The sequence below is a fragment of the Rhineura floridana genome, chromosome 10, assembly GCF_030035675.1.
Source record: "Rhineura floridana isolate rRhiFlo1 chromosome 10, rRhiFlo1.hap2, whole genome shotgun sequence".
NCBI lineage: Eukaryota > Metazoa > Chordata > Lepidosauria > Squamata > Rhineuridae > Rhineura > Rhineura floridana.
The window spans coordinates 76,935,912-77,008,000 of record NC_084489.1 but is presented as its reverse complement, the minus strand read 5'-3'; positions in this window follow the sequence as shown (position 1 = coordinate 77,008,000).

Below are 72,089 nucleotides of genomic sequence, written 5' to 3'. Positions count from 1 at the left end.
ATTTAGAAATAATTGCTATAATTTAAGTAGACATACAATACATTCCATTATATTGGGAAAGATTGTCACCAGGTGATCTATGTGCCCACTCAGTCTACTGCCCAGGTGCTAAGTGCTGATGGGCAACTTCAAGTTTTCTGCACTATTCTCTCTTCTTGTGGTTCTTGATCTTTAAACCAACCTTGAACCAGACAGCTCTTCGAGTAGAGGACGTCTTCAAATATAGACGACTGTAAAGCCACTCCTATTGGCCTAGTACAAATGTGGATCACACTTGCTGGGACAAGGTGAGCTACACCAACCAGTCTTTCAATGCTCATACTCTTTGGAGAAGTCTGATTGTCTAAATCACAGGGTTAGGAGGTGATTAACAATTAAAGCAAGGCAGACTGAATTTGGATGGCTTTGCTTCACTTTGTGTGTCGGGATCCCCAGGTTTTTTTGGTTCCAGGGACACATTACTCATTTCTTAGTGTACACTTGGAGTTTTTTTACCCCCAAAACACCCATTTCATGGAAAAAAATTGGAGATGCTGAGAACCCCTAACCTATAACAGGCAAACCACCTACACCCCAACAAACATAGATAAATAAGCAGGCAGCACCCCTCCCAAAAACCAGGCAACACCCCCCAAAACCAGGCAACCCACCACCAACCAAACCATTATTAACAAAACCCCAGTTTTTAAAAGTTGAAAAATTGGGTGGGGCTTTGGTGGGTACGAAGGGGGTGTCTGAGGGTATCACTGTGCCCACAGATGCCACATTGGGGACCTTAGCAACCAAGATTGAGAAAAGATCTGCAGTAGGCAGCCTTCCTTAGTGAAAGTGCAATCCTATGCATGTTTACTCAGAAGTTCATCCCACCGAGTTCAATGCCACTTACTCCTATATAATTGAATTTGTGCTTGCCGGCTAGGTGAAGTTGCTCCATTTCCAGGTGGAGGGTCACAGAAATTAATAGAAAGTCAGTATTTTTTGCCATAACCAATATAAACTCTATCACCAATTTGTCTCTCGCTATGTATTTTAATGTCTATGAACTGTTCACATCCAAAATGTATAAGTGCAGCGTTTACCTACTTATAACAATTATTTTCCTTCAATGAATATTTTCTTAAAGAGTCTCTTGTTCCCTTTAAGCATCCTACCATGCTCATAAAATGTAAATGTACTGCCTTCAGGTCGATTCCGACTTATGGCCACCCTATGAATAGGGTTTTCAAAGTAGCAGCTAAATTGGAGGATTTTTGTTTTCAGAGTCAGTTAAGAATAATAAACAGTGATCTAGAAAAGCCCATGTGAGCCAAAGGGAATCTTTGGTGTCTGGAGTTGGGAGCACCACCACTTCTGAGGAGGTTCCACTTTTGAGAGCTCCACTGATTGATTGATTTTTAACCAGAAACATTCCTGTTTTAATTTTTTAAAATAAAAATTAAGTAAATAAAAGATGGGGTAAATCAGTGCACCTACTGGGCTAACTCCTGTGGTGGCCCTGAAACTGCATTTATCTCTAAGTAGAGATAGGCAAATCTGTCTATTTTGGCTTCTTTCAGTTTCTCATTTTTCCCAGTCTTAAATTCAGTTTTCTACATTTCCACATTACTTTGCATTTTTTTTGAAGAGTCCTCACAAAAATTCATCAGCATTTTAGTTCACATTTCTTCTAATATAACATTTTTTGCATTTTTGCCTAACATACACATTTTTGCAAAGCAATTTCCCCTAATCTAATGCATTTTTGTATATTACTTTCACAAATATATACATTTTTATGGACACTTTCTCCTGAGATATACATTTTTGTACACACTGCTTGGCTGAAGAACTGCACTGCAAAATTCAGAGATGTGTGAATTTCAAAGAATGGCTGTTTCAGTTCATGTATTGTTTTGGAAAGGCCTAAATCAGAAGGTTCATCTTTAAATGTGAAATGCATTGAATGACTCCCCCGTCCCTAATGCCAAGCTTGTCATTTTAAGCCAGGCAGGATTTCATCACTGAAAACCCTAGACTTGGTCCTTATATCCATAAGGTGATATACCTCATTGATTTTTCAGTGGAAGCAGGATCAGCCCTCTATTTATTAAGTCACCAACATAGTTGGCCATAGTGGGCTCTATAGCAGATGGAGAGCTCCAATTATCTGGAATCCAGAATGACTGACTCCTGCCAACAGCTGTTGGAAAATCCATAGAAGACTAAGCACAGCGGCGTCAATTGTGATATCATGGATACAGTAGGTCCCCACTTTACAGTACTTCGCTTTACAGCAATTTGCTAATGCGGTGGCTTTCAATTAGGGAAAGTCCCCGCATTAAGGCGCTTGTTCCACTTTTACGGCGTTTTTTTAACGTCATACGCCATTTTGATGTCATTTTCGCATGACACACCCCATTATTGTCAATGGGTTCCGCTTTACGGCAATTTCCGCTTTATGGCGGCAGTCCAGAACGGAACCTGCCGTATAAGTGGGGCCCGCCTGTACATATATGGCAGGATTGGCTCATATTTAAAAACACAACAACCCTATAGTTACGTGTTAAAGTATTATTGCTTTGTGGTTTGTATTCAAGAAGGTTTTAATGCTACAAACGTAAGCTTGGCAGTCCTTGGCTCTGGTCCTCCACAATGATTTCCTATCTCTCCTGGAGGAGGACAATTAAAGCAGCTACATTATCATTGTGTATATGACAAAAACATATATTTTCAGTATTATTAATAATCATGCTTTTATTATTTATTTATTTAAAATATTTCTATCCCGCCCCTCTACCCCACAATGGGGCACTCAGGGCGGCTTACAATAAAATCATACACATACATAATAAAATTATGACCTTTTCAGACCTTTATCATGCAAACTGATTTACAACTCTGACAATATCACTCATGTTTGAGGTAAGCAGCTTTGTCAGACTCAGAAACAGTGACTTACCAACAACCCAAAGAATCCTGGGAAGTGTAGTTTGTTCAGGGTGCTGAGAGTCGTTTGGAGATCCCTCTCCCCGTCACAGGGTACAATTCCCTGGGAAGAAGGATTGTTTGTTAAACCACTCTGAGAATTGTAACTCTGTGAGGGGAACAGGGGTCTCCTAACATCTCTCAGCACCCTTAACAAACTAGACTGTCCAATATTCTTTGGGGGAAGCCATGACTGTTTAAAGTGGAATGATACTGCTTTCAGTGTGTAGCGCAGATGGGGCTTGAGTCAAACCTGTCAAGTCAAGTGGGAAGCCTATGACCCTTCTCCAGATGTTGCTGGACTACAGCTGGGGTTGATGGAGTCCAACAACATCTGGAAGACCACCGATTCCCTGATTTAAGGAGTTGGTTTCACTCAACAGAATAGCCAGTTCATTCCCCTTGCAAGCATTCATTTTCTGTAGACCTTTATCTCTTTCTCTTCAGCCCTGTCATGCATCCCCTCCTATTGACACAGGGACCTGCAGGTACCAATTTACAGCTTCTATTGCCTGAAGTCTTTCTAGGCTAAGGATGCCGAACCTTTGGCCACAGTAGCGGCTGATGTCTTTGTGTCAGTGGGACAGTGGAATCTGCTCCAGGTTTTAGTCTGAACTAAATCCCAAAGGAGATTCCACTGCCCTACTGACATGGAGCCACCAGCCCCCACTGTTTGGCCCTCCAGATGTTGCTGGACTACAATCCCCATCATCCCAGACTATGGCTCATGCTGGCTGAACCTGATGGAAGGTAGAGCCCAGCAACATCAACATCTGGAGGCCCACAGGTTCCTTACCACTGTCCTAGGCAGTTCATCTGGCTAAGGCTGCTTTCAGACATGGGATTTACTGCGTTAGGTTTACTGATTATAGTAGTAGTACTTCTGTCCCAATGTCTAATGTTTCCTTCCCGCTGCAGTACTTGTTGCTTTATGGAACTGTGGCTTTTTACCAATATGCTGCCATGTCTCGCTAAATGTCATTCACAACAGTGGGAGTGGTGTGGCACAACAATGAACATCATTGGACATGTCACTACTCCCCCACTCTTCCACACATGCACACTTCTGTTCCCCCATGATTCCCTCATGAAAATGGCAGCATGTACTGTATGCTGGTATACCGCCCCAAATTTAGTCACTTTACTCCTGTGATTTTCTGGGTTAATGGGGATGCATATGGATTTTTTCCTGGAAGCAATTAACATGGAAATGAGCACTAAACTTCCACTATATTCCAATAGATTTCCAGAAGTGACTTTTATGTCATGTGAAAGATCAAATAAAAGCAGAAATTATCAGGTAAGGAAACATTGGGAAAATGGAATAAGCTGCCATCTGAACGCAGACTAAGTCTTCACTGCTAGGTTAATGGCAATCCTTGCTAAGGTCTTGCCTTGCTTGGACTAACCATTCCCTCCACTGCCTAGCTGGGGTGCCAGACCTGTGCTTGCATAACAAACCAGCCAAGGACCTTGCGCTGATTATCCCTGCCATCTTATATTACTGAGAATAAGGATGCCATGATATTGGTTGCTCACATGACCTTGTGTAGTCCCCACAGCACATTCAACTTTTTTTCTGGGTTCTTCCAGGACAGATTGCTTTCTGGATTTTATTTCATTTTCACAAATTTATACAAGATTCATAACAAATGGAATGCTCTAAAATTCAATGCTCCATGTATATAAAAAGGGGGGGAATACAACATATTAAAACAGATGATTCACATCATTTGAAAAGTATGCCTTATTTTGCAAATGTCCCAATAAACCTAGTTGTGATTTTGTCTTCTTTTCAGGACTGATGTGATGCTCCCAGGGCTAGTGGCTGAGGGGGCATAGAATGCTGTGGACCTCCCTCTCCACTGATGGAGGAGGAAGTCTGTGAGTGAAGAGGGAGGAATCCTGTTGGCCTCCTTGGTGGGCTGGAGTAAAACAGGGGTGGGGATAGTGGCTCCATGTCAGTGTGGCAGTGGAATCTGCTTTGAGTTTTAGTCTGAACTTTCAAGGAGCTGTCCGGGGTGCTGAAGTTCAGACTAAAACCCACAGAGGATTCCACTGCCACACTGACATGGAGCTACTAGCTGCCACTGGGTGGGGAACCTGTATCTCTCCTGCTGTTAGGAGGCCAGAGCAGACCATGTGGCACACACAGAGCTCTATCCTCCAACAGAGGAAAACAGCTGGGGCACTCAGGAAGGATGGCCAGGGGAAGGATTGCTACCCGGTGGAGGTTGGTCAATTAGGGCAAATGGGGCCCCGCCCCACCAAACTCAGCCTGTCTCTACCTGTCTGCATTCTTACTTGCAACCAGTCAGGGGGTGGCTCTGCCTATCATTAGCACTGGCTCCACTTTCTGCTATTCTACCTGCTTTCTGCCCTACCAGTCCCAATGGGCACCAATCCCCACTGCTGCTGCCACCATCTCTTCCCTGCCCCTGTGGGCCAGCATCTTCTGCATGAGGCAGCCAACATAGGCCACAACTGCACCTTACATTTAAAGCAGTATTATACCGCTTTAAATAGTCACGGCTTCCCCCAAAGAATTCTGGGAACTATCATTTGTTAAGGGTGCTGTGAGCTGTGAGGAGACTCCTATTCTCCTCACAGAGTTACAGTTCTCTGGGAAGAGGGATTGGTTGTTAAACCACTCCAAGAACTGTAGCTCTGTAAGTGGAATAGGGGTCTCCTAACAACTCTCAGCTCCTTTAACAGACGACTGTTGCCAGGATTCTTTTGTTGGAATTGCGGCTTGCCTGTCAGGGCATTGCCACTGCGTATAACAGGAATGAATAGAGACAGAACGCTAGAAGTGGTGAAGATGAATCTTTTACTGATCCAATAGCTTATAGATACAGATACACGAGCTCTCTCCTTCACAGACATCAAAATGCACCCCCCACACCCTGAGCTGTTTCTATGGCGTTATATAGCCTTGGCAGCTTTCCTGCCCAGCCACCTGCAGCCTTTGGTCTGCTCTCTGTCCTTGAGCCCCAGAGTGTGCTTACTTTAACCCTATCCATGCTCTGTCCATGTCTTTTGGAATACATCATGTCTCAGCATATCTTTGGGATAAGCAGCGTGTAGTTGTCCAGGGGTCTTAGATCCCTTACTTTAGGGGAGTCAAGTCCCAGCAGGGTCCCTATCTCTACAGCATCCCACGAGCCAATCACCATGAAAGGGAAGTGTGCTTGCCCCTGAGGAATCTTCAGACATGCTTCTTTGTCCTTTCTTGCTTTGTCTTAACCGAGCAGCAAAAAAGCACTCGGGGGGGGGGGTAAACCTATGTAGCCAGCAGTTTTAAAGAAGTTTGTGTTTTTCTTTATTGCTGTAGGGCTTTCTGAGTCAGTTATGCAGGCACCAATAAGTGTCAATTGCAAGCAAACCTTTATTAGTTCCTACTTCAAAAAACCAAGACAAGTTGTGGAGAGTGAGAATACTGTAATTGCAGAAGAGAAAGTGACCACATTCACACCATACATTTATTCCACTTTAAACAGTCATGGCTTTCCCATAGAATCCTGGGAAGTGTCATTTGTGAAGGATGCTGAGAGTTGTTAGGAGACTTCCATTCTCCTCACAGAGCTATGATTCCCCAAGTAGTTTAATGGTTAGTCCGTCTTCCCAGAGAACTCTGGGAATTGTAGCTCTGTGAGGGGAATAGGGTGTCTCCTAACAACTCTCAGTGCCCTTCACAAACCATACTTCCCAGGAATCTTTGGGAGAAGCCATGACTGTCCAAAGTGGAATAATAGTGGAATTAATGTATGGTGTGAATGTGGCCAGTGAATCCTGATGACGGCATCCCATCTACATCTTCAAGTAGTTTGGCAGCAGCAGGAGATAAATGCATAGACATTGAATGCAATAATTCAAGCAGTATCTCTTGACAGTGAGAAAGCACAATCAAATGGTGACAGCGACAGGGAAGCAGAAAGCAGGATTCACGCCTGGCCAGATTGTCCTCTAAACTTGAAAGGTTGTATAATCTTAGAAGGGCATGGCTGTGACTATCATGACTTCTGAATTTGCCACTACACTACTGGGGGGAAGCCACGACCGTTTAAAGTGGTATAATACTGATATAAATGAAGGTGCAGATGTGGCTTCACTCTGCCTAATGGTTAAATAGGGATGACCCTGCTTTACCATGCTGTTTATCATGCCACTCCCCTCCTTTTGCCTCCAAATGCATATGGACTGAAAGCTCTGAAGAAAATCTCTTGCTCCTATAGCAGAAGTTCTGCTGCCTCCTGGTTAAAGCAACTATCCCATCTCTAAATGATCTGGCTGGTTCTTTGGCAGGTTGTGAGGAATACCCTCTCCTGTTGGACGTATCTAATATATACTACATATCAACAGGTCAGATGCAGAGTCTGGTTCTCTGACTTAAATAGATTTAATTAAAAAAAAAAGCCTTATCAGCAATAGAGAATCAATATGTAAAACCACTTATGTTAGTAATTTCTTGGGGGGGGATGTTTTCCAGCTGCTTAGCTATGTTTGTAGGCTCCGCTCTCATTAGGCAATATTAGTTGCATTTCATGATTAACAAACAGATGCTGTAATATGCTTGCAGGATTCAGCATAACAAATGTCCCGGTGGCTTAGGAAATTCAGAAAGGCTGAACAAAATGTTTTCCTTATTTGCTGAGCATGAATTTTGGAACAGTCTCACTGCGACAGGCCAGATGCTGAGTTTCAGAATGACATCAGTGCAAACTCAAGATGAATTTTGTGCATTGACAACAACATTACATCTCTCCCTGTATCTGTTGAATGTGCCTCCATGAATTGCAGCCAAATTACACCACCATTTTGGGTCTCAGTGATAGGGCCACCTCCAGGAATACAAACATGCCACTGATATGGCTATTTGAGGAATTGCTGTTTTCACCTATCAGGTTACAACTCTGAAGTTCAATTGCCTGACTTTAGCAACAACAATAAAAGGCCAATTCATGCAATCCCACTGGTCATGATGAATCAGGGGGTTCTGGGCTACCTTTGTGGTTGTGAAGAAGGATTGTGGCCATTCCTAAACATACCATCATCTCACATTGTGATGATACACTTTTACATCTGCATGTGGCATGTGTGGCAGTAATGGGGGACAGGGTCTTGTCTGTGATAGCCCCCCGCTAGTGGAATTCTCTCCCAATGGATATGCAGCTGTCTCCCACATTAAGCAACTTTCAGTGTGTTTATTAAAAATGCATCTTTTTATCCAGGCATTTGAGAGATATCTTTGAAGTGCTTTTGCTGCTACTGACTGCAGCAAAAGTTCAAGCCATCATCTGGATATGGAGCAAAGTGATCATGCACCCTGCTCATCACAAGGCCATTATGCTGCCCACATCCCCTAGCATGGTAACCCAATGCTTTCTATGCTCTCTTTAAAAAAAAAAAGGAAGAGACTGTACATTTATATTGTTTGCCCTTTTGTTAAGTTAGTATCATGTTGCATAATGATGTTAGTCCCTTGTTTTTTAAAAATGTGGATGTTTTATCGATCAATAAATTCTCCATCTAGCACCAGTGGCCACATCAACACCATGCATTTAACACACTCTTACACCACTTTAAATAGTCATGACTTCCCCCAAAGCATCCTGGGAATTGTAGTTGGTTAAGGGTGCTGGGAACTGTAGCTGTGAGATGATCTCCTAACAACTCTCAACCAGGATGGAATGATCTGTCCATTTCAGTTCTTTCCATTTCTCATTTTTCTAATCATAAATTCAGTTCTCCATATTTCTGCAGCAATTTGCATTTTTTTTTCAAAAAAAGCATTCTCTTGAAAATTATCTAGCATTTCAGTGCGAATTTCTCCTTAAAAAACCAAATTTTTGTAGGCAGTTTAGACTAACATACACATTTTTGCAAGCCATTTCACATCATATAAATGCATTTTTGCATGTTAATTTCACTCATATATTCATCTTTATGCACACTTTCCCCTAACATATGCATTTTTGTAAACATTGTTTGGTGGGCAAACTGCATTGCAAAATTAAAATAAGTGTGAATTTCGAAGGATGGGTGTGTTTTGATTCATCATATTGTTTCAGAAAGCGCTAATTTGACAGATTCAGCTTGAAATGCAAACTGAATTGAAAATTTCACCCATATCTACTCTCAGCACCCTTAACAAAGTACAGATCCCTGGATTCTTTAAGGGAAGCCACGACTGCTTAAAGTGGTAGAGGAGTATGTTGAATGTATGGTTAGGATGTGGCCAGTAGGAGGTCCCCCTCTCTTTTTGCCTTCTAAGGCAGCCTTTCCCAACCAGTGTGCCTCCAGATGTTGTTGGACTACAATTCCCATCTTTCCTGACCATTGGCAATGCTGGCTGAGGCTGATGGGAGTTGTGGTCCAACAACATCTGGAGGCACACTGGTTGGGAAAGGCTATTCTAAGGGAAACCTGTGGCCCTCCAGATGTTGCTGGACTACAACTCCCATCACCCCCGTTATGGGTCATGCTGGCTGGGGCTGAAGGGAGTTGGAGTCCAACAATGCCTGACAAACAATGTCCAACAAAGGCTCCTCAGCACTGTTCTAAGTCATTATGGATGCTGCCCTCCTTTTCCTTCCTGAACATTGGGAGAGCAAGCTGACTATGGAGACAGAAAGAAGAGGCAAGCTTAATTTCCATTTCCTTTGCCCACTTGGGGGCAGCTGGTTTTCACTTCATGGGAGCAGGAAAATACACATCTCCTGCCTTACATGATTTATGTCACTTTTGAATCACACCCAGTCTACGTTCAAGGCAGAGTCCTGGGAACAACATGACATCGGCATCTAGATGCAAATGTTTTCTATATGACCAACACATAGTAGGCGGAGAGCAGAGAGAGAGAGAGAGAGAGAGAGAGAGATGTGACATCTTATTTCAACCAGTTCCCCTATTCCATATGGGGTCAGGATTTTTGTCTCTCCCCCCCACTTCTATTTAAATTCAAATGAGTCCACAAAATATATAAAATCCAGATATTCTAGCAACTGAGACAGCCCCAGGTCTGACTTTGAACAATTTATCTCAGGGACTAGTGTTGTCAGGGGATAAGTCATAGCCTGTAGTCAGCAGCTTATAAAGAAGAAATAAAACCAAGTGTGCGGAAGAAAAGAGGGGAAAAAGAGGGCAAATATTCTAAGACATTGTCAGTGTTTGAAAGCCCCAATGTTCACAAAAGCCTTTGCATCAGGCAGAAACACAAACGAGTGAGAAAAGTTTACTTAAGTAAAGAGGAAGGTATCTACTTGCTAGTCTGGTTCCTTGTTTTTTGTTTTTGTACTCAGCTTCATTCTCACAGGATTAAAGCTCTCTGTGGTTGCTGTTTAACACATTTTAATGAATGAGGATGCAAGCAACTAGCCCCATCTCTGGTACAAGCTCTACAGAAATGGATGGGAGTTGCACAAGAGCATGATTGCATTGCATAGTCCTCATGCAGCTATGACTGTTGACCTGTCACTCTCAATCAGCCTAGCCTACCTCACAGGGTCCTTGTGAGAATAAAATGGGATAACACCCATGTTTACTGCTCTGAGCTCCTTAAGAATGTAAGAAGAGTCTGACTGCTGGATCAGGCCAATGACCCATCAAGTCCAGCATCTTGTTCTCACAGTGGCCAACCAGATGCCTATGGGAAACCTGCAAGTAGGGCCTGAACACAACAGCACTTGCCCTGCTTGTGATTCCCAGGAACTGGTATGCAGAAGAGAGGGATGCAAATATGATGACTAGTAAAATAAATGTTCTTTTCTGCAATTTCCATTCATTTTGTTGGGACATTTCAGCAGGACTCATGCTGAAGAAGAAGATCCAGAGTGGTTGTGTGCCAGGCAGCTCCAGTTTTCAAAAATCGATCCTATGAGGAAAAGGTGATGGAGTTGAGTATGTTTAATTTGTGGAAGAAACAATTAAGACAGTATTATGATTGCAATCTTCAAATAATCTGTTTGTGGAATATGGACAACATCTTGTCCTTCACCTCAGACTGCAAAATAGTTTGGCCCATCCCTGAAAACTTTATTTTCCTTAAAACAGCTTTCTTAAAAGCAGAGGGAAAGCAACATCCAAGAAGACTCATGTAAAGAAAAAAGCTTTTGCCAGCCACCAGAACCCTACCAATGCACAAGTATGATGACTTTCCATTACTCAAAAGAGAGGCTACTGTCACAGAGAAGGCCTCATCCTTTCTGATGACTCACCACACCTCTGTGTATGTTACATACATATCGCCAAAAAAGATGAACCGTGTCACAAAAAAAGAAAAGGACAAAAGATGTCACAGATTTGCAGAAATTTTGCATATGCTTATTTTTATATATAGGTGCAAATTTATAAATAAAGTACTGCAATTTAAATTGAAATATGTGGCTCGCGATAGTGGGGAAGAGCATGGCCAGGTGACTTTTGTGCCTGCTCAGGCTGCTGTCCAGTTGCTAACTGTGGATAGGCAACTTCAAGGCTCCTCTTCTCCATTCTTCTGAGGCATGTGCATTGAGTCTATGGGTACTCATATTAAGATGCGTTGTGGTGATTGAATGTAGTCCTTCACTTTACTGTGTTGGATCACACCATTAACAAGGCATGCCAAGGTAGATCAGGGAGTGCCCAACCTTCCAAGCAGCTCTGTGGTCTCCGTTGTCCCATAAAGGTAAACACACAGCCACTCCTCTTCCTTTTTCTTTTCTGAGAAGTGAAACTGAGCTGCCTGTAGAAGCCCAGGGCTCAAGAGGGGAGGGGGTGTAGATAAGAGGGAAGGGGGTTAGAGATTAGGGGAGGAGATTGTTCATTTTGATGGGCAAGTCTAGCTTTTAATAAATTGGAGTGAATTTATTTTCCCAATGCACTCCAATGATTTGGAGGAGATGTTCAAGTAAGTACATGGGTCATCCTTCTCTGAGTTTTGGTTGTTTGAGCAGGGCAGAAGACTTCTTTCCTGCTGCTTTCCCAATGGCTTCTTTCCTAACAAACAACTAAAAATCATACCCATCTTTTCCCCCCTTCACGAATGGTAATTCTAGGAAGGGGGGGAGAATGGTTATGGCTGTGCTCCGTGTTTGGCCAGAGCCAGAGCCAAATTGGGCCTCTTCAGTAGCACTGCTCCTGAACTTATTTGGGAGCGAATCTGAGGTAAGGCAGAAGGATGGTCCTGAGGTTAACCCAGGGCAGGTTGGTCTGATAACCTCCTGGACTGGAGCCACAGGGGGGGGGTGACTGCTCCATTTTTAGTGCTTTTTTTTTAGTACTATTTGTCTGAACTTTGGTTTCTTATCCAGGGGTACATCCCTCAGGATGAAGCTGGACAGTATGAACCAAGGCACTGACACTGAGCTATGCTTCATTTGCTCCCAGTAACACCATGTGCAGCAACACTGCCAAGCATAATAACCAAGAACATGTGTAAATGACATAATCACATCACTTCCTCCCATTTATCTTTGCCTCCCTACGAAGCTGCCTAGTTCAGTATTGTCGACACCGGCTGGCAGTGGTTCTCCAGGATTTCAGGCAGGAGTCTTTCCCCAACTCTTCCTGGAGATGCCAGAGACTGAACCCGGGACCTTCTGCATGCAAGGCAGATGCTCTACCACTGAACTGCAGCCCCTCCCCAATTCGTTCCCCTGAAGTCTTTCTCTGGGCATTCTGGTTATCAGAGAGAGAGGGTTAAGAACATAGGAGGAGCCTGCTGGATCAAGCCAATGGCCCATCCAGTACAGCATCCTGTCCTCAGACTGGGCAACCAGATGCCCACAGGAAGCCTAAAATCAGGACTCTTCCCACTTAGGAGGCTTACTCCTTCCGATGGTGGAGGTAGAACTTTGCAGCTAGTAGCCACTGACAGCCTTACCCTCCATGAATGTGTCTAATCCTCCAGGTTGCCGACCATCACTACCTATCATGGAATCTCTGGGAACTATAGCTCTGTGAGGGGAATAGGGGTTTCCTAACAACTCTCAGCACCATTAACAAACTACAGTTCTCAGGATTCTTCGTGGAGACCTGTGACTGTTTAAAGTGATATGATACTCTTTTAAATGCATAGTGCAGATGTGGCCCTAAATGGAAATGGACTGCCTTCAAGTCGATTCCAAGTTATGGTGACCCTATGAATAGGGTTTTCATGGTAAGCAGTATTCAGAGGTGGTTTACCATTGCCCTCCTCTGAGGCTGAGAGGCAGTGACTGGCCCAAGGTCACCCAGTGAGCTTCATGGCTGTGTGGGGATTCGAACCCTGATCTCCCAGGTCGTAGTCCAACACCTTAACCACTACTCCACATTGGCTCGATGTGGCCCTAGTAGCATCCTAATCCACAGTGCTATTACAGTTCTCATTTATGCTGCATAAATTTAGCCGTCAGTATTTATGTTTTTGATAAGATTTGCTGACATGCTCTTCAGACTGAAAGATTTGGTCCACTTGTAGAACATAACACATCAGCAGCTGCCCTCTGGTATGTACTTTTTCATTACATTTCATGATGATATCGTGACGGATATTCTGCTGAAAATATATTCCACTCCCCTGGAAAGGATAAATCTAAACTAATGGTGGAAATGAGAAGGCAGCAGTTTCGTGATCCAAATACATTGCACTGTCTACGAACATAAGCTATTTTTGTCAGTTGCACTGAAAAGAAATAAATTACTCATCATTCAATCCATTATTATAATAATAAGAGCAAGTCACTGCTTTAATTGCATCAGTTAAGTGGACAGAACTTTGCCAGCACTCATAAACGCCATTACATCAAATCTACAGAAAATTGATCAGTTGATCAGTTGAAAGGTTGATGGACAAAGGAGGTGTTAAAATCTCTTTTATAATTTAAGCTGGACTTGAAATATACAGGTGTTGAAGGGCAACTTCTCCATTGGTTCATCATGCAAATTACAGCAAGGAAGAAAAGGGGAAGGAACTCAAAACTGCTAATAGCCTCTATCAAGTAAATATGTGCTCTGATATAAGAACTGATCTTGAAATTGCTTTTCATTTATATATTAAAATGCATTGGTATTTCATAAAAGGTAGTGATCTGTCATAGGCTATATACATCTGTATTTCCTCGAACAGTGACTTGTATTTTCCTTGGCAGCATCAATTTTCCTCGACACCAGAGGTCAATCAACATTTATAATTATTTATCATTTCCAGAGTGCTGTCTGATTTGCAAAGTACTTTATAATCCTTATATCACTCAACCTCACAGGCTATTAATAGTCTTGTTTTACAGCTGGGAAATGAAGATGTAGAGACAATGTTCAAGGTCATCCAATGGCACATCCAATCTGTTTGAACCCAGAGTACCACAAACTTGTGCTCCATTTTAATGGGCCATGCTATCCTCAGGATTGTGAGTATTCCATTGCTTAAGGCTTATAATGGGGGTGGGGAACCTTTTTCAGAGGGGGGGCATATTTCCTTCTGGGCCACCTTCTAGGGGCCACATGCCAGTGATGGGTGAGGCCAGAGGTAAAAGCAGGCAGAGCAATCAACACCAATTGTACCCATGTACAGTGAGCTAGTTTTTTCACACATGCACACACCCCTCTATGTCCTCCATCTAGATAAGCAAGAGTTCACAAACACATTCTAGTCAGGTAAAAATACTTAAGGAGGGTATTAAGCAATTGGGCAGGGAATCCACTCCAGAAAGCACCGTGGACAGCATCTTGAAAATTCAGACTAAAACCTGGAGTGGATTCATTGCCCCGCTGACATCGGAGCCACCAGTCATCACTGCCAGTAAGGGACATAGCCTGGGGAGAGTCCTGAAAGCCAGACAGAGGGACCTGGAGAGCCATTGGTCCTGGTCCTGAGTTCCCCCACCCCTGGATTAGCGTATCCCTGGGCCAACTGATGGGCAGAGCAATTCAAAAGTCAAGTTGGGGATGGCAGAGACAACTGATGGGTGAAACACCTTTTCTAATGCCATGCCAGGCGTCAAGATGGGGACAGGGTCTTGGTGGGTTTCTCCTGTTTCTTCTTCCTGTATTGTTCTTTTATTTTTCTTTTAAAAAATCCTTCCTTCAGAAATCAATGGGAGAGGAATAAATTATGCCAGTGCCAGGGTTGTTCCAGGGCATGAAGGGAAAAAACATGGGCTTTGGATCCTGCAGAGCTTTGATGTCAGAGAGGAACGAGTTGCAGATCTTTCCGCAGGCTCGTGGAGGAGGTGTATGATATTGGTTCTCTCTCTCCAAGGGTGAATTGTTCCCTCTACCCTCAGAGAGGTAGATCTGATGGGTCCTGTGGCCTCCAGGGATACTTTCCCAGGGATCATGAGATTGCAGACTTAAGGGGGTGATTTTCAGTGAAAGGTTACAGTGATGTATTTGTGTATTTGTTTTAATGTTTTTGATTGCTGTAAACTGCCCAGAGAGCTTCGGCTATGGGGCAGTATACAAGTGCAATAAATAAATAAATGTACTCCAACTGAAAAATCAGTGGACATTGCATCCATCATGACACTAAAGGCACTCCCTGGGTTAGTGACGGATAATGTCCTTGTGATGTTCCTGTATTAATGTAAATATGGTAAGTGCTGTTTGTATAGAAGATATGTGGTAAGTGGAATGAAAGAGGAGGGGGGAGTAAATGAGCAGTAGAATGCTGGATGATTGGCTGAGTGTTTGGATGGCTGAGAGTATAAATGGAAGGATGACAGTTGAATCTGGGTGGACGTTGGTGGGTTGTTTGAGAGGTGTTTGGTGGGGTTTTTGAGAGGAGATTGTGTGGAGAGTTGGTGGATGTGAGGAAAGTGTGGAGTTCGGATTAATACTAAGACAAGTACCACAGGAATAGATGAAACCATATGCTTATGTGCCTTTATAAAGTAATCTTGTTATTTCTAATATTTAATAAACACTATTTTGGTTTACTGGAGGCCTGATCCTTGGCTGGGGAATATACAGACCAGAGGGGAGGGCAAGGTACTTACCAAGGCTGAAGGGAAACTGTAACAATTGGTGGCAGCGGTGAAGGGAAGAATATAACACCACAAGTATCCAGAGCAAACCAGAATTATATGCATTCTATATAGATCAAAGGGATTGGGACAGCTTAAGCACGCAGTCACAGAGGTAACCTGATTGAGAGAGACTCAGGCAGAGTCTCTGGGAATACTGGTTATAGGACGTGACTGGTGGTGCTGCCTAGCAGGGGGATCTGGTGAGGTCTGTGCTAGAGCGGAGAGAGAAACCATAAAAAGGACAGTCCAGACTGGTGGAGTCCCTGGTGATGCCTAGGGACAGGCAGTAGCCACGAGCAGGTAGGAACCTGACAGGGAGAGCCAGGGAAGGGCGTCACAGTTCTCACTTTGGCCTTGTACTTATACTGGCTTTAGAAGAAGTGAACTTGACATGGACAGCAACCTCTGCTCCAGTTATGGACCATGTTTAATATCTATGTTGACTGAAGAAATGGTACACAATATCCAGGAGCAAAGCAAGCTGGATAAGCAACAGGTTGGAGAATGTAAAACGGCAACAGCCCTGCAGATCTGCCGAAAAAGGAACCATCACCATTGGCATTTATTAGAGTATCACCAGGTGCTTTCCAGAGTTTCATCATAAAAAATTGACAGGTTCCTGTTCCAAGGAGTTTACCATCTAAAATTGACTATAGGAAAGACAACAGAGAGAGACAAGAGCAGCAAGGGATAAATGTGACCAAGTGTAGTTACATGGACTTATACCTGGTTACGCTTAGGAATGAGGATTAAGGAGCCAAGGCAAAGATGGTGTGGATATTGCACACTTAAGTCCAGCCAGCACCCTGCAAAATGGCAAGCCCAGACCATCATTAAACTATGGAATTTGTTCCCACAAGATGTAGCGATGGCTGCAAACTTGAATGGCCTCAGAATAGGAATAGACAAATTCGTGGAGGGAAGGCTATTGACAGCTATAACAGCAATGGCCATTGTCTATCTCCACTGTTGGAGGCAGTATGCTTCTGATTACCAGTTGCTGGGAATCACAAGTGGAAATAGGGGTGTTTGCACTGAGGTCCTGCTTGTGGGCTTCCCATAGGCATCCAGTTAGCCACTGTGAGAACAGGATGCTGGACAAGATGGGCCTTTAGCCCGATTCAGCAGGGCTCTTCTTGCGTTCTTATGAAGTAGTTTGAATGGGAACCTATGATGGGGGCCCAGAGATGATCACAAATACTTGGGCTTCTATTGGGCAATCAGGTCTCCTGCTGCATTCTAATCTGACTTCGTCTTACCGCTTAGATAAGTAAGAACTAAGCAGGTGAGAAATGTGACCTCAGGGGTGGACTTCACTGCTACTGTATTCCCCCCCCTTTTTTGGAATGCCTGGCCATTTTTAAGGATGCAGAACCATTTAAACACAAACACACAGACACAAATACACACCACTCTTTACCACTTTTAAGGAACCCCTTGCAGATTCTGATCCTCTCTCCCTTGTGTTATTCTTAATGGAAGTGCCCATCTGCCCTCCCCCCATCTCTGCAATATTTATAGTAAATGGTGGGTGGTGCTATTTAAACCATGTGTAAAAGGAAGGAGAATGTTCAGGTCCTTTCAGACCGGTCTCTGGTCTCCCAGCAACCCTTTTTCTTTCTTTTCCCTTCCACCACTTACAATTAACCAAGGGGAAAAAAAACATTCCAGCAGGGCAACGTTGGAAGCCTGTCCCAATTTTAGAGTTCATAGATAACAAATGAACAATAGAGAGAACAAAGAGAGAGATTTTTTTTCTCCTGGTCCTACGAAAACCACTGAAACATTATTATACACTCCGTTGGGGAATGAAGGTGCTGCAGGTTAAAAGCATTAAAGGTTTTCAAGAAGGGCCGTAGCTCGGTGGTAGAGCATTGACTTCGCATGCAGAACGTCCCAGGTTCAATCTCTGGCATCTCCAAGCAGCACTGGGGAAAGGCCCTCTGTCTGAAGCCCTAGACAGCTGCTGCCAGTCAGTGAAGACAATGCTGAGCTAGATGCGTCAACGGCCTGACTCACTAGAAGGCAGTTTCCTGTGTTCCTAAAGGTTTTCAGGGTTCCAGTGCCCTGGAGTGTGTGGATGTGGATTGTTATGCCCAAATAGCATACTCTTCAGTTCAAAGTCCTTGAGGTCAGATGTTGTAGCCAGGGCCAGCCCAAGCGTTCTGCTGCCGGACTAAAGACAAGTTTATTATATTATATTATTTATTTATTATTTGATTTATATCCCACCCTTCCTCCCAGCAGACAGCCAGCGTGGTGCAGTGGTTAAGGTGCTGGACTACAACCTGGGAGACCAGGGTTCAAATCCCCACACAGCCCTGAAGCTCACTGGGTGACCTTGGGCCAGTCACTGCCTCTCAGCCTCAGAGGAAGGCAATGGTAAAGTACCTCTGAATACCACTTACCATGAAAACCCTATTCATAGGGTTGTCATAAGTCGGGATCAACTTGAAGGCAGTCCATACTGTATACATCCTCCCAGCAGGAGCCCAGGGCAGCAAACAGAAGCGCTAAAAACACTTTAAAACATCATAAAAACAGGCCTTAAAATACATTAAAACAAAAAGTTAAAAACATTTTTTAAAAAAGCTTTAAAAACATCTTTTTAAACAAGGGTTAAAAACATTAATTAAAAATCACATATTAACAAGCAATTCTATAAGTTGGTACCGTCCCCTCCACTGCATGCACAGAAGCCAATTGTACAGGTAGTCGACCCAGTGCTGCTGATGAGTCAGCATCCTCCACTGCACTTGAGGTCAACAGGCTAGCTTAGGCATCGGCTCACACCGTTCTGTCCTTGAACACCTTGCTGCCACTCTGTTTCCAAGCATCCTCCCCTTGAGGAATTTGCCTCACCCTGCCTGTTGATAGGACCAGCTCTGGTTGTGACTAGGGTTGGAAGCTGGCAGTGCAAGACCTGAAATGGTGCAAGTAGGGAGGGAAGGATCTGCCAGTTTCAGCTCTCTCAGCTTCTCATTTTTCCAGTCTTAAATTTAGTTGTCCACATTTCTGCAGCAATTTGCGATTTTTTTTTTTTTTAAAAAAAAGACTTCATGAACATTCTTCAGCATTTTAGTGCAAATTTCTCCTAATAAACACATTTTTGTATGCAGGCTTGACTAATGTACACCTCAGAAAATAATGCATTTTTATGTTATTTTCACCAGTATATTCATTTTTATATACAGTTTTGTAAACATTGTTTGGAGAACTGCATTGCAAAATTTGGGTAAGTGTGAATTTTGAAGGATGGCTGTGTTAGATTTGGCTTTACATGTGAACTGAATTCCCCTTGGAAATGGAAGTCCGTAAAGCCTACACACGCTTACGCTTTGAACAAATGGATACAATGATGAAATGGGGGAGATTTTACGGCATACCAGTACAAGACAGGTTGTGTGTTTGTGGAAAGCCAGTTCCGGAAGATTTGGCACATTACATACTCGAGTGCCAGTTATATACTGACATTAAAGAAAGTTATTTAGAGCCTTTCCTAAAGAAAATGAAATTTTGGGGTGTGAAAGAGAAACTTTGTTTCTTGTTACAAACGACAAATCAGTATGTGATCCGGAGGGTTGCTGCTTTTGCGTTGAAGGCTGCTAGATGCAGGGAAAAGTTCCTGGATTCCATTTCTGTTGTTATAGAGATTCGGAGATATGAGTGTATACAATGCTCTCTATGTTATTAGATGTTATGTTATTTTACTCGTTGTTATTGTAATGTTTATTTGTTTTATAAGTCAAGCTTCATTTACCTTAAAACTAGTTATACGTTTTATTTATTTAATTTTAATTGTGATTTTTGAAATTACATGAAAGTCCTAAACATTTTAATGTTTTGTATTCAGTGCCTTCTTGCAATGGTCTTTGGACTAAGCAATAAACAAATAAATGATTTGAATTTCTCCCCCATCCCTAGCTGCAAGGATCATTCTGTTGACCAGACAAAGGCAGAAGGTATTTATACCAATCAAGAGACTCCACATTGCCTGTCAATCACATGCAGACCTATTATCAGCATCCCTGGGCAGCTGCTGGGACCTCCTTTAAAGAAGTGTTTTGTCTGGTGCTCCTCTGAGTGCCAAGTAGGCACCATTTAATTTCCCACAATGGCACTTTGCTCTGGGACATAGTAGAAAATTCAAATGTTTGTGGTTCCCAGACCCAAATGCCTAGTACTCCATGAAGCACAGCTGCTCTCTATTTCTGCCACGAGGTAAGCGACCATAGGAGTTGTCCCACAGTGGGCACTTTGCTGAGGACGATTTCAAGCCTAGAGCTGTCCCTGATCACACAGGTAGATACCACTCTACCCTGTTTTTTGTTTTGTGAATGAAGGGGGCTGTACGCCAAGGGCTGACTGTTCTGTAGGTAGTTTACTTTGGTAGAGACAGCTCTGGAGTCTTTGGTACCCATGTCCTAAAAGTAGAGGTTTCCATGGAAGTCTGCCAGCAACGACAACAATGAATAAAGACAACACATGGATGCTCATTTTCCTTACTTGACAAGATGCTAGTAAATATAGATTTCAAGAAGCACAACCAATAGGGTTAAAACTTCAGGTTCACCTGAACTGGACTGCAATGGAAGCCTACAATCAACAGAATATTTTTATCTCTGCCTATTGATCTTTATACTCCATCCAGATCATTGGAATTGCTTCACTGTACAGCAGCCCAATCCAATCAACACTCTTCTTGCAGGACTAAAAAGAAGGAAGTAAAAGAAAGGAGCAAGGGGGAAATATCTGACCATCATTTGACTTATCCAAACTTTTGTGACTCTTTCCCTAAATAATGCAAAGGTGAATCACATCTTCACTTGGAAGCTGAGAGTCACCGTTAGCAAAACCAAGCCAAATTCAAGAGAATTGCCATTACAGACTCAACAGGACTGAACTTGATTTGGAATCTGGGGTTTGCCCAGACAACAACAACGCCTGGAATCTGATTTGTTTTCTGATACTTTTTCTACTTGGGGTGGGGGGGTGGAGTAAGAACGGTACACATTTTAATATTGCTTGCAAATTCACTTTAATGGGTGCCTCCATTCCTATGGTATGTATATTCTAGATTTCACTTACACCAGAGTAAATACAGGGTATCTTGCAGTAGGCTAAACTGTCTTTCTCACAGACACTCACCATTTATTTGCAAACCTAACCCTTCTGGCACATGAAAGAAATGGCACAGGCTAGTTAGGCTCTAAATATTACATATCTACTGAGGTTACAACACAGCCCCCGCCAAGTTTGTTTTACCGTTTCCATTTTCTATTCTTGTATAAGAAGGGGGAAAATGGGAACCCTCTGGTGGCCAAAAGAATAGCTGCAAACCCCACAGAAGATTAACCACAACTATGCAAAAGCATGCTCAGTTCATGTCCCTCTTTGATAATATGTGTCACAAGCTTTTTTCTCTTCACATCACATCAATCACCACAACTCCCACGCCTGAGCTTTTATCATCCAGATGTACTCAATAAAAATACCTGAGCACTATTCTTTTCCTGCTGCTTTCTCTCTCTCACAACATATTTTAAGATCACCTGTAAAGAGGACAAAGCAAGGGGCAAGCTATAAGCAATTTGATTGTGGAGAAACAAAAGGGCTCTTTTGAGGCCATGCAGACTTTTACGGTCTCTTACCAAAGCTCTGGGTTGACTGTTCTTTTTTCTGGACTTCTTCAGGCTTGATGATTTCTCTTAAAACCATTAGTCATCCTCAGTCCATTTCTTTTGGAATAATAGTAAATATGGGAGCCCTCTAGTGGTCATATCCAGGTCACTCAGCTCCTATGGACATTAAACCAAAAGCTATGGTCAAAGTATATGTGGATGTTAAAAGCTGGTCTTGATTTATATAGAGGCTGCAGCAAGCACAAGGAATGGCTTTATATCAAGTTATTTTCATGGCCTGTTCAGCTCAGAACTAGAAAAGCCTCTCTAGAGTTTTAGGCAGAGAATTTGCCCAGCCCTGCTATCTGAGATGCAGGACTGGCCTAGCATATGTCGCTGCTTGAGATAAAGATCGAGATGGTGCCCCCCCCTCCATTCCACACACAGAAACAGATCAAACTGGCAGTTGGATCTCATTTCAATATTGGAGATGAAACAATGTCCTCCACTGTACCCAAGGGTAGGAGGCTAGCTTAGGAGATCCAGGGAAAACTATGTACCATACATTGCTCTGTTCTCTAGCACCTCATTGCCATGTAGGATTGCCAGGCTCAGGGCCTGAGACTGATCCTGTATCTTTAGGAGAAGAGAAAGTCAGCCAAGTGCAGGTTTTCTTGCAACACTGTAATGGGAAAAACCACAAGGTGGGATTCTCCCTTCCCCCTGCACAACTTTTAAAGATACAAAGATAACATATTCTTCAAATACAGTTGCCAGCCATCATCTGACAGGAGGGATGGACGACAGCTGGGACTCCAGGAAGTCTTCTGTATCTTTAAAAGTTGTGCAGGGGGAAGGGAGAATCCCACCTTGTGGTTTTTCCCATTACAGTGTTGCAAGAAAACCTGCACTTGGCTGAATTTTCTCTTCTCTTAAAGATACAGAATCCTTCTCAGGCCCTGAGCCTGGCAACCCTATTGCCACTCCCAGCTTCTGCCAGCTGAGGCATCCACTTTACTCTGCTTAATGATAGGGCTAGCCCTGCTGAGATGCATTAATCTGGCAGTAACTCACAGTAGTCCACAGGGAAAGTATGCCATTCCACCACTGCACCACGCAAATCAGGCATTCTACCATTGCAGCAAGACCCCAGTGAGGCAAGCTGTTTGGGGCACTCTTTCAAGCGCTGTGAAATCTCATGGATACATACCAGGATTGTGACTCCACCCACATGAGGAGGTGGGTGGAAGCCTTGACGTACGTTGGAGGCATATCAAAGAACATACAGAAGAATGTGCCATGCCAAACATGGTGACTCATGGTTTTCTTTCACCACAAGGCCTCCATGTACAAAAAGGTTGTAAGTATGAGCTAGGTCCTGGGACTAGACAAAACGAGGTCTTGTTGGCTCAATACATAGGAATTCCCCTCCCTCCCCTCCCTCCGCTCAGTGCCTTGCTTCTCGTGTGAGATTTGGTGCAAAATGTAAAAAGAGGTATGATCAGCAGCCTCAAGGATTTGCAGATGCAGTGTAGAAATTAGTTAAATAAATAAACATTTTGGATACACTAGCATTTTACCCTTACTCAGCATATCCAGTGTGAACAATGCAGAATCCCAGTGAGTCTGCTGCATAAGTGGAATTCCAGCTTTGCCCCCGGATTCTGTTTTACACTATGACTCATCTGCACTATAGATTTAAAGCAGTATCATACCACTTCAAATATTACTTTAAATATGGCTTTCCTCAAAGGATCCTGGGGAACTGTAGTTTATAAAGGGTACTGAGAGTTGTTAGGAGACCCCCTGTTCCCCTCACAGGGCTACAGTTCCCAAGGTTCCCTGGGAAGAAGGGCTGACTGTTAAACCCCTCTGGAAATTGTAGCTCAGTGAGGGGAAGAGGAGCCTTCTAACAACTCTCAGCACCTTTAACAAACCCCACTTCCCAGGATTATTTGGGTTGCTGGTAAGCCACTGTTTCTGAGTATGTCAAATGGAAACAGTAGAGTTGCTTACCTCAGAGAGGAGAGAGATGGTCAGAGCTGTAAATCGCTCCTAATGGTTCTTAGCACCCTTAAAGTAATGCTGTTCCAGAGCAACCCCCTTTGCAGACTCAATCGGCTGCACTTTTTGTACCATTTTGCTTTTCCACCTGAAATCATCCTTCTTCTTCCTCCTAGCAACAATACTGTCAGCATGTAGCCAAATCTGATTGGTTTTGGGATGATATTGTGGTAACTAGGAGGGGGAATATTCCTATTTGGTTTGGTGGTGACTGGTACCTAAGTGCAACCAATCAGGGCGGGAAGTAACAATGAACACAGTGCAACCCCCTCTTGCAAAACCAATAAGCTTTTACACCAGTGGTTCTCAAACTTTTTTGGTTCACAGCGCACTGTAAAACATATAAAAATTTTCTGGCGCACTTGGTGTACAAAATTTAAATAATATTAATATATTTTAAACTATGAATAAAAATAACAAACTATAGAAAACAATTACTTACCCTATACAAATGGGTTTCTTCTCATTTTTAAAATATACTTTCATAATATTTGAGGCACACCTAGCGACCTCTTAGGGCGCACCAGTGTGCCTGGGCGCACCGTTTGAGAATCACTGTTTTACACATATGTCCTGTCTGAGAGTTTCCCATCGGCACTGGATTGGCCACTGTGACGACAGGATGATGGATTAGATCCAGCAAGTCTGCTTTGGACTGTAGGGGGCAGTATCTCTGATGGAACAATTCAAATCCCTGAAAGCCCCTTTCAGTCTAAAAAAGTTCCCCAGAATATTCAAGTCAGATGTTTACATGTATGTGTTTCATAATGTGGCACCATTGGGGCAGGCAGAGCCTGCAGTCTCCTCTCTTCCCCCTCCCCCATATTTTTCATGCCACATGTAATTTTCCTCAGCTGTACCTATAGCTCTCTGAAGTCCCCTGTGTGGCAGAGGCCTCAATAGCCTCAACTAGAAGTCGGGCATTTAGTGTTACCACTCCCATGCTGTGGAACATGCTTCTGGCGGAGATTCAGCAGACACCGTGAAGACTTTTTGGTGCCGACCGGCCTATGCAGCCGTTTAAAATGTCATCAAGTAGCCAGTCACTGTAATGATTGTTTTGTGTTGTTTTTAAAGGTTTTAATGTTATTGCACACTACTCTGATGTTGTGCAATAGGGTGGTATATAAATAATAAATACACAAACAAACAATTAAATAAATAAAACACTATCGCTGTAGAAGTATGCTGCTCTTAAATCTAGAATATATTGAAGAGCAGGTCTTTGGACCTTGTTGCGAAGCTTACTCTTTCCTTACTAAAATCTCCCCTCTCCCAAATCTGCAATGGTGTCTTTGCACATGCACACGGGCATGCATGCACATGCACAGACAAAATTCCACCACAGTCCAGAGAGAGAGACCATTTTAGAAAATAAGGTCAAAAAGTATGTTTATTTATGGAAATAGAGAGAAACACACATTTACATTGTACATGTACACCAAATATAGGCATGACATGACTTAAATGTTCTGCTTTCTGCCCTTGTGAGCATTTGTCTCCAAGCTATCAATCTGGAAGGCAAATTTATTTTCTTGGTAAAATACCTGAGTGGAGTAAATGCAACAGCATTATCATCCTTCTTTAATGCTTCTTCTTTTAATCTGTATGCCATAATAATGTCGTTAGAGGGTGACTTCATCTTTGTAGCTGGCTATTTTTGCCTTGCCTAATGCTTGTTTTATCTTTCATTCAGGTTTCTATTACCATATATATCTATTAGAAGTCAAAAGGGTTTTTTAAATGTTTTTCTTTTTCAGTCTGACAGCAAAACACCAACCGAAATGCCAGCTTTATTAAACTCCTCAGTCATGAGAAGGAATCAAAGCCAAGGTACTTAATCAGCACATTTTTCCAAGCTCAAGAGGACAAATACCTGCAGTCCAAGGAAGCTTTATTTGTTTTGGCTTGACTCTTCCACCCCCCCCTTTAAAAAGCAATGGCTTCTATCCAATATTTGCCATACTCAGAGTAAGCTTGAACTAGCATTAAGGCTGTGATCCTATGCACACCTTCTTCTTCTTCTTCTTCTTCTTCTTCTTCACATTCGTATTCGTATTCATATTCATATTTAAATTTATAACCTGCCCTTCCTCCCAGTAGGAGCCCAGTGTGGCAAACAAAAACACTGAAATACTATAAAACATCCTAAAACTTACTTAGGAATAAGTCCCATTAGAACAAAATAGGTTGTATCCAATGGTAGCTCTACTCAGAGTAGACCCATTGAAATTAATGGGCATGATTAACTTGGGTCCATTAATTTTAACTTAGTATAACTTACTTGTATACAGCCAAATCTAGCATTGATGCTGAAATTTGTTAAAACTGAAAAGCAAAGCCTGGAATTTTTTATAAAAGAAAGCTAAATATAAGCCTATTACATATATGAACATAAACATTAGAACATAAGAGGATCCTGCTGGATCAGGCCAGTGGCCCATCTAGTCCAGCATCCTGTTCTTATAGTAGCCAACCCATGGGAAGCCCAAAAGCAGGACCTGAGTGCAAGAGAATTCTCCCCGCTTGTCGTTTCCAGCAACTGGTATTCAGAAGCATCCAGGCTTCAACTGTGGAGGCAGAGCATAGCTGTCATGGCTAGTAGCCCTTGATACCCCCATCTTCCGCGAAGTTGTCTAATCCTCCCTTAAAAGCATCCATGTTGGTGGCCATCACCTCCTCCCTTGGGAGCGAGTCCATAGCTTAACTACGTGCTGCATGAAGAAGTACTTTCTTTTATCTGTCCTGAATCTTCCAGCATTCAGCTTCATTGGATGTCCATGAGTTCTAGTGTTCTGAGAGACAGAAACCTCTATCTGTGGTGGGGAAGAAAGCAATTCCAAGGAAGTTAAGTGCCACTTAGGCTGGTTAAAGATATAGTATAAAGGGAGTCCTTCAGCCAAACTACAAATAAGTAAACTGTCACATAGGGATGGGAGAGAAATTTTTCAGGTTGCATTTTAATATGAACCCTACTTAGTTTGCACTTCCTGAACCAATCCACAAACTGAAACACGGCTATCCTTTGAAATTCACATTTCTCTAAATTTTGGGATGCAATCCCACACCCACACCCCAAAAAATTACATATGAAAAAGCATCGGAGGTTGCTGATTCATAGGGTTGCCATAAGTCATAATCGACTTGAAGGCATATAACAACAACAAAAGTTTAAGAGAAAGTGCACACAAAAATGCTCACACTGGTGAAAATAATGTACAAAAATGCATTATATTAGTGATAATAATGTGCAAACTGAATTATATTAAAGAAAATAATGTACAAGAATTATCACAGGGAAAATTGCTTGCAGAAATGTGGGGCTTTTTATATTAGAGAAAAGGCAAGTAAGAGGCGACATGGTAGACAAGTATAAAATTATGCATGGAATGGAGAAAGTGGATAGAGAAAAGATTTCTCCCTCTCTCAAAACTCTAGAACTTGTGGACATCCAGTGAAGCTGAATGTTGGAAGATTCAGGACAGACAAAAGAAAATACTTCTTCACACAGCACAAAGTTAAAATATGAAATTCACTCCCAGAGGAGGCAGTGATGGCCACCAAATTAGATGGCTGTAAAAGAGGATTAGACAAATTCATGGAGGATAATGGTATCAATGGCTACTAGCCCTGATGGCTCTGCTCTGCTTTGCCTCCATGGGTAAAGGAAGTATTCTTCTGAGTACCAGTTGCTGGAAACCACAGGATGCTGGACTAGATGGGTCATTGGCTTGATCCAGCAGGTTCTTCTTATGATCTTATGTATCTCTTGCGTACAAAAATGTGTTAATTGCAAACTGAAGTGGAAAAATGAGAAATTGAGTCCCAGCTGTCGTCCATCCCTCCTGTCAGATGATGGCTGGCAACTGTATTTGAAGAATATGTTATCTTTTTGTTATATATATATATATATATATATATATATATATATTTGATACAATTTCAATATGTTTTATATTATAAACAAAAAAAAATCTAAATTATCTATTTGACATACCTGCAAAGTGAAAGCACGATCCTATGCATATTTACTCAGAAGTAAGTTCCAGTGTGTTGTATCCAACTATGTTTTACTCAGAGTAGGCCCACTGAAATTAACAAGCCTACATTAGTCATGTCTGTCAATTTCAATGGGTCTACTCTGAGCACTAGATACAGAAGGGGTAGTTCCAAGAGTCACTATTTGGGTCCCTGTGGCTCTTTTCCTAATTAATGATTCAAGATAATTCACTGAAGGGTAACTGTAGCCTCTAGTGTAATTACTCAGGGTAAAATTTATCCCAGAATATGTTGGGAACAATGCAGTTCAAATAAGTACCCTCAAGTGAAAGTCTGTTTCAAAATGGATGGCTTACGACATGGTCATTTGCTGTTGGGCTAGGCTCAACCCAAAGGTCCGTCTGCAGGGACTATCACTCAGATCCCAAACTCCATTACTAAAAACTGTTCTTCCCACTGGTTATATCATTATAAGTGTTTACTCTGCCAGAAGCTGGAAGAAAATTGCTCTCTGAGAAAGAGCCAAATTCCATTACTAGATTTGCAAGAGTTTTGACAGTAAAATTAATTAGTTAATGTTTGTAAAGTGCTTTGAAGATGAACAGCACCTCATGAGTTTTAAGTATGATTATCATATGTTCATGAGTCATTTTGAAATGTTAAAGACAGAGTGGTACTTGCTAGACTACTTTGCATTGTAGCTTTACTTATAAACTTCTGCCACAATTTATTAAGCATTAACAGAAGAGAATGCCATGCTTTATTTTGAAACAGTAGCATGGGTAATGGGCATCCAGCCTGGATCTTTAAACTGATCTAGCCCAAGGCCACAGCTATTTACCCCCACCCCACCTCAGCTCTCTCTCTCTCTCTCTTTTAAAAGACAAGGTTCTAGCCCTCATAGTTGTGGACAATAACTTGGAAATATGTAGGTTTTCAGTCATCTGCCTTAAGTGTTCTCCTGGTGACAACTGTCTACTCCCCAACCTCTGGTATGATTGGCAATAGCATCTCAGTGGCATATGGACATATTTTCCCCAGTATTGTGGAACTGCACCAGCCATTAAAGAATTTTTAAAAAGAGAAAGAATGATAAAAACTTAACAAAATGGAGGGGGGGACTCAGCTCACATGTGGCTGTGCACCCATGAAGGCTCGTTCCTATGTGATCACGGACGCCAATCACGTAGAAGCCTGACCAAACACAGCTGTATAGGCATGAAGGCCCTCTTCATGTGCTGTGCTAGGTGCACTGAGGTTAGGGGTGTAACCAGCAGATGTAGTGCCACGCCCCACTCTTCAGGCATTCTGTGAACGCACAGAGAAGGGAACTACTGAGCAGGGCTTGCTATTGACATTTTTTCTTTCAGAATTTTTCAGTGCTCAACTACGATGTTTCCTCCATCCTGATTATTCAGATAAATCTATGTTGTTGTGTGCTAAGAAATGGTGCTGCTGATGATTTTGCCTTCCCTTTTAGTGTGCTTTTGCTGCTTCTGTCTTTTTTGTAGTCCTTAGAATCTCTATACTTTTCCCTTCCTTTTGCCCTAGCAACCAGGAGACATCTTTCCTGTGCTGCTTTCACCTGAGATCAGGTAATGCCTAGAAGTTATTTTCTGCAAATACTGCTACACACTGTGTGGGTGAATGTTAAAGAATCCCCCTCCCGCAAAAGGATATTGGTATACATTGCTACTCAGAAGTAAGTCTCTTTGTGTTTAATATAGCTTACATCTAGGTAAGTGGGTACAGGATGGCAGCCTAGGCTCTGATTTGGGTTGGCATTGGGGAAAACAAGGTTCTTGTGCTTTAACAGCTATATGACAGGCAAAAATTCAAGAATAATAACAAAGCACATTAATAATGTTTTAAGTGGACATCCTCAAGAGGCAAAACTAGGAACAAAATAGGGACTTGGTGGGAACAGATGCCCAAAGTCGAAACATACTGGATGGTTGCTAAGACACTGCTACTTATTAATGACTTGGAAGCTATTCTGAACAACTTTTGTGACCGTGCATTCTTTTTTTAAACACACTTTGGTGACCTATAGCTGTCAATCAAATTGAGCAGCGCCCACTAAAAACATCACTGCATGAATGGAACTCAAAGTGATACATGTCAGTAATGCTTTAAAACCAGGCCTCTTTGCTTTAGCTTTTCTGACACAGTAGGAATAGCCTTTCCTCTGTTTGAGTCTTCGTGAGTATTATGTTTCATACTGGCTAACTGACCTCCATTACACAGGTCAGATGTAAAAATTATCCAAGAGAGTGTTGATGCTGCTGTCCATACTTATCTCTCAGCAAGTGTAGGGCTCATTTAACCTGCATGACTGGGCTGGGGAATGTGGCTTGTAAAATGAGCTCTGGGTCCTGGCCAATTGCCATCATTTGCTAGAGCAGGGGTAGTCAATGTGGCACCCTCCAGATGTTGCTGGACTGCAACTTCCATCATCCCTGACCATTGGCCATGCTGGCTGAGTCTGAGTCCTGCAGTGTCTGGAGGGCACCATATTGGCTACCCCTGTCCTAGTGTTTAGGACCTTTTCGGGGAAGTGATACTTGTCTGAAAGACTGATACCACAAGCCCATAGTTGGGGAGAACTGGGAACACACAAACACCCTGAACTTTAGGCATCTCTCACTCCTGGCTTCCAGGCTCAGTTGAGCTTCCCAGCTCAGTTGAAACTTCTGGATTATTAACGTTAAATCCCTGAATGGCCAAGGCACTGCATATCTTAAGGACCTTCACCTTCCATGAATACGTTCCCACTTCTTCAGGTTGGTACAGATGCTCTGCATCCTCTCATTTATTGGTTTAACAACTATGGAACACATTAGTCTAAGACAGGGAGAGGGAACTGTTTTCAGCCAAAATGTCACATTCTTTTCTGGGTTTCCATTGGCCCTATGTTAGGGGTGGGTGGAGCCAAAGGCAAAAGCAGGCAGAGCAAAAAGTGTGAATATGACCTTTGTTCAGCAGACGAGTGAGTTTCACCCACTCACATGCCCTTCTCTATCCTCCATCCAGGTAAACAAGAAGCACGATCAGAATTTGAGGACACATTCCAGCCAGGCGAAAACACTCAGGAAGGGTGCAAAGCGGGGCTGGCGGGTAAGGCCTGGAGAGAAAGACTGTGGCTGGGGAGTAGGTGTGGCCTGGGAAGAGTGCCAAAGGCCAGAAAGAGATGCCTGGAGAGCCACATTTGCCCCCCTCCCCGGCCTGAGGTTGCCCATTGCTGGTCTAAGACTTACCCAAGGCTCAATAACTTTATTTCAGGTCAGGTTTTTGACTTCAGGCCTTTTAAAATATATTGCCAACAATCTGAAGTGGTAGCGGTGATGTGTTTTCTCTTGCTGTTGAATTTACTTGGTTTTTAATTAAATGCTTTTTTATCTTCTAACTTATCACTTTTGGGTGTGAATATGTTTTAATAATGGAGCAACTCATTCACTGTAAAAACTAATAAATATATTTCAGATGGCTCACCAGAACCCTGCCAATGTTGGTTCTTTGACCAGATATTCAGTAGGGTGTAATTCTGGAAGGAAAAAAAAGGTTTTATTGTATAAGGAGCTCTCAGAAGAACCAATCTGATATGTTGCTGTGGGATCACGGGTCCCGTAGGGGTCCTTATTTTATTACATATGCCTCGGCTGGCCGAGCATATTTCCATGTTGCCCTGTTTAGCTCAGTGATGTCCCTCCTCCTCTAGCTTTGTCTCTTTCATTTTGAAAATAAGTACTGGTGACAAGTTCTTGTCCCTGAGCCAGGGTGTCACTCGATATGCAGAAAGGCAAAGCAGTTTAAAAGCTGCTCCACTAAGAACTTCCTCTGTCAATTATGACAGTAGAGTTATGATTGCCTCCTTTTTATCTCTTGGCTTTGATGACAAGCTTATCAGAGGCTGAAAAAGTAAGCGTCAAGTGAATTCAACCCATCGTGCTGTACAGGTGAGTTTTCAAATCATGTACAGCTGTTCCAAAGGCAAGCCCTCGCTCTGAATGACAGGAGCTTTCATCAAGAGTGAAGCTCAGTTTTGACAATGCCAAGAATTTTTGTGCAAGGCGTCAGGAATGTGACTGCGTAGCTATCCAAATGTAGTGGTTCATGCGATAACGTCAGTGTAAGCGACCTTGTTTTGCTTTGCTAGAAGTCGGATAGAATCATTAAAAATCAAGCCGCTCTTAATTCTGCCCAAATGTACAATGATGGTGGTGGCAGCGGTAGCAGATTCAAAAGTTGGGAATTAACCCATTGTGCAAGAGAATGGTGGAAACGTGATCAAATAAATTATTTCCACATATTGAGTTTATCTTTTAATTATTATTATTTGTTTACATTTTTCCAGATTGTGGATGGTGCTCATAAATGTGTGTGAGAGTTTTTTTTTAAAAAGGAGGGATATTCAAAATATTGAATCTGGCCAGTTTAATAGTCAGCTCAAAGGGACATAGCAAACTGCCTTTCACTGAGTCAGGTAATCGGTCCATCTAGCTCAATATGGTACCCTATGGATGTTTTGGGGTTATAGCTCCTATCATCCATGAATATTGGCCATGCTGACTGGAGCGATAGGAACTGAAGTCCAAAATATCTGAAGGGCACCAGGTTGTGGAAGGCTAGCCTATACTGACTGAGGCTCTCCAGCATTTATTGGTTTGTTTTTTACCAATGGTTTTAGTGTTTCATTGATGCTGTAAGTTGCTTTGGGTCGTTTTCACAAAGAAAACAAAGAAATAAACAACAACAATTATTATTTCAGGCAGGGACCTTTCTCAGCCCTGCCTAAAGGTGCTAGGGATTACGCCTGAAGCCTTCTGCATGCCAAACATGTGTCTTTACCATTGAGCAGCAGCCCTTCCAGTGAAGCAGAGGTAGCCTACATGGTGAGGCCCTCCAGATGTCGTTGGACTCCAGTTCCCATCAGCTCCAGCCAGTATGGCCAAAGGTCAGGGATGATGGGAGTTGTAGTCCAACAACATTCGGTGGGCACCGTATTGGCTACCTGCCTGCCTGCCTGCCTGCCTCTGCCAAAGCCCAAAACTGAATGAGGGACTTTCAGATCTGTCGGCTAATGCTATCCTAAGTGAGGTGATTTAGCATGGCTGTTTAATGGTTTTAGCAACAGAGGTTGAATTTATTATAATTGCAGAATGTTAATATTTTAGGCCTGAACACACACACAAAATTGAAAAGGATGATGGTGTTGATGAGTGTTCCAATCAGAAGTAAACTCTGGAGATCATTTTATCATGTTTAGCTCTTAGCCAACGCTTGCAAGGTCATGTGATGGTTTGCATATGCAAAAGAGTCATAAAAAATCAAACAGCATTGGATTCTCCTCTCACCTTATGTTGCCTCCCTTAACTGCAATACTTTGCACTGGAGACAATCTGTACGTTCAGTTACAATCCATCAAGTGTACACACACGCACACGCACGCACACACCCTTGCTGCCTTCCCATTATGAAGATCTCCATGCTGCTAACTGAAATTCTTAACTAAATTAATTTAACAGTTCCATGTCATCCTAGTGAATAGAGAATAGAGAACAGAATACCATAATCCCAGTAGCAGAGGCCTGATAATAAAGGTATTGTCATATCAATGAAGAACATCCAAGAGCAAAAGTGCATAATTCCAGCAACACAATGGAGAGTGCTTTTTTTTTCTTAGCACACCCTGACGTGAGCACAGAAAATGTCTGTCATATCAGATCCATCAAATCTGTCAGTCCAGTACATACACTTAATTAAAATGATGTAACCATCGGTCCAAGAGAGAACATGAGGAAACTGCAATTGATCAACTGTTGCCATTTCCCCCTTCCACAGAATGAACAAGACTAGGTAATAAGTACTAGCTTTCCTGAAAGCTGAGTTTGTTTCAAATCTTTGATTTGAAATCCTTTCTTCCTTCAAACGTCTGTGAGGCAGAGACCTAAGTTGAAGGTTGACACTGAACTTCATTTGGACTGGTGCTGCTCCTCTCAAAGAGCCTGTGAGTTGCTGATCTCTTTGGGATAGCCAGCTTAGGCTCCAGTGTCCCCTGGTGTGCTGGCTCTGGAGAAGTCTAGGTGTTTTGCCACTCAGTCTTTTGAGAATTTGTGTGAGGAAAGGAAAGCTGCTTGAGGTTATAGCAGAGGCTTACAGTTGGGGCTGCTCACGAAATGACAACAGCTGTAAGATTGTGACATGTGATTAATCACATGACCTGGCTGTATATGTTGGATGCTGCTTAGTTATAAGGCTGCAGGAAGCTCAAAGGACCCAACCCCTGTTAGAAGCAGGACCATCCACATGCCGCCTTCCCTCAGATGTCTCAACCTATCCATGCCATCTGGGCCACTTATACCCTGAGCAGAGAACAGGACCATTGAGTGACCTGCAGAGAAGATAATTGCAGATAGGAACTGCTGAGCCACATGGCCCAGTTGGTAGGAAAAGAAGCAAGCAGGCAAAGCACAAAGCAAAATAAAAAGATGTTCTGTCGAGCCACGTGCGCACCATATCTTTAAAGCAATCATGGTTTCCTCCAAGCATCCTGGGAACTGTCATTCATGCTGAGAGTTGTTAGGAGACCCCTCTATTCCCCTTGCAAAGCTACCATTCCCAGAGTTCCCTGAGAAGAGGGGTTGATTGTAAAACCACTCTGGGATTTGTAGCTCAGACATCCCCATAAATAGCATGAGGGGCTCAAAGGCAATGTAAGGCTCATATGTGAGAACTGTCTTCATCCCCTTCAGCAATTAAATTTAAGTATTTCATCATACATGCCCTTTGTTAGTCCTCCCTCTTCAATCGAATCCCTTACTTGGTCCCTCTCTGCTGTGTCACTTTAGTCTGTTTATTTTAACTTGCAGTCCGAACCCTGGCAGGGCTTAACAGAGGGGAGGAGTCATCGCTGCATCCGTGGTGCTGCCATGCAGGCTGGCTGGGACAGAAAGGAGGGGGCAGCAGACTGCAGTGCCAACCTGATGCCACCACACAACAGCAGCCAGATCAGATCCCAGCCCCTGCCCTGGAGCAGCAGAGGCTGTTGGCTTTCAGCACCTTGTACAGCTCTTAGAAAGTTCAGGCTAAAACCGGGAGCAGATTCACTGCCCCATTGGAGCCAACAGCCTCCACTACCCTGGAGTGCCCATTTTGGCAGGTGGGGGCTGGCAGAACTAGACAAGGGGACACCTCCACCCAGTCCAAGCCCCTATCCCTGCCAGCCCAGCACAAAGGGAACTGGATTGCTCTGCCATGTATTATATGTATTTCTAGTCTGTCCTTCAGCAAATGGTCTCAGGCTGGGTTACAAAACTATAACAATTAAAATAAGTACAATGTGCATGGAAAACATAAAATAAAAATCACAAAAACAATTACAATCAGAATGACAAAACAGCAGTACAGAACTGCAGCACAGTGTTGGACTACAAGCTCTTTGGTTAAGTCCTGTTTTTGTAGCTTATGCTGTAAATGTAGATGTATATTGATGATGTTGCTGGACTACAGCTCCCATCATCCCTAGCCATTGGCCATGCTTGCTAGGGCTGATGGGAGATTCAACAGTAACAGGAAGGGCCAAAGATTCCCCATTCCTGTTGTATGATGGGGTGAGACCTGCAACCAAAAAATGTAGTGTGGCTTACTTCCTGCTCAGGATTCCACCACTTTTTTTCTGCTCAGTGCTCTCCAACAGTCAATGAGCATTGGATTATTGCAATGTGCTCTACATCGGGTTGCCCTTGAAGATGACTCAGAAACTTCAACTAGTCCAAAATGCCCTGGCCAGATTATTGGCTGGGGTTCTATTTAGCTCTCATATTACCCTTGTTTTAAAACTGCACATTGGTTGCTCCAGGCCCAATTCAAGCTGCTTATGCTAGTGTTTAAAGCCATAAATAACGTAGGCCCCAAATATCTGAAAGACCACCTCCTTCCCTACAGCCTCTCAGGTGTTGAAATCGGCAGGGGGGGCCTCTTAGTAGTTCCACTACCCTCAGAAGTTGGGTGGTGGTGGCTTGGGAAAGGATATTTTCTGTGGCAGCTGATGAGTGGGGGTTAAATCCTGCTCAGTGTGGCAGGATTTCATGCAAACCCCTTCCTGAATCAGGATGGGATTTGCATGAAATCCTCTGCTAAAATGGATTAACCCCCCCTTCCTTTTAGGAGGGGATTTGATGTGAACCCCTTCCTGAAGGTGAAGGGGAATATAACATGACAGAGTGATAGGGTAGGAGGTTCCAACCAAACAGAAGGCTTGCACTGAATTATTCAGTGGAAACTAGTGGCTCTGATGTCAGTGGGGCAGTGAATTCAGTCCAGGTTTTAGTCAAAACTTTCCAGGAGCTGTTCAAGGTACTGAAGTCCTTTGGGTTTGAGGGACTGCCTTCAAGTCAATCCCAACTTATGGTGACCCTATGAATAGGGTTTTCATGGTAAGCGGTATTCAGAGGGGGTATTCATTGCCTCCCCTCTGAGGCTAGTCCTCCCCAGCTGGCTAGGGCCTGCTCAGCTTGCCAAAGCAGCACAAGCCAGCCCCTTCCTTGTCCGCAGCTGCCAGCTGGGGGGCAACTGGGCTCCTTGGGACGATGCAGCTTGCCCACAGCCGCACAGGTGGCAGGGCACATAACCCCTGAATCACTCACTATGGGGGTGGTCTTTAGCTGGCCCTTGACACCCAGGAGACATGAACAGGGATTTGAACTCACAGACTCTGGACTGCCAGCCAGGCTGTCCTCCCCACTGTGCTATACCAGCTGCCCATTGGGTTTACTATATCCTTAAAACCTTGTGCATCCAACCTAGAAAGCTAGTTATTTCAGGCAGTAGTAAATCCCATAGAAATTCTGGATGGATGGTCCTGGGCCTTGCAAGAAACTGAGTCAAATGTTGGTCCAAGAGCATGCAGGCTTGAACAAATGGAATATATGTTCACTGAATAACATAATAGTCAGTTATTTATATACCACATTTTCCACATATAGACTGTGTTCAAAGCAGTTTACATAAACAAACAGTCCAAATACCGTAGCATAAAAACAATACATAGTAAAAAGAACAATCACTACATATCACCTATCATTCTGGTTTTTGTATGCACAGATGTCTTGTGAGCAGCTGTTCAGCTGTGTAACATAGAAGATCAGTTGATGACAAATTCGTGGAGGACAAGGCTATCAGTGGCTGTTAGATACGATGGCTGTGTTCTTCCTCTACTGTAGGAGGCAGTATTCCTTTTGGTAGGAATCGCAGGTGGGGAGGGAGCTGTTGTGCTCAGGTCATTCTTGCAGGCTTCCCATGAGCACCTGGTTGGCCACTGTGAGAACAGGATGCTGGACTAGATGGGTCTGATTTGGTCTGACCCAGCAAGCTGTTCTTATGATAAAGTAACAATAAAAAGTCCATTTCTTTCAAGAAGTGGATATCACAGAATCATAGAATAGTAGAGTTGGAAGGGGCCTATAAGGCCATTGAGTCCAACCCCATGCTCAATGCAGGAATCCAAATCAAAGCATTCCTGACAGATGGCTGTCCAGCTGCCTCTTGAATGCCTCCAGTGTCGGAGAGCCCACTACATCTCTAGGTAATTGGTTCCATTGTCGTATGGCTCTAACAGTTAGGAAGTTTGAGCCATATGACAATGGAACCAATTATCTCACATGTTGATGCTTATCTCATCCTGGACTGAAGCTGCCCAGATACAAAGAGGGTATGATGTCAAGTGCTTGATAGGTAGGTTTTCCTGCCCACCTGTCAAAGTTGGCCCATGGCTGGGGACAGATAAGAAGCTGGCCTGCTGGGTCAAAAATGTTTCCCCCCCCCAGCTTATTGAGATTCTCACCTGTACCACTAAAGCAGATGCTCATCATTTTAGGAGGGATCCAGGGGACAAACCTTTCAATGCAAGCGATACAGGCAGTTTCACCCAGGAAAAATGCAGGGCCTGGGTGGCGGAGATTTCATGTCATCCACATGTTAAAGTGAATTGACCTAACATAATTATCCTTTGGATTTTTCACTTCTCCATACTTTACTGTCCTCTGCTAAAAAAAAATAACAAAATATGTAACAAATAAATACACATTTTCAGATAAAATACATTTTAAAATGTGTACATTGGGATAAAATATGTAATTTGAATATATATTGTGTGACAAAATATGTATATGTAATTACATATGCATTTTTAGCAATTTCTTTTTAAAAAAATCACAGATTGATGTGAAAATGGGATGGACTTATGACTATGAAATTGACACAGACCGGAAACAACCTGATCTGTCCATCTCTAGTTAGGACAGCCTTTCCCAACCAGTGTGCCTCCAGATGTTGTTGGATCACAATTCCCATTTTTCCTGACCATTGGCAATGCTGGCTGAGGCTGATGGGAGTTGTGGTCCAACAACATCTGGAGGCACACTGGTTGGGAAAGGCTGAGTTAGGAGGATGAAATGGTAAGAAACAGGGTGAAGAAAAGTACACAAAATCTACCTACATGCATCCAATGAAGTGTTCTCTAGTCCATAATAATGGTTATTGGTTTTGTTGCATCAGACTAACATGGCTCCCCATCTTGGAGCGATGAAAGATAGTGATGACTTGAAACTTTTCCTATAAGAAAAGTGGCTGGTTTTTTGTAATAGTTATTTACTGAATCCCTAGTATCACTACATGGAACTGGTGACACTTCAGCAACACACAAGAGAGTAACAGCTTAATTATTTAAATGTCTCCAGGGTGGTGGTGGTTGTTTTCTGGGTAACTGAGGTTATTTGTTATTCATCATGGTGGGAGTTCCCTTGTATTTAATGGACATCATGGGATCGGCTTCTCTTGTGGATCACCAAAACTGGTGGATCATCAAAGATGAAGCAAACAATCTACTCCCCGCCCCCGATATATATGTGATGAATAAATGAATGTCAGCCCTTAGCTTAAAACCTCTCGAACAGTCTCTGTCTGTTAGTTTCCAAACAAAAGGCAGTTAGTTTCACCTACAGCGAAATTCTGAGCTGGATTCAGAGGTTGCTTTCAGGGCAAAATGCCAAAGAATTTCAAGGGAAGTTAAAAGTGTTTTGATAAGACTTGTGAAATGTGTCAGGGGGGTGTCACACATCCCTAAGTTCAAGTAGCACTAAAGTATGAAATGCCTTTCTGTTTTTTAAAAACCTCTTGCCTGTCTGTGGCATTATGGATTTTTTAAAAAAATGCAAACGTTGTAAGAAAAACATAGACCCATGCTGTAGTTTCCATTCACAAACAAGATGGATTCCAGAGAAACAAACAGATATGGTGATATCTCTGGGAATCATTCTACTGGACAGGGAGCATAGCTCAATGACAGAGCACATGAGTGGAACCTGCAGCAAAAAGATGTGTCATGGAATGCTCCCTGTTCAGGATTTCAGTCGTTCCTTCTTTCCTAGGATTACTACTCACCCTCAACCTCCACAGTCAGTCAGCATCCTGTGGCCACTCAGCATGCCCAGTCCTCATTGGTTTATTTTAGGGGGTTTCCTCTTGGAGTCCTCCCCCAAAATATATTTTAAAATCCATACAAAAGTTTGCATGTAAATATGTCTTTAAAATATGAGATTCTAAACAAATTTTTAAAATTCACAGATTAATGCAAAAACAGGATGGAACAGACTTACTGGTGAACACACATAAAAGTGACACAGACTGAGATTGGAAATAGACAGAGTTGCCCATTCCTGGCTATTCTGTTAGAAGACTGACAGTGTAATCCTGTACTCAGAAGCCAGTTCCACTTAGTTCAACTGGCTTTATTTACTCCCAGTGAAGGGTGCATAGGACTGGAACCCAATGCACAGTAGGAAAAATCACGAGACTGAAGGCTTCTATGGAACTCTAAAGTTACCTATACCTTAAATCAGGAATTGCCAAAGTAGTGCCAGTGGGCAAAATGGCACCCTTGAGGTCTTCCCCAGGTGCCCATGAAGCATCTGAGCCCCTCCATCACTGCTCCTTTGGCCATGAGGTGGTGAGGGTGAATATTCTTTTCTCCCTTGAAAAGTACATAGAACTCAAGGAGGAAGTTGGAAGAGTGATGCTCTTTCTCACTTCCTCTTTCAGATCTATGTGCTTTTAAGGCTCAGATTAATTCTAGCAGATACAACTTTTGCCCAGAACTCTTTTGGAAGTGTAGTGGGTGTGTTCACACACACTTTCTCTCCTTCTGTCTTTTGGGGGTGGGGAGGATACAGTGGTGGGAGAAGAGAAGTGAGGCCTATGGCACTCACTCAAAAATCCAAATGTGCCCATGGACTTACAAACATTGGTGACTCCTGGCATAAATGATCCAAGAAGTAGAGGGCTAGCTCACTGCTGTAGCCACCTTCTGTGGGTGCAGCAGTCAGCATCTCTTCTGTTGATTGATGATTTTGGCTTAACAACATTTTGGAAGCCAAGTGTGTTCAATGCAGCTTTCAGTCCCATTGTTACTTGGTGTAACCATAACATTGGAGCTCTTAAGTGCATTTCTTGTTACAAGCATCTTAAATTAGAGGCAACCTAATTGTGCTAGTGTTTTTAAAAGTTTGCTCCCATGGTCCAGCCTCTTTTTCAAAGTCAGCAGGGGGAAATGTAAGACAACCATATTTAATACATCCGGTTATCCAACCACTTCCCCTCTCCTTTCCTTGGAGCTGCTTCGATCCAAGGGAACCAATTCACTAATAGGCAAAAAAACCTTGCAGTTTACGAATGTACCTATAGCCCACAGATATTTCTATTAAACCTTAAAAAGCAGGGAAATTGGGCAGCTATAGTGAATGCACCAGGGGAGCAGGAGACCTGACCTTCTCTCTGAGATATTGTACTGCCCTACAAATTTGTCAAAATGCAAACATAATTTGGGTTGGTCTTTCACAGTCCAGTCCATTTCCTATGTAGCTTGAGAGTTGCTAGGAGATGCCCTGTTTCCTTCACAGAGCTTCAATCAGAGAGGCTGACTGTTAAACCATTCTGGCCACTGGAGCTCTGTCCGGGGAATACGAGTCTCCTCTCAGCACCTTTCACAAATGACACTTCCCAAGATTCTTTGGGGAAGCCATGACTGTCTCAAGTGAAACAAACATCTGGTGTGGGTGTGGCCCCCTGATTAGCCAAGTCAAGCAGCTGTGAGTCTGGCTTTTAGAACACTGACAGTTGGTTCTCATTGAGCATGGCCAACATTATCAGTTAGTTCAATGTCAAATTTCTTAAATTAATTAAAAATCACCCAGACATTTTTTAAACTTTCAAACTGCAGAAGATGAAGGTCAGAGTATGGGGCAAGGTCAGTAACAGGATTACAGGTACTCTGTGAACATGCTTGATTTTGAATTAATTTCAACAAATTAAGAGAACTCTGACAGAAAAAAGTCCAAAAAGGGTCTGGGTTTTTTCTCTTTTTAGACTTTGAACTCTCGATTCTCTCTGACTGTTTTGTGTATCACCACGGAAATTGAGAGGGTTGTTAAGCAAGCATTTCTGAGATCAGGACTATAAGTTTTGTAAGGTTCTGTTTTGAAATGAGCTTATGGGAAGCATCAGAACGGCATGGGGGTATTTTCAGTTTAACGTAGCGGAATGCAAAAAATCCACACTGGCTATAGTATACAGCCACTCTCATGGCTGCATAATACTGTTACTGAAGGAGTCTCCTATGCCTTATTCAGTGCCTTCATAGAGTTCATTAGGAGGCCACAAATGTCTAAATGTGGCCCTCCAGGTATTGTTGGACTCCAGTTTCCATCAGCCCCAGCCAGCATGGCTAATGGTGAGGGATGATGAGTGATGCAATCCAACATCATTGGAAGGGTGCTACATTGGCTACCCCTGTCCTAACCAATTAGGAAAGACAAAGAGAGCAGGAAGATATCACATTGATGCATAGCCTGTTGTGGATCTCCAGTTGTATAATTCTGCCTCTTTCATGCTCTAACACAGGGATGGAGAGTCTGTAGCCTTCCAGAGGTTGTTGGACAGCCCCAGCCATCATGGCCAATGGTCAAGGATGGTGAGAGCTGGAGACTGACAACATCTGGAGTAATAATCTTTCAATATAAATGTGTTCAACAGATCATCATCTGTCCTTCCACTGACAGTGTCATTATGTTCATTATGTTCTTATCCCACTCTTATTTATTTATTTATTACATTTATACCCACCTTTTGTTCATCATAGAATCCAAGGCAGCATACATGTGGCTCCCAGGTGGTCTCCCATCCAGGTACTGACCAGGCCCAGACCTGCTTAGCTTTAGCAAGATGGTAGCCTCATGTGCCTTCAGGCCATAGCCTTCCATGAAGGCATTCAGGGTAGCATACAAGGTTGTCCTCCCTTCCCCCTTAATCCTCACAACAGGTCTGTAAGGTAGTTCAGCCTGACATAGTGGGTGGTCCAAGGTCACAAGTGAGTTTTATAGTTGAGTGTGAGTGAGGATTAGCAACAGGGTTTCCCCTCTTCTACCCACTACACCTGATGGATGGGCTCTAACAGTGTTCAGACCATTGTGAATATAGGGGCCACTGGGATTCTGGATTTTGTCAGAGCAACATGTTGCTGTCCCTGAGAACTGTCCCTGGTCCTGCAATATCCTGTTCTCATCTGCTCCTTGTTAAACCCTTTTGTTATTACCTACCACTAGTCTCCGCCTGTTTTCCCTGAGCATCCTGTAGGTTCCCTGCCTGGCCAGAATGGGACAGCTGGTGCAGGACAAATGGCATCTGCTGTATCATTTAATAACCATGTCTTCAAAGAGTTTAAGTAATACTTTTTGCATCTACATCTAGTAAATCTTCATTCACACCCACTGTGAAGAACTGCTCATAACATGAGTACAACCAACTTGAATGATAGCCCTTATCAATGTGGCTTTAAAACTCAAAGAATCTGGTTGGAGGCATGAGCTACTTTGCTCCATGGAGGCAGAACAACAAGTGTATTTAATTTATATCTCACCCTTCCACTGAGGAGGTATGTGTGGCTTCTCCTTTATTATCTTCACAACATCCCTGTGAGGGGCATTAGGCTGAGAGATAGTCACTGGTCCAAGGCCATCCAGTGAATCCCATGATGAAACATGGATCTGAGTCTGGATCCTTCTATTCCAAGTCAAATGCTCTCTCCACTGGAACTAGCAGCTGCAGTCTTACAGCACAATCCTATCCATGTCAGCTCAATGGGACTTACTTGCCAATTAGTTGGCCTTAGTTGCCAATTTCTCTCCGGATTTCCAGGATGCCCTGATGAAACTGAGGCTTCTCTCATGCTAGATACTTGGTGTGCAAGGTACTCCTAAGGATGCATAGATGGAGGCAATTCAGTGCAAGCGCTTCTTGGGTAGCTATTACAATTGTTTCTACATCATGGAAGCCTTGGCATTATCTCCTGGTCTCCTGCCATGAGAAGTCTTCTGTGTCTGGCTCAAAGGTGTAGTCGTCTAGGGTCTCTGGGGGTCTTAGACCCTTTACTTTTTGGGGAGCTGGGTCCCAGGAGGGTCCCTATGTCTCCAGCATCCTATGATCCAATCAGCATGAAAGGGGAGTGTGTTAGCCACTGAGAAGAGTATTCTAAAGCAGTATTCAAGCCTGGCTAGATTATTTCACATTTTAGAAGGCTGTATAATCTTAGAAGGGTGTGTGGCTGTGAGGGGGCATGGCTATGACTATTATGAAGGGACCCTGCACTTCCAAATTTGCCATTACCCTGCTGGTCTGGCTCCAGGGGCCTTGCAACTCTGCTGGTGCAGCACTTTAAGAAAAGAAGAGAGGAAAAATTGTGACTCAGAATCCCGTGTGGTACTGTGCATCAGTCCCTCAGATTCAGCCAGTGTGTTCTGTCGTATGACCTTTGCCACTGGCTTTTCTTGTATTTGCATTTATGGGCAGAGAAATGCAATGTGATGCTCCTCCCTCCTCTTGCTACTCTTCTGGCAGCACATAGAAGTTGACCTAGTTCTATCTGCTTCTCAGGACACAACTCTTACTCTTGCTTGTGGACGGGGAAAAACACCCACATTCACACACATATACCTACACCCATGTGTCCATACTTCTAGCAGTCTTTCAAACTGCCAACTCTTTGTTAGTAAAGAATTAGAGTGGCCAGATGGAAAAGAAAAAGAGGGCTCCTACACCTTTAATAGCTGTGTAGAAGAGGGAATTTCAGCAGGTGTAGTTTGAATGGCAAGGGATAATGACTGAAATTGCCTTTTCTGCATGTCTATTAAAGGTGCAAGGGCCCTTCCCTCTTTTTCTACATGACCCTTAAAGATGCAACGCCCCTTTCCTTTTAACACTTGACCACCCTACCTGTAGTATACAAACAGAACGCCTTGGGAGACATTTCAGTCCATGGTAATGTGGGCCTTGGGTTGCCAGGTTCCTGGCCTGAGTCTGATCCTGTATCTTTAGGAGAAGAGAGAGTCAGCCAAGTGCAGGTTTTCTTGCAACACTGTAATGGGAAAAACCACAAGGTGGAGTTCTCCCTTCCGCCTGCACACCTTTTAAAGATACAGAAGACCTCTTGGAGGCTGGGCCTGACAACCAAGAGGTCTTCTGTATCTTTAAAAGTTGTGCAGGGGGAAGGGAGAATTCCACCTTGTGGTTTTTCCCATTACAGTGTTGCAAGACACCTGGACTTGGCTGACTTTCTCTTCTCCTAAAGCTACAGGATCAGTCTCAGGCCAGGAACCTGGCAACCCTATGTGGGCCTTCCCCCATCACCATCACAACATTACAGCTCAGGTCATATAGACTGCAGATCAATACCCTGCAAAGAGCAAGAGGTTCCAACGTTTTGATCTGCAGGGAAAAATAACTGAGCTTCCAGAGTGGGGCCAAACTACGAGAGGAAGAATCAGTGACAAAGCCTTGAAGATGAGAATCTAGGAATGGAGACTAGTGAACATCAAGCAGATCAGGGACATAGCTTGACAGAATCTCTTGAGTGATCTGGAATTTCAGGTATCAACTGAGATTACCTGAGGAAAAAAAGTGTCTGGTTGGCAAATATGGCAAGAATATATCTTTGACAACTTTGAGGTAGGGTGGAATTGCTGTATCTTCTGCCCCTTCCTGGTAAATGATGCACCAACCTAGATGGCTTTAAAAGATGATTAGACAAATTCATGAAGGATAAGGCTATCAATGGCTCCTAGAAGGGATGGGTGAGAAATTTAATTCAGTTTGCATTTCAAGCAGGATATATCAAATTTGCACTTCTCAAAACTATATGAGAACCGAAACACAACCATTCTTAGAAAATTCCACTTATTTGAATTTTGTGGTGCAGTTTGCCAACCAACCAATGTTTACAAAAGTGCATATGTTAGGGGAAAGTGTGCATAAAAATGAATATATGAGTGAAAATAACTTGCAAAATGCATTAGATGACAATACATTGCTTGCACAAATGTATACATTGGTCAAAACTGCCTACAAAATGTGTTTATTAGGAAAACGTCACACTAAAATGCTGGAGAGTTTTCATGAGATTTTTTCTTTAAAAAATCACAAATTATTGCAGAAATGTGGAGAACTGAATTTAAGATTGGAAAAATGAGAAACTGAGAGAACCAGAAGTGACCGATCTTTCCATCTCCATCTCCTAGGCATGACAGCTATGTTCTTGCTCCACTGCTCAAGGTAGTATGCCTTTGTATACCAATTGCTGGGAATTACAAGTGGAGGGGAAGTTGATGCACTCAGGTCCGGCTTGCAGCCTTCCCATCAGCATCCGGTTGGCCACTGTGAGAACAGGATATTGGACTATATGGGCCTTTGGCTGATCCAACAGGGTTTCTCTTGTGTTCTTATGCTGAGCAATGGCAGCTCCAAGGTTGGGGGGGGTTGGGTAAGGTGGGCTCTACTCTCTATGTCCCCCCTCCTCTCCAAGGCATCACAACTCATTTACTTGCCCTTTCCCTCTTCTCCCAGTTCATGCAACCACCCAGAGGGAGATCACAAGGCAGGAAGAGGTGCATCTGCTCATTCTTGCCTTTGCTGGCATGCTCAGCAGGGAAACACAGGCAAGAGCAACAGAGATGTCCAGGAGTGGTCCTCCTTCAGGGGTGCAGGCCTCGGGAAGTGCCCAGTGATGCCTACAGCTGAGGCACACCTTGCTGACAAGCTAGTTCAGGGGTCGCTGACCTTTCTGGGGCTATGGGCACATTTGGGATTTGGAGAAAGTGCTGTGGGCACCAGTCAAAAATGTCTGACACATCTAAAAGAGCATAAAAAGAGACAGGGCCACAAAATGATGCAGGCGTCCCTACCCCCCAACTGCAGGGGAAAAAACATCTGCATCAGCCACCTCCACACTGGCTCACAGAGAGAAGCTCTGGGCACATCTCCTCTGTTCAGCACAGACGGGATGTTGTGTGTCAATCCTGGCATCCAATGAAATGTGGACATGTTTAAGGGGACTTGCTCAGTGCAGGAGAGGCTGAGATCGCGTCAAACAGGAACTGAGCAGAAACAGCAAACAGTCTCTCATGCATTGTGGATTTCTGAGGGGATATTTTGCAGGCACTATGATAGGGTTGCCAGGTTCCTGGCCTGAGACTGATCCTGTAAGAAGAGAAAGTCAGCCAAGTGCAGGTGTTCTTGCAACACTGTAATGGGAAAAACCACAAGGTGGAAGTCTCCCTTCCCCCTCCACAACTTTTAAAAATTCAGAAGACCTCTTGGTTGCCAGGCCCAGCCTCCAAGAGGTCTTCTGTATCATTAAAAGTTGCATACTGGCACCTGCGGGTGTTGCATTGGTGACCCCTGAGTTAGCTCTACTGTTACATAGATAAGAGGCGATTATAGTGATGTGAATCACTAGACTTAGGGCTGACAGGTTTTAGGCAGTGATTCAGGTTATAAAGGAGAAATTTAGTTACAACTCTGCTCTTCCAACAATAGGTGGCACTGTGCCCAGAACTAGCCGGACATATAAGTGGATGTCCAGGTGCTGGTGTATTCCAACCCAGCTAGCACGGTCAATGGTCAGAGATTATGGGAGCTGTAGTCCAACTGGTTCCCAATCCTTGGTGCAAGTGCCGTTATTCTATGCTGCCCTAGCAAGCCCCCTTTAATTGCAAGGGTTTTTGTGTGTGGACATTCCATGCAATTTAAGTTGCAATAGGGCCATGACACTTTCCCAGTCCTTAATATCCATACATTAGTATTTCTTCCTGCTGAGTTCAGTGCCTAACATATATCTGGGGCAGAAGAAGCCATGAGTTGTAGTCAACTAAGTCCTGCTTAGTGTAGACCCAACAAAATTAACGTCTGTTAATTTCAATGGGCCTGCTCTGAGGGGGACTGACCATGCTTTGCTGGGAGCACGGGAAATGGTGGAGCTCCAGCTAAAGAGACTAGCTATGGCAAAAAGAGGGTGCAAAGAATCGGGCCCTTTCAGGTACAAGACAGCTAGTCCTGGAACACAGGTGTACACTGGAGCATCCTTTACTTAGGATCAGGACATCAATTTAAAATCCCACCAAAAATGTATTTATACAACTCCACAGGTGAAAGTACAACAGATGATAAATCACACAGATTTCTATTGGCCTAAACAAGCCCAATTTGTTTTTTGAAAAAGACTTTAAAGTAAAGGTAGATCATTGTCCACTGGTGGACTGGCCACTGCCTACTGTTTGCTGGGATTCTTACGAAGAATGCTGGACTCGGAGGACCTTGATCTGACTTCTTATGGTCTTAAGTGAGAGGGCATAATGAGTGTATTATAGGGTAAAAGTATAACAAACTAACTGGGAAATAACAGGGAGGCTGTTTCCAATTTCACAGGCTTTCCTCTGCCTCCAGAATAGTGCTTTATGAATTGCTATTTGCATGGCTGTGTGTGTGCAATGATTCAATCTTGCAGGAACATGGAGAAAAAGTGTGAAATGTAGCACTGGGAGCAAATTTCAGCTTCCTGAGAATTTCAGCTTTCATTAAAAAAAAAACACCCAAGTTTCTAGCCCTTATAACTAGGATGATATCATTTTGATTAATTACAGTTCCCCCTATTTTTCACTTAATGAGCTCAAGGCTGTATGCATTAGGATGTGCAATTATTTTCTGTTTTAGTTATTCCATTTGTAAGAATTTCATTTGTTTCATTATTGATCCATTGTCAGACAAACTCCTTTCCTGAGTGGACATTGAACTTGTCAAGGATTATCAATACCTCGGCACAGTCATTAACCAAAATGGAGACAGTAGTCAAGAAATCAGAAGAAGGCTAGGACTGGGGAGGGCAGCTTTGAGAGAACTAGAAAAGGTCCTCAAATGTAAAGATGTATCACTGAACACTAAAGTCAGGATCATTCAGACCATGGTATTCCTAATCTCTATGTATGGATGTGAAAGTTGGACAGTAAAAAAAGCAGATAAGAGAAAAATCAACTCGTTTGAACTGTGGTGTTGGAGGAGAGCTTTGCGCATACCACGGACTGTGAAAAAGACCAATAATTGGGTGTTAGAACAAATTAAACCAGAACTGTCACTAGAAGCTAAAATGATGAAACTGAGATTATCATACTTTGGACACATCATGAGAAGACAGGATTCACTAGAAAAGACAACAATGCTGGGAAAAACAGAAGGGAGTACAAAAAGAGAAAGACCAAACAGGAGATGGATTGATTCCATAAAGGAAGCCACAGACCTGAATTTACAGGATCTGAACAGGGAGGTTCATGACAGATGCTCCTGGAGGTCACTGATTCATAGGGTCGCCATAAGTCGTAACTGACTTGAAGGCACATAATAACAACAAAATAGAACACAGAATCATAGACTCATAGAATAATAGAGTTGGAAGGGGCCTGTGAGGCCATCAAGTCCAACACCCTGCTCAATGCAGGAATCCAAATTAAAGCATACCTGACAGATGGCTGTACAGATATACAGCATAGTGCTTCTAGTACATTGTGTTCAAGTGGCTAGACAGTTGGACTAGGACCTGAGATACACGGTTCAAATCCCCACATAGCCATGAAGATCACTGGGTGGCCTTGGGCCAGTGACCACCTTTTTTTGTGAGGATAAAATGGGGAGGGGAGAACTGTGTATTACACCTAGTGTTCCTTGGAGGAAAAGTGGCATATAAATGTAATAATAAATAAACAGTAAACAATATCCCCAAATTTCAGCCAATTATCATTTACAGTTTGGGACATTAGAAAGGTCCCCCAAAATCTATTGATTTCATTGGGGTACAAACAAATGGATCCAGGAAAGAGGCAAGTGCCCTTCTTCTGAAACATACATACATGCATACCTACAGATTTGTTTTCAGACATTTTACTACCTTGAAATGCATTTGGAATTTGACTTGGTGTGGTAAAATGTCCCCAAAAGTATTTGTGTAAGGGTTTTTGATTGTTTGTTTTGCTCACATTCATTTTATTTACTCACATTTGTGTGTTTTATGGGGGGGGGAGTGTCCATCTCATTTTGGCAGCTGTTTCCTGGTAGCCACCATATTTTTTTCCCATGATGCTCCAAACATTGAATTGTTCCAGGGCATTCTGGGAGGGAGGAAGAAATTGTGGTCACTACAAAAAATGGTTGTCCACACTAGCTATCACTATTTCCCCCCCACACACACAATGCCTCGCAACAATGGGCATAATCCAGGTTTCAAACTGTTGGAGTCTGCTGACATGGGGGACACAAATCACCTCCCTTGGAAGAAATTTTAGAGCCTCTTGGAATGAGCACTACGATCGCAGTGCCACCCCTAGTCCTAAGAATTGCAACACAGTCTTTTGCACAGGGGCATAGGCTGCCAATGCCAAATGTTGACATCTGGGCCATTTTCAGAAAACAATATGGCACCTACTGGGAGGCAGCCACTGAAAGCAGGCCCATGCAATGGAGAAAGGGAAGGCCTCTCTATGGCTGAATGACTGGTGAATTGCTATGATGAATGGAACAGTGACAACAAACCCACTAGTACTAATTCATCACACATTCTTTACTCCTAACAAGTGAAAGGTTGAACCAAATGGGCCTTATTTGGTTCACTTCTTCATGTGTTATGAAACAAATGTCCACTTGCAAATGCCCACCTGTGATATGCATGGTTCCCTCCCTTTATGCCATCATAGCCCTGTGAAGTAGGGTGGCCAGTTACACTTTGCCTAAGAAAGAGGAGAAAAGATTTGCATAAAAAGTTGAATATGATAATGTATGTGTGTTTTTGTATATGTATGCATATGCAGTCCCGGGTTCCTTTTGGAGGAAGGGTGGGATATAAATTTAATAAATAAATAAACAATACATACACATTTAGAAAGAATTACTATACAATAAAGGCCACCACAGTGGAGAACAAGACTATGATGAAGTGATCTATGTGTCTGCTCAGTCTGCCATCCAGGTGCTAACTGTGGGCGGGGCACTTCAAGGTCCCACCTCTGCCTTCTGATGGTTCTTTAACTTTACACCAGAGTTAGACTAGACAGCCCTTCCACTAGAGGACACTTTTGAACAGAGGGCTGACCTATGTAAAATAGGACACATGGCCAGCCTACTGTGGACTGAGAGTGACTGACCAATGAACAACATGGCCAAGCAGAGATTTAAACCAAGTCTCCATAATCTTAGTTCAGTTATCTGTCCACAACATCACACAAACTCTTTATGCTTCTAAGCTTAAATAAATAAATAAATAAATAAATAAGTATATGGACTACAACTGCTGCAATCTCAGAAGCTAGAGATGTGACTGCAGATGATTCTCGGTGGCTTAGAGAGGTGTGGTGGATAACTCTGTGCCAATTTGCACGACAAGCAAAATCAGAAGAAATCTAAAAATTCATTTTCTTAATTTACATAGATCCAGCTTTTCTTGACAAAAGAGTTTGCATTGCCAGGACACAGGATTTGAACCCTTTTCCTTTTGCACAGTGCAAAGACCCTTGACTATATAATGGCTAACCGAAAGAGTTTCCTTGAGAATTATTTCTTCTCCAGCTGAAAGCTCAACCATCCACTTGTTTCACTTTGTACAGGTCACGAGCTACCTGGTCTAAAAATAATTGCACTATAGATCTAAACCTGATGAGCAACCTTCAAAAAGATTCACTGTTTGAAAGCAGAGGAAAGAGGGAGAAAGGATGCTAGGCAGGGGATGCAACCACTATGAAGAAATGAAACAGACACAGAATTCTTATTCTTTTTATTTAAAAAAGGCCATCCAGCCTTTGCCTCTTCGCTATGCATCAGAGCTGTCTGTTGTTTTATGGAAATTGATTACACATATAGTTAATGGTCCTTTGTAAATATGAAGTCAGATTAGCATGCAAAGGGTCTTTCCAAGGCAGCCTCTCCATTTCAGATGACCTCTGCATTTTTATTTCAGACATTTAAATCCTATACAAACAGCTACAGCAACTTACACAAACCAGGAATATATATATATATACACACACACATTGTCAGTTACAATGACCTGAACTACCCCTTATAGAATCTCCTTTTTACCTGAAAAGAATGTGTCATTTGTGCCTGTGTGGTTTATTCCATCTCAGGGCGAAGGGGGACTCCTTGCCGCACAGTTGAAGTCAAAGTGGACATGTCAAAACATGCTGTAGCTGAAAGCTACTTTTTGATGTGCTTTAGTATGGTATCTGTCATGGTAGTTTCCTTTTGCTTCATGCTGGGAAGTTGTGCTTAAAAGTAATTTCTTTGGGAAACTACAAAACAGCTTGTTAAGCATTAAAACATAATTTTAGTTTGATGCACCTGGGTCATCAGTTTTAAGGAGACTAAATTAGAGGCAGGGAACCTTAGACATGGGGGCTGAATGCAGCTCTACAGGTGTCTCTATCTGCCCCTTTGGGACCCCACCTAGGCCACACCCCCAGGCCATACCCTTCGATGCCCCTGCTCTGACCCCTCCTCTAGTGATTTTACCTTGCTGGGATGCGTGCTTGCACTGTGATAATACCTCATGGTTGCTTGGATGGGGGATGGCGCTTGTCTGGACACACCCACTTTGGCCACACCCACCACTGAAATGACCCCCCCTCCCCAGAGGTTGCCCATGTGGCCATGTGGCTAAAAATGGATCTCTACCCCTGTCCTTAATAGATTTCCCCTCTATTTCTTGTAATGTCCAAGAGTTAAAAATAAGTCAGGATACATATCTATCTATCTTGCTTTCTCAGCCTTATAAATATAAGTATAAATAACATTACTAGCCTACCAAAAAAATGAGTGTGCTGGAAGTTGGCAGAGAAATCATGGAGAATTTCCTTCCTTCTCTTTCCTTTGTCAGCTTACCTGAAATTCTGTGCACTCACCTGTGTGTATTATTAGGCAAGTGCTTAACTACAAGGCTGGTCTCCTTCCCTGCTTCTCTTTCTCATTCACCCACCTCGAGGTCCCATCCCACATTGCCGATGTGGTACAGACTGTACGGGGATCAATATGTGGCTCCTTCCGACATCAGAATCCACAGCCCACAGGAGATTGCCCCCTGCCCTATCTTCTCCCCACACCACTCCTCTTTGAAAGAGAGGCCATGCTGGCATGGGGATGGAATTGCACTGGAGCCTTCCACCATAAATCCTACACCAGGGATAGCCAACATGGTGCCCCTCGAGATGTTGGACTACAATTCCCACAATCCCTCACCATTAGCTATGCTGGTTGGGCTGATGGGAGCTGTAATCTGACAACATCTGGAGGGCATCAGATTGATTACCCCATCCCAGTTGTTCAGACATTACCTTAGCTGTGCAGAAAGGAGCTGCACTGCAGTGCGTCTCATTTGTGTGAAGAGGCATTTGCACCCAGCCTTTCCTCCAAGGAGCACATGTGGTTTCTCCAGTTTCTCCAAGTACTCCCTATCGCACAACAAAGTGAAGCAGACTGCTCCAGCAACAGAATCTAGGGCAGCCTTTGCCAATCTGGCGCCTTCCAGATATCTGGGACATCAAGACCCATCAGCACCAGCCAGCATTATGTGAAGCTTGGTGAAGGATAATCTAGGAGAGGTGTAGCCAACACGGTACCCTCCAGATGTTTGGACTACAACTCCCATCAACCTCAGCCAACATGGCCAATGGTAAGGGATGATGGGAGTTGTAGTCCACAACACCAGGAGGTCACCACGTTGGCTAACCTGATCTTGGAGTATAGAAGAATGTAGGAATTTATGTCTGAATGGTGCTATCAGATTTATTTATTTATTTAGTATTGACCATAGGTTATTTTGTGTTCCATGTCAGGCAGTTTTAGGCCAGCATGGATTGTTTCTTCCTCTTGAGGCACGGTAAGTGGAGAGAGAATGACTGGCCCAAGGTCCCCCTCTGAACCTCTCAGATGAGTAAGAATTTGAACCCAGGGCTTTGTAGTCTAGACACTGGATCATCTCAAGCTGAGTTCATGGTGCGATGGCTTGCATTTGGAAAATGGCCTGACTCCCCAGACAGAGCTTTCGTTCTCACTTGACATCTTTCTAAACACAGGGCTTTTCAAGAGAGGAAGTTCACAGGTTCAGCTTGGAAGCATCGAGTGGTAAATCACGGAATGATCTGGCATTGGGTGATCCCTCCTCCCATCACCTATGATGGTGATGAGAGTTTTGCTAATAAAAATAAAATAATAAAACACAATTTTGGAGGGTTACCAAGATGAAGTATAATGGCTCATGTAAAACTATCCACTGAGACAACATATGAATTGTTATTGAGCTGGAGAGCTGCATCTTATAACATGTGCCTTTATTTGAGATCAGCTCTAAGCTTTTTACCCTCACAATCACTGTAAATAAGAACATAAGAAGAGCCTTCTGGATTAGGCCAGTGGCCCATCTAGTCCAGCATCCTGTTCTCACAGTGGCCAAACAGATCCTAATGTGAAGCCCACAATTAGGACCTGAGCACATAAACACTCTCCTCTTGTGTGGTTTCCAGTGACTGGTATTCAGAAGAATGCTGCCTTTGACTAGGGAGGCAGAACACAGCCATCATAGCCAATAGCCACTGATAGCCTTATCCTCCATGAATTTGTCTAATCCTCTTTTAAAGCTATCCAGATTGACGACCATCACTGCCTCTTGTGGGAGTGAATTATTTATTTATTATTTGATTTATATCCCGCCCTTCCTCCCAGCAAGAGCCCATATTCCATAGTTTAACTATGCACTGTGTGAAGAGGTACTTTATTTTGTCTGTCTCTTCAACATTCAGCTTCATTGGAGGGCCATGAATTCTACTGTTAGCTTTCTCTGTCCATTCTCTCCACACCATGGATACTATTCTACACTTTTATCATGTGGGGTGGACTGAATGAACAGCATACGTTGGCAAACCACGCTGCTGTTCTCAGTACACTATCTCTCAAGACATTGCGATCTGACCAGTGGAAAAACAGGATGTGGTTAACTTTATGGCTGTAAACGATACTGACATCTGTAGTGGTTAAATAACTGCCTGCATATTGCCACGTAGATAATGCTGTTGTACTATGTATGTACGTGATGTTATACAATAGTTAAAGGTCATAGGCTGTTTATGGAGACAAAATAATCCACGCCTCCAGGCGGAGGTAAAATAAAAGCGGAGACCAGAATTACGAGGGGGGCTCCGAAATTGAACTCTGGTCTCACCGTGTCTCACTGTGTCGTGATATCTACATCTGGTGACCTCGACGTGATTCAGAACAAACACCCTCATACCCACTGGCAGGATCAGCCAACGGTGCACCTCAGCGTACAGCTCCCATTCGTGAGTATGGGGGGGGAATTGTCAGCTCAGCAGAAGGTTCATGCACAAGAGCTACAAAAAATTTTAAAACAGGATACCTCAGCTTTTGTAAGTCGTTCTCACATTGAATCATTGTTAAAAACAATTCAATGTCAATGTCCATGGTATCCAGAGCAAGGATCACTACGTCAGTCAGATTGGATAAAGATAGGGAGAAAATTACATGAAGAACCAAGAGCACCTATTCACCATCTCTTATTATGGCAAAAGTGTGCTGAGGCCATTAGTCATTTAGGGATAAAAGAGACATCGCTGTTTGCCAATTCTGACCAGAAAACTCCTCTTTATCCCCAACTTTCTTTACCTACACCTGAAAAGGATATTGAGAAATTTGTAAATGCTCCTCCATATAGCCCTCCAGTCCAACAAGAACAGGTGACTGGGAAGGTTAAAGCAGCCATAGCTCAGGCTGCAGCCTCAGGATTATTATCTATGGAAGAAATGGGAGACTGGGAGGGTACAATTTCAGCTTTTCCCGTTACATATCAGCCAGATCCTAATAATGCTAATAATCGCATAGCAACTTGGACAGCTCTTCCGTTTTCTGTTATTAGAGAAATAAATAAGGCAGTAAGAGAATATGGGATTACGGCTAATTATGTACAAGGGATGTTGGAAGGAGTAGCTACTGGATATAACATGATCCCTCAAGATTGGAAGGATCTCTTTAGGATGATTTTGACTCCTTCGCAATATGTAGTTTGGGACCAAGAATTTAGACATGCTGCTATAGCAGCTGGGGATGCTAATATCATTCCCGAGCAAATTTATGGGTCAGGTAATTTTGCTACCATAGCACAACAAGGGGTATTGCCTGAAGCCGCATTTCATCGAACTGCTGAGTGTATACAGAAAGCATTTAAAAAGGTGCCTGCTGGGAAAGAACCCTTACGTTCTTTTACGAATGTACGGCAGCAAGCAACAGAGCCCTATTTTCAGTTTGTTGACCGTTTGAAAGAGGCTCTGACACGGCAGGTTGATAACCCTCAGGCACAAGGGGAATTATTGTTAAAATTAGCTTACGAGAATTCTAACACAGACTGTAAAAAGATTTTGAAAAACATTATTCATAGACCGCAATATGAATTGGGAGACATGATTCAAGCTTGTGCAGAGGTAGGTACACATGTTCATGCCATGACATTGTTAGCTGGGGCATTAAGACAGGGTAACAAACCTACAGGCAATTGTTTTAATTGTCAAAAGCCTGGTCATTTCAGAAGGGAATGTCGGGCTCCTGGCGGAGGAGCATTTAAAGGTGGGGGCACTGTTACAAACCGGCCAAAGAAGATCTGTCCGAAATGTAAAAAGGGTTATCATTGGGCTAATCAGTGTCGTTCAGCTCCCACTACCAATACCAATGTGTCTTCCCGTCCTATTGAGGGAAACTGAACTTGGGGCAGGCTTCCAGCCCCGAATCTCAAGGAAGTGTACCCACCCCTGCTACTCAAGGAAGCGCTGGAATTGATTTAATACATGCAGAGTCAAAAGATGTTCCTTTGCCTGGAGCAGTTCTTTTAATGCCTACCACACTCACTGGCCCTTTACCAGAAGGCACCGTAGGCCTTGTACTACCGCGATCCTCTGCTTCCAAGAATAATATAATGGTGGTACCTGGTGTTATTGATTCTGATTATCAGGGAATTATTTATATTCAGTATTGGAGTCACCTTCCCCTTCAGTTGAAGAAGGGAGATTCTTTTGCGCAACTATTGTTATTGCCATATCGTCTTTTCACATCGAACACTTCCTCCCAAAAACGTACTGGTGGATTCGGATCTACAAGGACGAAATCGCCGAGTGTGAGTATTTCAGGTAATCCTTTCCATCCACAGGTAGCTGCAGTACTGGCAGAAGTGACCAGGGAGAAACCGGTTCGTAAGTATTGTTTAAACAATGTTATTTTTGAAGGTATTATAGATTCTGGGGCAGATGTCACAGTAATTGCTGAACATAACTGGCCATCCTCTTGGCCAGTAGAAGTGGCCCCTTCTGTGTGGGGAGTGGGCGGAGCTCAGGATTCAAAACGGAGTAAGGATTGGATACAAGTTGTTGCTCTTGATGGTGATCGTATAGCCCACATTCGCCCTTGTATTTTGGACATTTCAGTAAATCTGTGGGGAAGGGATTTACTGGAGCAATTCCAGACCACCATTGTTATTAATGATTAGCCAACAAAAGGCAGCTCTTCCTTTACAATGGAAGACAGACATACCCATTTGGGTAGAACAATGGCCCTTACCCAAAGAAAAATTAGAAGCTCTGCACCAACTGGTAAAGGAGCAACTGGAAGCTGATCAGGCTCTTCGTGCCCTCCTTTGCACACCCATAGAAAGTCATGCCCTTCATCATCAAAATGCTAAAGCACTCCAGAAGCAATTCCATCTTACTGCCCAGGAAGCCTCTGCCATTATTCAACAATGTCCCCAATGCACACAGTTAACTCTATCCCCAGAACCAGGAGTGAACCCACGAGGTCTCATAGTTAACCAGTTGTGGCAAATGGATGTTACACATTTTCCTACTTTCTCCCCATGGAAGTATTTGCATGTTACAGTAGATACATATTCCGGATACATATGGGTAACTCCTCAGAAAGGGGAAAAAACTAAGAATGTTATTAATCATGTCATTCGTTCTATTGCCATCATGGGCCAACCTCAGACGATAAAAACTGATAATGGCCCTGCATATGTTTCACAGCAATTTGCACAGTTTTGCACTAAGTGGTCCATTACACATTTGTTTGGTATTCCTTATAATTCTACAGGTCAAGCTGTCGTCGAACGTACCAATCGTACCCTTAAAGAGCATTTGCTTAAACAAAAACAAAAAGGAGGAGTACCACTGGGATTGGCCACCAAAGAGGAGTGGCTGGCACAAGTGTTGTTTACCATTAATCATTTAAATTTGTCTCAATCTCCCAATACTCATTTTTCCTTTTCTACTCGAGCGCAGCGGCATTTTCAGCAGTCGGAGTCTCTACCTGCCCCGCGGGTGCAGTTTCGGCAACTACCAAATCCAGAGTGGAAAGGCCCAGTTCCGCTTATAACGTGGGGTCGAGGTTACGCGGCTGTGTCTACGCCTGACGGTCCTGTGTGGGTACCTGCTAGGTGTATCCGGCCCTGGAAAGACGATGTCCTGGCACGATAATCTTAAGAATCCCATCCCTAATTTTTCTCTGCAACTTCAGGATACTGGGATGTCTTCCAGGAAGCGTGGTCGGAATGTTCCGCAACCTCCCGTGACTTGGGGCCAGATAAAGAACTTAGCAACACAAGCAGAAAAAGCAATGGAACAAGCCGGGGTGGACAAGACAACTGAGAATACCATTCTTGCTTTAATTGCGTCTTTAAATACAAATTCTATTTTTGTACTTTGCATTTGTTGGATTTTAGGAAGCGCCGGGGCTGACAGGTTGGGGCAGGAGTTGGGGATGCGGTTTCAACACAATATCTGGGTTCAGTTAGCAAGAATGACAAATGTGAGTGACTTTTGCATGACTGAACATGTACAGGAAATGGGTATGTTGGGAACATGTTTAATACCCGTATGCAAAGCACCTGGGGATATTGGGAACATTACAGGACTTGGGCGGTTCATGAATACTTCAGAGATTAAATATCATACTGTTTCGAATTGGGGAACTCCAACCTTCCAGCTGCCTGTTAATGCTTTTCAATTATTTACATCACATGTTGCAAATTCCATTAATAATACGTGTGCTCGGATGGTTAATTGTAGTCGACATAAGGTGCAGAAGGGATGTCTAAAGGTTGGGAGACCCACATGGAATTGTACACAGCACATTAACATATCCAGTATGTACGGACACATTCCTTTACCAGGTGGATGGTTTTGGACATGTGGAGAAACCACTTTTAATTATGTTCCCGCTAATATTTCTGATACCATCTGTTGCCTGAGTCGACTGGTTCCCATTTTCCTTCATAAAAGGGAGTTGCTAGCCCAACGTAGGAAAAGAGAAGCTGTTGCCATGCCGGCTGATTGTAATGACAAGGTGGAATTGCTTAATAAAGCAGAAAGTGTATCACTAGCCATCTCCCTTGTTGGACTTCCTGCATTGGCAGTAAGTAACAGCAATCAATTACATAAATTAGCCTGTAATTATGTTAAGATGATAAATGCCACCTCTCGAGCCATTGCTTTGTTAAATGAAGAGCAGGGTATATTAAGACAAGCTATCTTGGATAATCGTGCAGCTATAGATTACCTGCTATTACAACATCAGTTGGGGTGCGAAACTATAAAGAATATGTGCTGTTTTAATTTAACTGACAACAGTTTTGAAATCAGAACACAGGTAAAAAACTTGAAGGATCTAACTAATAACATTTTGCAGGACGCCCCTACAACTTGGTGGCAGTGGCTTTGGAGTTGGCTGCCCACTGGATGGCTAAGTCAGATTCTTAGATATGCTATTCTTTTACTCATTTTAAGTATAGGCTTATGCTGTTTTTTACAATACCTTTTCCAGACGTGTACACCTGTTGCTCCGCGACCATTACGTAGTAATTACTTTTTGCTAAAAAATAAAAAAGGGGGAGATGTGGGGTGGACTGAATGAACAGCATACGTTGGCAAACCACGCTGCTGTTCTCAGTACACTATCTCTCAAGACATTGCGATCTGACCAGTGGAAAAACAGGATGTGGTTAACTTTATGGCTGTAAACGATACTGACATCTGTAGTGGTTAAATAACTGCCTGCATATTGCCACGTAGATAATGCTGTTGTACTATGTATGTACGTGATGTTATACAATAGTTAAAGGTCATAGGCTGTTTATGGAGACAAAATAATCCACGCCTCCAGGCGGAGGTAAAATAAAAGCGGAGACCAGAATTACGAGGGGGGCTCCGAAATTGAACTCTGGTCTCACCGTGTCTCACTGTGTCGTGATATCTACATTATCATATTGCCATGTTTGTTCTATCATGTTTATTTCAGTAGCATTTGTGAAGTACCAGTTCTAATGGATTTTGCCCTTTTCAGCCTCACTGAAGCCTTGCTGGTATATTTACTCCATCCCAGGACACCCAATTGCTTCCTGTTACATCACCACTTTTGTTCACTTTTTACCCCTCCTACCCTCCGCACACAGTTATCCTTTATTATATGGGATGCTGGGTTTCTATCTGATACATATGTCAGCTGGTTGAATTACAAGTCCAACTTCGTCAAAGTGCTCTTATGATAGGATTAAGAGTGCTCTTTTCTTTTTTTGTGCAATCATTCATTAAAATACTTTTGTGCTAAATTACAACTTGCCTGTTGCTGAATGCTATCATTTGTCACAGAGGTATTTGCAACTTAATTCGTGCTGAGTATATTATTAAGGCTGCAATTCTATGTACAGTTACATGGGAGTAAGTCCCTTTGAGTTCATAGGGTTTACCTCTGAGTAGACATGCATAGGACTGGACTGTGAGATACATTTGTTAAGAACGAGAGGCATTCTGAAACTGACAACCATACACGGACAAGAGGATGCATACATGCATGAGAGAGATTTTAGCAAGCTACTACTGCAGAGCACATACCACCGCCACCACCCTTAGAAATTTTGGTAGTCTTTTGACTTTTTTTTCTCTCTCAGAGGAGAAAATTCCAAATTCATTTTAAATTTGGCTTTTGGCAAAATCCATTGAGAGGATAGGGTTGTATGAAAGCCTCCAGAGAAACACTGCTAGTATTATCAGTACTTTTTTTGCTGCCTTAAAAATTCCTCAGATTTGCATCACATTTGTATCAAAATGTCATTTTAAGTTAACTTTGATTGGCAAGAAACCTTACTGAATTGTTATATTGTGCTATTTTTTTTCTTTTTTAGGGTGGTGTGGTGGTTCACATTCCTGTGGCCTTAGTGTATGAAATCTTGAACCTGGTTTGTAAGAGTATGACATAATTCTTACTAATTGTGTGCCTGTGTGTTCCCTCATAGTATCTTTCCACACTGCCTTGGTAGCATTAGAATGTTACTCTCACAGTTTCCCTTCCTATACCAGTGTTGGGTTTCCCTAAGAGCGGAGAGACACTTGGATAGAAAGTCCTATTATTTAGCCCCGCCTAATACTATCAGAGCATTGTGGGAAGTTGACATGGGAAGAATGCTAACCATGCTACTCTTGTAATCGCAGGAACTGTGTCCTTGAAGATGTTCTACACCAAGTCAGGTCAGTATTATTTTATTCTGAGCATGACTGGCTGTGGCTTTCTGTGTTACCCAGAGACCTGTGGTAGTTGCTAGACGACAGCTCCATTAATCCCCTCCCATTCACTATGCCAGCTGGGGCTAATGGAAGGTGGAATCTGACAGCATCTGGAGGGATGTAGGTCCCCTACCCTTCCTTTAACTAAATATGCCAGAAAGTACAGATGGGCAAGAAATTCAATTTCAAGATGAATCTGTCAAATTTTCACTTTCCAAACGAGAACTGAAGTACAGCCGTCCGTCAAAATTCACACTGTTTGAAATTTTGTGATGCAGTTCACCAACCAACCAATGTTTACAAAAATGCATGTATTAGGGGATAGTATGCATAAAAACTAAGATATGAGTGAAAACAACATAGAAAAATGCATTAGATGAGGAAATGTGTACACTGTTCAAAACATTATTCAAAAGATACATTATTCAAAACCGCCTACAAAAATGTGTTAATTAGGAGAAATTCACACTGAAATTCTGCAGAATTTTCATGAGGTTTTTTTTTAAAGGACAAACTGCTGCAGAAATGTGAAGAGCTGAATTGCAGACTGGAAAAATGAGAAATGGAGAAAACCAAAATTGACAGATCTTTCCATTACTTATTTCGAAGAAGTTGTACTTAAAGAACAAGGGAATTGTTATTTCATATGGTTTTAGAAGCAGGGATTCTATGTGCAAAATACTGGGAAAAAGAGAGTTCCCAAGCATTCAAGAATGATATACAAAACTGTGGGAAATGGCCATTTTGAGTAATATTACTTGGATTATATAGACCCTCCGTGGTGCAGAGTGGTAAGTGGCGGTAACGCAGCCGAAGCTCTGCTCAAGGCCGGAGTTCGATTCCAATGGAAGGAGGAAGTCGAATCTCCGGTAAAAGGGGTCGAGGTCCACTCAGCCTTCCATCCATCCGTGGTCGGTAAAATGAGTACCCGGCATATGCTGGGGAGTAAAGAAAGGCTGGGGAAGGAACTGGTAATCCCACCCCATATATACGGTCTGCCTAGCAAACATCGCAAGACGTCACCCTAAGAGTCGGAAATGACTTGCGCTATAAGTGCGGGGACACCTTTACCTTTACTTGGATTATAAGGGTTAAAAATGTGAAAAAGAAGATAAATTTGAACAACGTTATCTAAACTTTAAGAAACTGTGAACTAGTACACAATGGACAATTAATTATAATCCTTTTACTATTTTGTAAGAAAGCATGGTTTCACTCAAAATGGCCCTCCTGTTTGGTATCAGAGACTCAAATTATAATTAATTGTATTCTAATTTTGATTTTATGTCATTACTGTTACAATAAATTGGATTGTTATTAACTCTCAAGAATGTAATCTGTTATTGTTACAAGTTGTTCTTGTATTAACAAATAATAAGAAAAAAGAAAAAAGGAATAAACAGCACAATTAATACAAAAAATAGAACACAAAACCAGTTAGTACTATAAAAGCATATATAAAAAAAGAATTCAGGCAGATGAAGGATAGGGTCTGATCTTATGGGTCAAGGAAAACCTGGGCAAAAAGATATGTTCTTACAAGACAATTGAAGTAACGGATAATTGCTGCTTCACATATGGCGGAGGGAAAGACATTTTATAATACAGGGGCAATAGCGGAAAATGTCTGTTTTCAAGTCTTTGCCCTATGAAAAATCCACAGGGTACAGTACTATGAGTAGAATTTTCCCAGATGGTCTAAGTCAGTGTGGCCAACCTTTGGACTTCCAGATATTTGTTGAACTACAACTCCCATCAGCCCCAGCAAGCAAGGCCAACGGACAGGGATGATGGGGGTTGTAGTTCAGCAATATCTGGAGGGCCAAAGGTTCCACATCCTAGATTTAAGTGACCTTCATGCGTATACAGGGGCAGGTGGTCTTTCAGGTAACCTGATCCTGAGGAATGGGTAGGTAAGGTTTCCCCAGAACATAGCTACCCCCACTCAAACAAAACAGAAAACGAAAACACAACAAAAAAGAATGCTGTCCATTGCATGGGGACTAGGAATTGTGCAATCAGCTATGAACAGGGTTAGCATGATTATGACATTAGCATATAAACGTCACTATTTTTATTGTTTCTTGGCAGCACGATAAGAAATTACCACCATAATCATATGAATATGATCACTGTTCTGTACATACCATTATAGTCACTCTGCCAGCTACATGCTGTGAATCTATAGCAACTGTATTCAGGATTTTAATATTTTTAAAGCCTTAATGTAGGGACCTCAAAATACGATGGATCCAGCTCCCCGCAATCCCCCAGTATTACTTGGAAAGATAACTCAGCCTGAGAGTGATTTTTTAAAATAGAGCTTCTTTCCCAGTATATGTGAAATATTTTTTCAAGATCTAAAAATATTCTAACTGTGGTGAACGGAAGGACAGTATAATGTTTCAGTACCAACACAGTCCAAAGTTGGAGATAATTAATCGCAGGGAAGGTGATATTTTAAATTGTTGGCATTGTTAATTGGGGCTAAATTAAGATGGCTAGACTGAAGTTTATAAAGATTTACAGTAGAACCCTATATATATCTGCTCAGAAGTAAGACCCAGTGGAAATTCTTCCCAGGTTAGTATTTTTAAGACTGCAGTCAAAGGACTTTTTTCTGTGGCAGTTTCTCCCTCCACCTTCTTTTCTAAAAGTGGCCATCCACATCTTGGGGCTCTTTTACAGTCCTGAAAACACATCACTTAGCAATGGTGGCTGGTGTCCATTGGGACTGCTGGGGCATCAGATAGGAGGCCAACAGTGGGTGGAGCTCCATCCTCCTCCCTTCTGGGTTCCACAAAGGCAATACTGAGACTAAGGAGGAGGAAGCTGACAGCCAGTGCTGGACTGGTTGTAAGGATGGAGGCAGGCAGGTGGAGGCTGGTTGAGGACAGACTGAGGTTGGTGAGGCAGTGCCACTTAGAAAACTGACTAGGAAGCTAACTACATGTCATCCACATGATAATGTAACCAAGCCCAGGCACAGCTTCAAGACAGGAAAATTTAGAGCAGAGAATCAGTGGAGGAATCAGCTTGCTATTTCTCTGCTCCAGACCACCCCTATATTAGGGTTGCTATATACCAGTTCTCTGAATCCAGATAGCCTAATTTTCATATGATACACATTGATTGCATGTTACACAAATCAAGTGATAAGATCAGGGAAGGGTTAGGCTGTTCTTCTAGTTGTGATCCATATCACCACTTCCCAATGGACTTTCTTTCTTTCTTTCTTTCTTTCTTTCAGTAGGAGTCCAGGGTGGCAAACAAAAATACTCTAAATCATCATAAAAACAGGCTTTAAAATATATTAAAACAAAACATCTTTAAAAACATTTTAAAAAGCAATTCCAACACAGACACAGGCTGGGATAAGGTCTCTACTTAAAAGACATGTACAAACTAAGGCAATTGTTGATTAGTTAATTACATTTATATACCAGCCATCAACTTAGTTCTTTATATCCGTCCTTAATGAGATTACTAAAAATACGAAATAAATGATGCAGTTAAAAAAACCCACCACACACAAACTAGGGATGAAAAGATCTGTCAATTTTGGTTCGCCCAGTTTCTGATTTTTCCAATCTTAAATTCAGTTCTCCACATTTCTGCAACTATTTGTGATTTTTTAAATGAAAAAATCCTCATGAAGACTCTCTAGCACTGTGGTGTGAATTTCTCCTAATAAACACATTTTTGTAGGCAGTTTTGACCAATGTACACATTTGTGCAAGCAATGCCTCATCATATAATGTATTTTGCATATTATTTTCACTGATATATTCATTTTTAAGTGCACTTTCCCCTAACATGTTTGATGTATTGTTTTTATTCTGTACGTCGCCCAGAGTGGCTGGTAAACCAGCCAGATGGGCGACTAATAAATTCAATAATAATAATAATAATAATAATAATAATAATAATAATAATAATAATAATAATAATAATAACATATGCATTTTTGTAAACACTGCTTGTTTGGGAAACTGCATCACAACATTCAAATAAGTGTGAATTTCTAAGGATGGCTTTGTTTTCAGTTTTCATATTGTTTTGGAAAGTGCAAATTTGATAGATTAGGCTTGAAATGCGAACTAAATCAAATTTCTCACCAATCCCTAACACACACACACACACACACACCAATTATAAATACAAATCAGCATTTAAAAACCACCTAAAAGCCAGCACAAATACAGTAGTATAAAATCAATTTTAAGCCAGCATACAACCAGTAAGGAAAAGAAATTGGCACAAGAAAACTAAAACTACCAGAAATGTACATCAGTGGTAAATTACATGGCTTGGGAGAATAAAGAGCAGTTTACCTACCTGCTGCCTAAATAACCATAATGTGGGTGCCAGGTGAGTTCTCTGCAGAGGGCATTCCATAAATGTAGCATTGCCACATTTGAAAAGAAAAAGGCTTCTGTGAGAAGTCTGAGACCCCATCTACACTATACATTTCTACCACTTTAAACAGTCACGGCTTCCCTCAAAGAAACCCAAGAACTGCGATTTGTTAAGGGTGCTGAGAATTGTTTGGAGACCCCTATCGCTCTCCGCAGAACTACAATTCCTACAGTGCTATAACAATCAATCCCTCTTCCCAGGGAACTCTGGAAACTGCATCTCTGTGCTGGGAAAAGGGTTCTCCTGACTGGAAGCTATGACTCCGATTTCTCACAATGCTTCCAGCATATCATCACTCCAGGGCATTGTAGGAATCAAAATGGCAACTGCCAGCCAAATCAGCTTTCTTAATGCAGGCCACAGGGCTGCTAGGGCTTCAGCAGCTGCCTGAGGAGATGCTGTGTGTGCTTTCACCAGGCCTGACTCAACTGCCTGGCATCAGTTGCAGCCCCCTTCAGAATCTGCTATTCCTTTTCTCTATTTATTGTTATTCCTAACTTTTTCTTTTCATCAATCTTCTTAACACTTCTAGGTGGCATTTTTGTTTCTGACTCTGACATAACCTACACATTTCAGAAATGAAAAGAGGAACCCGCTTGGTATGACAACCTGTCCTTATACCAACAATCACTTTCATAATCTTGCTACATCCACTGGTGTGATATGTTGATGGCAGCTCTATCCTGCCTAGCTGTAAGCTGTGCTTATATTTACCCTGCAACAGTCTGCCCTCCGCTGATCAAAAAGCCAAGAACGTGGTAATTCTTTTTGTTGGAAAATATCTTTCAAACAATATGCACAGGGAAGTCTGTTGCAAGAAAAATTATAACGAAGAGCCTTCTGACACCAGAAAGACAAACACACTTTATTATGTTATGAGCTTTTGTTGACTAGACACTATGTGGATAGTTTTAAAAGAGGATTAGACAAATTTATGGAGGATAAGGCTATCAGTGGCTACTAAACCTGATGGTTATGTTCTACCTCCACTGTCAGAGGCAATATAATTCTGAATACCAGTTGCTGGAAACTGCAGGAGGGGAGAGTGCTGTTGGATCTGTTCACAGCATCTGCCAAGCCACTGTGAGAAGAGGATGATGGACTAGATGCAGGGCCGGCCCCAGACATACCAGGGCCCTTGGGCACAAGCCTGCCCCAGGCCCTGGCACTCCCCTTCCGTGATTCGTGGCAGGATAGCTGCTGCGGATCGCATGCCCCGCCATTCCCTTGCTTAACCTACCTTGTTCTGCAGTTACACACACAGCACTGCCCTTAATAAAGATGGCAGCCGAGGTTTCCCTAAGGGGCTGAAGCCTCTGCTGCCATCTTGGCTCATGGCAGGGATGCACGCACGCAGCACACATGCATACCATCAGCCAAGATGGCAGCAGAGGCTTCAGCCCCTTAGGGAAACATCAGCAATCATCTTTATTGAGGGCAGTGTTGCGTGCACAACTGCAGAACAAGGTAGGTTAAGCAAGGGAATGGCGGAGCCCTGAAGCTCTCACCATGCGATCTGTGGCAGCAATCCTGCTCTGAATCACAGAAGGGGAGCAGAGGGGCCCCTCGGGGGGCCCTGTAGCCACAGGGGCCCTCAGCCAGTGCCCCACCTGGCTGCCCTTTGGAACTGGCCCTGACTAGATGGGTCACTGGCCCAGTGGCGTCACTAGGATTGGTGTCACCCGGTGCGGTAACTCATGGTGTCACCCCCATGGACCTCCTCCCGTACCAGACCATACAGAATCCTTAGTAATGTTTTTTGTACTAATGTTACTCGTAAATCGTAATTCCTGTATATCACTGGATGTAATGGCAATAGTAGTGACATAAACAACTAGCAAAATTAAAATCACACCTTTAAATTACAATATCATACGCACAGCCCAAATTCTTGCTCTTATCACTAATGGGAGTTAATTATCTTGCATATGCCCATAGTAAATTTTCAGATACTTTCAGACCCTCAGCAATTTTCAAGTGGTCTATGTAGAAGAAAAGTTTGGGAACCCCTGGTATAAGACATCTGCTTATGTCCCTATGCTGCTCTCACCCCTCATTTAGGTGCCTGGGATGCATGCGTGTGGACATAGGTCCTTACAATTATGGAAAGTGATTCTTAATAATAAGTCTCCAGACACAAAGTTACCTAGGTATTTATCAGTTGTTTAGTAGAAAATTCAGAAGTGCAGAGTCCCTTCATGATAGTTGCAGCCACATACACCCTTTTTTGCTCCTGGATTAAGAATGAGATCTTTGTTAATGCATTCTCTCACAACAAACATCTCTAGGAGCCAATCAGCATGTAAGTGGAGAGCGTTAGCAACTGAGAAGAGTCTTCTCAGTGGCTGACTCACCTCCTTTCACTCTGATTGGCTCCAATCAGCAGGAAAGGCAAGGAAGCCTATTAGAAGTCTCTTCTCAGTGACTAACATACTCCCTTTTCATGCTGACTGTAGGATGCTTGGAGACATAGGGACCCTGCTCCCAAAAAAGCAGAGGGACTAAGATCCCCTGGGCGACTACCCTCCTGGTGCTTATGGACATGACTGTAATATATTTGTGACGTGCAAGTTCGATATTATTTATTAAATGTGTTTAGGATTACACTGATGGCATTCCCAAATATGTACTTTCACACAGACTTTGGTTTTCCATAACACAATGTTTGTCCAAGCCTCCACACTTGGGGGGGGCACTACTTGCACACCCCTTCCATAAGCACATCAAAGTTGGATACACACCTGAACCAAGACCCAGACAAAAGGGCACTCAAAACAAAAAGGTAATTACAGTGGCTGAGTAGATCTTGTACAGTGGTTATACTGACTGGGCAGCCACTGTCCTTCACATTTTACAAAATACTTTTTCCTATACAAAGATTAAATTTCTGTGTATGAAAAAGTAATATATGAAGTGGTCTCAATAGTGAGAAAAGTAAACGAGTGAATGGTGATCCAAATGTTTTTCATTCTCACATTATGAAGCCAGCTGCCAGATGATGTATCACCTTCCCTACGCATGCAGCGTAGACTGAAAAAACAGCACCCAAGCCACCATTCAATACGTGCACGTGTTCTTTCCAACATGAATCTACAGGTCTCAAAAAGTAATGTGTGACAAAGTCCTCAAACACCTTATAACATGCCTCAAACATGGTCTCTTGTTCTGCCAGCATGCCTTCACACCATCACTATGCCAAAACATAAGGATAGGTAAATTGCTTTTAGGGAGGTTCACAATTATGATTTCCTATTTATCTAATATAAAAATATTTAAAATACATAAAAACAGCCAGGAGAAGATATTGGAGAAATATAAAATAAATACAAATAAAAAAGGGGGGAGGTGAAAAGACCTTAAATGTGCTGCTCACCATCTCTCAGCCTATCCTCCCCTCAGGATGAAAACAACGGAGAACCATGACCACCCCCAGGAAGAAGGGCACACTTAAAATGTAGAGGAAAAAATCATCTACAACCATAGTGTGAAATCAAATGCTTATTGGGACACAGTATGAAGAAATATTTATATAAACATGACTCTCAAATATGTTTATGAATTACACAATCTGTAAATATATTTATAGTGCAATCCGATGTTTGTTTACTCAGAAGCAAGTCCCGATGTATTCAATGGGGCTTACTCAAACTGGGAAGTGTGCAGAGAGCTACAGCCTCAAGTGATAAGGAACTTGTTCTTTCAACTTGTTCTTTTAAGTTGAGACCTTATCCAAATCTGAGTCTGTGTTGGAATTGCTTTTTAATATGTTTTTAAGCCTTTTCCTTGTTTTTTAAAACATGTTTTAATATATTTTAAAGTCTGTTTTTATGATGTTTTAAAGTGCTTTTAGTGCTTTTGTTTGCCGCCCTGGGCTCCTACTGGGAGGAAGGGCGGGATATAAATCAAATAATAAATAAATAAACTTCATTCACCGAACCCAAAATTCAGAATCATGCCTCTTTAGGCTGTTTTCCAACTGTTTATTCTTGCTTTACGGTTATTGGATTTTAAATGGCTTTATTTCTTGTTGTGAGCTGCCTTGGTTTCCAACCCTACCTCACAGGGTTGTTGGAAAGTCTACACACACACACTGCAGATATATAAATACATACAGCCCATATAATAGTTTATTGTCAAACCAGTTGGTCATTGCAGAAAAATCAGTATTAGTTTTTAAAAAATCAGTATTCATTTCCTACAGAATAAAAACTGTAATACCTAAGTAAGCCCTGCCTACTTGCTTTAAAATAGGACTGGAGGAGGGAGGAACAGAAAGACAACACAAACACAATTCTTTTTTACATTCACTCCAAAGTTCCATTGATTTTCAGCACATTCGTAACCATGTCTACTCAAAAGTAAATCCTATTGAATTCAATGGGATTTACTCTGGAGATATGGGATTAGCAATGCTTTTACCCCCACAAAAGCAACTATTGGGAAGGTTTTGAAAACACTGACCAGGATCTGACTCCTACACACAAGAGGGGAAAAAACTGAAATATATATACTTACCCAATTTATGAGATTTTCAGATAAACGAGGGGGGGAAACCACAATTTTCTGGCCTTGCAATGAGGTTTACTAGACACTGCCACAGGTCAAACAAACACTTCACTGATTGGCTGCAATCCTGAACGGGCGGGGTTAAAGCTATGAAGTGCTATACAGTAGTTTAAAAAAAGATTTAACGGGGGCGGCTGACGTTTTTATGTATATCTTGAGAACCGGACCACCTAGAAACTTAATTTTTTAAAAAAATTAAAGCTGAGAGTCACCTCCCTCTGATGGTGTCACCTGGTGTGGTCCACACACCCCGCATCCACCTAGTGACGCCACTGCACTGGCCTAATCCAGCTGGATCTTCTTATGTTCTTATTTCAGAGCTAGCTAACGTGGTGCCTTCCAGAAGTCAATGGTCAGAGATGATGAACAATGATGGGTGGGGTTGGTGGGAGTTGTAGTCCAAACAAATTTGGAGAGCACCATGTTGGCTATTCTTGGCCTAATTCATCAGGTACATGGAGCATGCTCCTAAGTTCTCAGGTACATAAACACACAGGTATTTTCATTCATTGGCGATCACTCATGGCTGAGTAAGCTTGTCTTCCAAGATAAGGTCTTTAATGGTGTGTCTGTATGTGACTGTGGAGGCCAATTCTGGATCAGCCTCCCACAGTGAGGACATAGGTTTCCAGATGGAAGATGGTTGCAATGAGGATTTGTTTGACGTGCCTTCCGCTTAGCTCATTTGTCTTGTTTGCCCTGTATTCGCGCTTCTTCGAAGTCCATAGCACCTTCGACAATAGTCAACCTCCATTTGGGACGTTCATGGTCCAAGACTTCCCAGTTCTCAATGTTCATGTTACATTTTTTTAGATTCCCTTTAAGAACATCTTTAAACCATTTTTTGCTGCCCACCAATACTCCGTTTTCCATCCTTAAGTTGGGAATAAAGTAGCTGCATTGGAAGATGGTGATCAGGCATTCAAACAACATGGCCAGTCCAGCGAAGTTGATGTTGAAGGATCATTGTTTCAACACTGGTAGTCTTTGCTTCTTCCAAAATGCTAACATTAGTCCATCTGTCTTCCCAAGTAATTTGCAGAATTTTCCGGAGGCAGCGTTGTGAAATCTTTCAAAAAGTTGGGAGTGGCATTTATAAATGGTCCATGTTTCACAGGCATACAGTAAGGTCGGTAGTATACTGGCTTTGTAAATAAGCATTTTGGTCTCCCTGCAAATATCCCGATCCTCGAACACCCTACACTTCATTCGGGAGAATGCGGCACTCGCAGAGCTCAGATGATGTTGAATTTCAGCATCGACATCAGCTTTTACAGAGAGATGGCTGCCACGACAGGGGAAGTGATCAACGTTCTCCAGCATTGCACCATTAAGCTGGATTGATGGTGCTACAGAGGAACTTGTTCGCACCTGTTGATGAAGCACTTTGGTTTTTTTAATATTAAGTGAGAGCCCAAGCCTTCCATATGCTTCTGCAAAGACATTTAGGATAGTTTGAAGATCTTTCTCTGAATGTGCAGAGACTACATTATCATCGGCATATTGAAGTTCTACAACAGAGGTTGACATTACCTTACTTTTTGCTTTCAGCTTACTGAGATTAAAAAGCTTCCCATCTGTTCGAGATATGATTTCCACACCAGTAGGAAGTTTCCCCTCAATAAGGTGTAGAATCATAGCAATGAAGATAGCAAATAAGGTAGGAGCAATGACACATCCCTGTTTTATGCCTGTTCTGACTCTGAATGGATCGCTCTGAAAGCCATTGTTATCCAACATTGTCACTGTCATGTTGTCATGAAGGAGTTGCAAAATATTCACACATTTATCAGGGCATCCAGTTTTCAGAAGGATCGTCCAGAGAGTGGTTTGATTCACAGTATCAAAGGTCTTAGTCAGATCAATAAACGCCATATATAAAGGTCGATTCTGCTCCTGGCATTTTTCTTGAAGCTGTCATGCAGTGAAGATCATGCCCACTGTCCCCCTGGAAGGGCAGAAACCATTTTGAGATTCAGGGAGCACATCCTCTGAGATCGGTAGGAGGCTATTGGTGAGGATTCTTGTAAGGATTTTACCTGCGGTAGCAAGAGCAGAAATACCTCAATAGTTCCCACAATCTGTTCTATCACCCTTCTTAAAAAGGGTGATAATTATGGCATTCCTAAAGTCTAAAGTCCCTAAAGTCTAAATACATGGGTATAAAGTGGTGGTGATGGGGAGTGTGCAGGTTGAAGTTAAATGGCAATGGAATGCAACAGTGCAGTTTGTAACAATTCAATTCAAACTTAAATATATGCAAAATGACCCTTCACAGCAGTGATGATGGGGGATAACGAAATCATTTGAGTAAAGTGACAGTACAATTAGAGCTGAAATGTGTGCATACTGAGCACAGTAACCCTTCACAGCAGCAGTGACTGGCGTCAACAGAAGTGTCTTAGCATTGCTAACAATGTCAACAAACACCTGTGGTGGGACAGGAAAGCATT